We start from the raw sequence: 72,089 nt of genomic DNA, 5'->3' as shown, positions 1-72,089 counted from the left end.
AGAGAGCCTGATCTGCCCGCCCCTGCTGCTCCTACTGGGATTTAACTGTCCCTTACTCACTCACACACACACCATACACATCCACACACTCTCCTTTCCATACCCTCACTCACTCACTTCCTCTTCCTCACCTCCGTCCTGCCAGCCGCCATCTTGATACATGTCAGAACTTTCATTTTTAACTTTTTGCACACGGATGTCAAGTGTGATGGTTATTGAATGTATCAATAATTTGAAATATAAAAAAATCCAAATAAATAAGTTTGTATGAGAAGAAACTCCAGGTTTTTATTCTACTTACATGCTTTGTAAAATCTGGGGTATTTAAACAATTAAATTCTGAGTAGAATAAAGGAATCGAGAAAAAAAGCAAGCGAGTGCAAAGGGTTAAAGATGGAAGAGGAAGCGAGGGGTCAGAAAAGGGAAATACCAAACAGTGGTCATTCTATTGGATAGTAGAGTGTCCTAAAATATTTTTACTCAACATTTCACTGAGTGCTAATCATCTAGTAAAATTTAGTCATTCTATTTGAGTCATACTGTCCAAGAGAGCATTTATTTGTGAAGAGATAGGCAAATGATTAGTCTAAGCTTATTTGTAGAGGATAGAGGAGTAAGAGCCCCAGCTTCAGAACTCAGCTTCAATTTACTGGAAAACATATTTCCAGAAGTTAGGCTTATTTTTTCAGAACCTCTGACCAAAAGATCTTCTAGGACATCTTGAAGTTACCAGACTTAATGGACAAAGGCAGGACAATATGTTCAGGAAAAAGAAATGCAATCAAAACCACAATGAAATATCACCTCATGCCTATTAAAATGGCTGACAGTTAAAATTACTTTTGTTCAAAGTCAGGAAGATGGAGGTTGGCAGGACAGAGGTGAGGGAGAGGAAGTGAGGATGAAAGGAGAGTGCGTGGATGTGTGTGGTGTGTGTGTGAGTGAGGGAGGGACAGTTAAATCCGGCAGGAGCTGGCAGACCAGGCTCTCTTGGACAAGGAGAGACTACCACCGCTGTGGGCACTCCCCAGACTGCGAGACTCTGGCACGGAGCCCATGCCATCTTGAAGGGGAGAGTGGCCTTTTCTAGGAACTCATCAGCACCACCACCCAGACAGGCCTTTGACACTGCCCGAGACCCAGCAGCCACTACAGCCAAAATCCTGCTGCCGCCCCCCCCACGGACCCGTGGACCTTGGGACCTCCACCTCCAAAGGTGCACCATTCCCACAGCAGTAAGTGCAACTTTCCCCCTCCCCAGTGCAGAACTCCAGACACCACATTCGCGCGTTTCCAGTGTGCAGGCATCCAGGGCACACCACTCCGTAGGCAGCCACTGGGAGCCCCTGCTGGGTGTGATTCTGTACAGACAGGGGCGCACTGCCCTGCAGTAGAAATTCTGAATTCCCTCTTCCTGAGTTAACTGCCCACAGACACCCCAGCGGCATAAAATAAGCACCAGGGCTTTTCAGAGGGCATCAGAGCTCTGCCCCAGTAAACACAACACCACAATCGCGCATTTCCAATGGGCAGGCACCCTGAGCCCATCTATCCACAGGCTGCTTGTGGAGCTGCTGTGAGTCCTCACTGGGTGTGATCTTGGACAAACAGGGATGCATTCCCTGCAGCAGTAGAAATTCTGAATTCACTCATCCTGGATACCTGCCCACAGACACCCTGCTTAACTTCAGTGGTAGGGCCCCTCAGAGTGTGTCAGATCTCTGCACTGGCAAACGCACCACGATAGTCATGCATTTCCAACAAGCAGGCACCCTGAGCCCATCTATCCAGAGGGTACTTGTGAGAGCTGCTTTGAGTCCTTGCTGTGTCTGATCTTGGAAAAACAGGGATTCACTCCCCCTGGCAGTAGAAATTCTCAATTCCTTCATCCTGGATACCTGCCCACAGATGCCTCAATTACGTGGCTTCAGTGCCAGTGCCCTTCAGAGTGCTTCAGGGCCCCTCGCTGGCAAACGTACAGTGGGTGCCCCTGTAAGCTTCCACTGGGAGCATGTGCTTATCCACCACAGGTGCAGCAGCAAAAGCTGAGTCTGCCAACCCCACAACTACAGAACTCTGGACACCACAGTCACACCTTTCTGAGCACAGACCTCCTGAGCCCCATCACACCAACAAACGGTTCCTGGCTGCCACTGTGAGTCCCCGCTGGGCACATGTGATTTCAATCAAGGGTGCAAGACAGCAAAAATTGGGACACCCCCTCCATGGCTGCTGACTTCTTGACACCGCAGTTGTACCTTTCCAGCTTGTAGGCCTACATCAAGAGAACCCAAATAGTTCAAGTAGGGAACTACACTAGATTACCAAGCCCAGGAAACCTGAGTGATCACACCAGTAGTACCATTCCCAAAAGAACCTGGGTAGCAAAGCAATTGGACTTACAATTTACAAGTTACAGCAAAACATGGGAAGACAAAAAAGCAATCCCCAAAGGAAAGAAAAAGAGGAATCACCAGAAAGGGAGTTAAATGAAATTGAGGCTAGCAACATATCAGAGAATTATTTCAGAGTAATGGTTATAAGGATGTTTAAACGGCTGGATTTCAAATACATACAACTCAATGAGAATTATAAGGAGCTGAATGAGAATGTCGCCAACATGAAAAAGAACCAAGAGGAGATGAAGAATGACATAGCTGCAATAAAGAACACAATGGAAGGCTTAAACAGTAGACTAGAAGAGGCTGAGGACCACCTCAGTGAATTAGAAGACAAGGTAGGAAAAAACACACAAACACAGCAGCCACTGGAAAGAAGATTTAAAAAGCAAGAGGAGAGCATAAGGGAGCTTTGGGACAACAAAAAACGAAACAACATTAGCATAATAGGGGTACCAGAAGGAGAGGAAGAGAAGCAAGGAATAGAAAACCTGTTTGAAGAAATATTGACAGAAAACTTTCCTGATATTGTCAAGAAAAAAATGCAATTCCAAGAAGTATATAGAGTCCCAAACAAGATGAACCCCAAAAGACAGACACCAAGACACATCATAATTAAATGGGCAAACACCAACGACAAAGTAAGAATCTTAAAGGCTACCAGAGTGAAATAGAAAGTTACCTACAAGGGATCTCCTATTAGAATATCAAGTGATTTCTCAGCAGAAACACACCAGGCCAAAAGGGAATGGAATGAAATATTCAAAGTGATGCAAAACAAGGGACTGAATCCAAGAATTCTATTCCCAGCAAGGCTATCATTCAAAATTGAAGGTGGAATGAGGAGTTTCACAGACAAAAAAGGGCTAAGAGAGTTTATTACTACCAATCCAGCAATACAGGAAATGCTAAAGGGACTTCTGTAAAAAGAAGAAACAAAAATGCAAGAAGAAACACAAACAGTAAGAACAAAAATGACAACAAACAAGTACTTATCAATAATAACATTAAATGTAAATGGATTAAATGCACCAATTAAAAGACACAGGATAGCTGAATGGATAAGAAAACATGACCCATATATTTGCTGTCTGCAAGAGACCCACCTCACAACAAAGGATTCACACAGACTGAGAGTGAAGGGATAGAAAAACATTTTACAGACAAATGAAAATGAGAAAAAAGCTGGGGTTGCGATACTTATATCTGATAAAATAGACCTCAAAGTAAAGGCCATAGCAAGAGATAATGAAAGCCAGTACATAATACTAAAGGGAGCAATTCATCAAGAAGATATAACTCTGGTAAACATATATACACCGAATACAGGAGCACCCAAATACATAAAGCAACATCTGGAAGATATCAAGGGAGAGATCGATAGCAATATAGTCATAGGAGGGGACTTTAATACCCCACTGACACCACTGGATAAATCCTCTAAATAAAAAATCAGCAAAGAAACAGCAATCCTAAATGACTCAGTAGATCAGATGGATTTAATGGACATCTTCAGAACATTTCACCCCAAAGTTACAGAATATACATTCTTCTCCAGTGCACATGGAACATTTTCAAAGATAGACCACATATTAGCACCCAGGCACAGTCTCTTCAAATTCAAGAAGATAGAAATCATAAGAAGCATCTTCTCAGACCCTAATGGCATAAAAGTAGAAATCAACTACAATAAAAACAATGAAAAAAAATCAAACACTTGGATGCTTAATAGCACGCTATTAAACAATGATTGGGTTACAAAAAGATAAAAGAAAAAATTAAAAGCATCCTGGAAACAAATGACAATGATAACACAACAATTCAAAATCTATTGAACACAATGAAAGCAGTCCTGAGAGGGAAGTTCATAGCTCTACAGACCTACCTCAAAAAAACAACAATAAGAAAATGGTAATAAACTATCTAACATTGCAACTTAAAGAACTAGAAAGAGGGAAACAAGAAAAGCCCAGAGTAACCAGAAGAAAGGAGATAAAGATCAGAGCAGAAATCAATGAGTCCAAATGACATAGAGACCAAAAAACAATATATAAGATCAATGAAACCAAGAGCTGGTTCTTTGAAAGGATAAACAAGATTGATGAACCTATAGGCAGGCTCACCAAGAAACAAAGAGAGAGGGCCCAAATAAACAAAATCAGAAATGAAAGAGGTGATGTAACAACTGACCCCACAGATATGCAAAGGATTGTAAAAAAATACTATGCACATCTCTACTCTAACAAATTGGACAACCTCGACAAAATGGAAACATTCCTAGAAAAATATAAGCTTCCAAAACTCAATCAGAAAGATTCAAAAAACCTGAAAAGGCCGATAACTACTGATGAAATTGAAACCGTAACCAAAAAGCATCCAGCAAACAAAAGCCCTGTACCAGATGGCTTCACAGGGGAGTTTGACTGAACATTCAAAGAAGAACTAAAACCAATCCTCCTCAGTCTATTCCAAAAATTTCAAGAGGAAGGAGCACTTCCAAACTCTTTCTATGAAGACAGCATTACCCTAATCCCAAGACCAGATAAAGACACCAAAAAAGAAAGAAAATTACAGGCCACAATCCCTCATGAACATAGATGCTAAATTCCTCAACAAAATTCTAGCAAACCAGATCCAGCATTACATTAGAAAGATCATATACCATGACCAAGTTGGATTTATTCCAGGAATTCAAGTCTGGTACAATATCCGCAAATCAATAAATGTGATACATCACATAAACAAAGTGAGAGACAAAAATCACATAATCATATCAATTGATGCAGGAAAGGCATTTGACAAAATCCAACACCCTTTTCTGATAAAAACGCTCAGCAAAGTGGGAATAGAGGGATCATACCTCAACATAATAAAAGCCTTATATGACAAACCTACAGCCAACATCATTCTCAGTGGGCAAAAACTAAAATCATTTCCACTAAGAACAGGACCAAGACAGGGATGCCCGCTTTCACCACTCCTGTTCAACATAGTACTGGAGGTACTAGCCACAGCAATCAGACAAGAAGAATAAATAAAGGGCATCCAAATTGAAAAAGAAGAAGTAAAATTGTCATGATTCACAGATGACATGATACTGTACATAGAAAATCCTAAAGACTCCATCAAAAAATTATTAGACTTAATAAGGCAATGTAGCAGGATACAAAATTAACACAAAGAAATCTATGGCATTTCTATACACCAACAGTGAACTTACAGAAAGAGAGACTAAGAAAACAATCCCATTTACCAATGCAACAAAAAATTAAGATACATAGGAATAAACTTAACTAAGGAGGTAACAGACCTTTCTGTAGAAAACTACAGAACATTGAAAAAAGAGATAGAGGAAGACATAAATAGATGGAAGAGCATACCGTGTTCATGGATTGGTAGAATCAACATTATTATAATGTCCATACTACCCAAAGCAATCTATAGATTCAATGCACTCCCCATTAAAATAACAATGGCATATTTCACAGAACTAGAAAGAACTCTCCAATAATTCATCTGGAATTAAAAAAAAAAAAGACCTCGAATAGCTGCAGCAATCCTGAGAATGAAGAGCAACATAGGAGAGATCTCAATATCAGATATCAAGTTATATTACAAAGCCACTGTTCTCAAAACTGCCTGGTACTGGCATAAGAACAGACATATAGGCCAATGGAATAGAATAGAGAACCCAGAAATCGACCCAAAAAACTATGCTCAATTAATATTTTACAAAGAAGGCAAAAGCATACAATGGAGTCAAGACAGTCTCTTCAATAAATGGTGTTGGGAAAATTGGACAGATACATGCAAAAAAATGAAACTGGAACACCAACTTACACCATACACAAAAATAAACTCAAAATCGATAAAGGACTGAAATGTAAGATGGGAAACCATAAAAATATTAGAGGAATCCACAGGCAGAGAAATCTCAGACATATGCCGAAGCAATTTCTTCACTGATACCACTCCTAGGACAATGGAAACTAAAGAGAAAGTAAACAAATGGGACTACATCAATACAAAAAGCTTTTGCACAGCAAAAGAAACCATCAACAAAACAACAAGAATGCCCACTGCATGGGAGAACATATTTGCTAATGTTATCTCCGATAAGGTTTAATCTCCAACATTTACAGGGAACTCATACAACTCAACAAAAGGAAGATAAACGACCCAATAAAAAAGTGGGCAACGGGCCTAAATAAATACTTTTCGAAAGAGGACATAAGGAAGGCCAAGAGACATATGAAAACATGCTCAAAGTCACTAATCATCAGAGAGATGCAAATCAAAATGACAATGAGGTATCATCTCACACCTGTCAGAATGGCTATCATCAACAAATCAACAAAGGACAAGTGCTGGTGAGGATGCGGAGAAAAAGGAACCCTTGTGCACTGCTGGTGGGAATGCAGACTGGTGCAGCCACTGTGGAGAAAAGTATGGAGTTTCCTCAAAAAACTAAAAATGGAACTCCCATTTGACCCAGTGATTCCACTTCTAGGAATACCGTATTTTCTGGCGTATAAGACAACTTTTTAACCCAGGAAAATCTTCTATAAGCCCAGTTGTCTTATACGCCAGAAAATACAGTATATCCCAAGAAACTAGAAACACCAATCAGAAAGGATATATGCACCCTTAGGTTCATAGCAGCACAATTTACAATAGCTAAGAGTTGGAAACAGCATAAGTGCCATCAGCAAATGAGTGGATTAGAAAACTATGGTACATCTACACAATGGAATACTACGCTGCTTTAAAAAAGAAGGAATTCTTACCATTTGCAGCAGCATGGATAGATCTGGAGAGCTTTATGCTAAGCGAAATAAGCCAGTCAGTGAAAGAGATATACCACATGATCTCACTCATTTATAAATAATAAAGAACATTATAACCTGATGAACAAAACGATTGATACTCTGGTTACAACTTCTAGCTCAAAAATATTTAAATCAAAGTGAAAAATACATATTTGAAGGTGATTAGCCAGACTGCACTATATTAACTAATCAGCGTGTGCCACAAATGAAAATCTTCCTTTTAAATACTTGGTTCAAATATTTATCCCTAAAATTTATCCATAGTTGATTCCCAGTGAATGCTTCTTTTTTCAATAAAATGATATTTTGATTTGTGACAAGTACATATTTGCTCATTCATATGACTAAAATATATTTTTTACACATATATTGTCTTGTTCACAATTCCTGGCTCATATCTCCCAGAACTCTTGCAACTTCCTAAATGTTGAGGGGGTGGTCTCTTTTGTTTTATTAATGAGGAGACTTTTGGAAAGCACCTAAAAAAAATGGGGGCTGGTTGCTAAGAACCAACCATATGATTAGTGGGTAGGAACTTTCAGTCCTCCTCGCATCTCCAGGGATGGGAGAGGGGGGTGGAGGTTGAATCAATTACTAATGACCAATGATTTAATCAATCATGCATATATAATTAAGTCTCCATAAAAATCCCAAGAGGACAAAGTTCTTAAATTTTCTGGTTTGGTGAACACCTAGAGATGTAGGGAGAATGGCATGCCTGAAGAGGGCATGGAAGCTCTGTACCCTTTCCCACATACCATGCCCTATTCATCTCCTTCATCTGCCATCACCTGAATTATATCCTTTTTCAACAAACCAGCAATCTAGTAAGTAAGATGTTTCTCTGAGTTCTGTGAGCCATTCTAGCAAATTAATCGAACCAAGATGGGGTTTATGGGAACCTCTTATTTATGGCTATTTTGTCGAACAGGTAATGACCTGGACTTGTCATTGGAATTTTGAGTTGAAGGGGGTCATTGCGACCTTCAATATATAGTCAGTTGGTCAGAATAATAGGTAAGAGCCTGGGCTTTTGGCTCATGTTGGAAATGTATATGGGGGTGTGGGGGTGTTGGCAGTAGGAGGGCAATTTTGTAAAATTGAGTCCTTAACCTGTGGAATCTTAATGCTATCTCTGGTTGGCAGTGTCAGAATTTAGTTGAATTCTTGAACACCCCCTTGGCATCTGAGGTTTGTTGGTAGGGAGGAACACTCCCTTGTTTGAATTGAGTCTGGGGACCACATTTATTTGGTGTCAGAAGTGAGATTTGCTAAATCTCATGGAAAAGTGTTTGGGGTCTTGCAACCTCTGAGGTACAAAATGCTAATAAGAACTGTTCTGTCTACCAGCAAAAGAGACAGAAACTGTAGGTGGCCCTGTGGCAGATTCCCTGGTGGGAAGGCTCCAAGCATAGCTGGCAAGAGAGATGGGTGCTGGTGGCCCTGGGGGGCTACAAATGGATCTTGACAGGAATGGGCACTTACTCTGGACTGGGCTTTATTTATCCAGTTATAGTTGCAAATGCTCAGAGTATTATGAAAAAGCCTGAACACAAGGTATAACACCCATTTGGATGGCTGAGCGTTATTCTTCAGACTAAAGAATACACTTTACAGCTCATAATATCTACCAATGGGAAGAGAGATAAAACATTCTGAATACTAGTTTGATAGAGAATTTGGATGGGCAATGAAAACATTGGTTGTCTAAAATGGGGGAGATAAGTCATGGTCTGACTTACAGGCCTTCATGAGTGTGTGCTCACACTCAACACGAACATAAGTAGGGCCAAAAGAATGTTCCCACTAGATAGATATCTCTGTTTTTCTGGTGAATCTGGGGATATGGGGGTGGAGGAGAATGTGTTGGTATACTTTCTTTCCCACATCACTTCATTTTTTCCCCCTTTACTTCATGCATTGGTCCAGAACCAGGGCTGAAACTGCAAGGGTTGTAAACAAGGATGATACCTAAGCAAGAAACTGTAACTATGTTTTTAACCTTTATGCCACAATTCCTAAGGGCCTGATTAGACAGAATGTGCCTTCAACCTATCTGACAAATATGAGGCTAACAGTGAATGCAGCTCTATTGCTTGGTGGTAAAGATAGCCCACTAATTCTGCATCTGTGTAATCTTACCCCATGTGAACAGAAATGAATTAAGAGGGAGGTATTTGCTGAACTAGTATTGCTGCCTGCAATCTAGATCAGCACAGTGGTGAACCTAAAGACCCTTTCAAAGATGGAAAAGTTTGGGTATAAATAGAAAGAAGGAAAAAGAGTAACCATGGGTAAACGGATGAATAATCCTATCTGATAAAGAGGGAATATGCTAGTTGTCCCTCATGCCATTGCAAAGATTGCGATGCCCACAGCCAATAAGGAGGGAATATGCTAATTGATGTCATGCCCTTAAAGATGGCGGTGCCCAGGCCCCTCAGCCCCGCCAGGGCAGCAAGTGCACGGCAAGGCCTGGCCCTCCCCCAGGCAGGCCCAGCTGCTCCGCGTGCCTGCCTCTGGAGTCCCCCAGTCCTCTCAGCCCCACAACCGCCCAGGGCTGCCCAAGGCTCAGGTAACCAGGGCTGGCTGAGGCTTGAGCTGCTGGCAGTGGCAGCAGCAGAGGTGTGATGGGGCATCACTTTCCCCTGATCGCCGGGTCACCTCCCGCCCCTGAGGGATCCTGGACTATGAGAGGGGGCAGGTCAGGCTGAGGGACCCACCCCCTCCAGTGCATGAATTTTCATGCACCGGGCCTCTAGTGAGTTATATAATAAGGGAAATTCAAGATTACACTAACACCTTAAAAAGAGGTTAAGAACAATAGATGATATTGTCTCATAGCTCCATTATACCAGATGCCTGAAAGGATGAAACCATGTATTGCTGAGACCATTCCTGCTTTTGGTACCTTAGAAGATCAAGTGTAAGACTCAACCCTGAGTGGCATCACCCTGGGACACATTTTCATGTGGTAAGATGATGGGCTGGGTAATTAGTGACTGAGATTCTAGTAATGTGTCAGTACCTTTTGAATTTTATGATTGTTTTGCTATAAGGAATCTGTGTTCAAAGACCAGAGTTTATTATGATTTATTATGATTTATAAGAAATATATATTTGGTCATTTAGGTGACCAAATTTCTCATATATATTTGGTCTTCATCCACAATACCTAAATTCTTAAAATTTCCTAAGTGTTGGGAGTGAAAAATGTGTCTTTTGTTTTGTTAATGAGGTAACCTTTGGAAAGTACCTAAGGATGGATGCTGGTTACCCCTGACCTCCAGGGAGGGGAGAGGGGATGGAGGTTGATTCAATAACCAATGGCCAATGATTTAATCAATCATGTCTATGTAATGAAGTCTCCATTAAAAACTCAAGAGGACATGGTTCTTAGAGCTTCTGGGTTGGTGAACATGTGGAGATGTAGGCAGAGTGTCATGCCTGGGGAGGGTATGAAAACTCTACACCTCTTCCCCTTATCTCTTGCCCTATGCATCTTCTCCATCTGGCATCTTCTGAGTTATATTCTTCTGCAGTAAACCAGTGATCTAGTAAGTAACATGTTTCTCTGAGTTCTGTGAGCCATGGTAGCAAATTAATGGAACTCAAGGAGTGGGTTGTACAGAATCTGATTTATAGCCCATTAGTCAGAACTACAGGTTTGGTCTGGTGCCCCTGCTCACCTGCTCCACCATCCCTCCATGGCCAATGCCTGCCATGTTCTGCACACGCCCCCTGGTGGTCAGCGCACGTCATAGCGACCGATTGTTTGGTTGTTCCACTGACCCGTCTATTTGCATATTAGCCTTTTATTATATAGGATAGAGAGTTTTGACTCAGGCCAATTAAATAATTTTTTTTGAAAACCCATCATAGATGACATTAATTGAAATTCATTCACAATCATCTATTAGGTTCTCTTCCTTTTTTTTTTTAAAGATTTTTTTCAATTGATTTTTAGAGAGAGAGGAAGGGAGAGAAAGAAACATCATTGTGAGAGATAAACATCTATAGGCTGCCTCCTGCACGCCCCCTACTGGGGATTGAGCTGAAAACCGCAAACTGGGCATGTACCCTGATCAGGAATGGAACCAGTAACCTTTTGGTATGCTGGATGATGCCGAACCAAGCCACACTAGCCAGGTTCTCTTATTTTTTTGACTGAGATAAAAATATTTATTGATAGAAAGACTTCTGATATGCATCACTTGGCATTTGAAATATATTTAGAATGAAGGGGAAAACCCATTTTGAGTTATATTGTGTATTTTTTATGTTTGTTTCATTGCATTAAAAAAAAGAATAAGAGAAACCAAGATGGTGGCATAAGAAAACACCTAATTGTTGCCTACCACAACAATTTTAAAACTACAACTGGAAAACAGAGTGGCACCGTCCAGAACCACCGGAAAGCTGGCTGAGTGGAAAATCTACAACTAGAAAAAAAGAGAGGGGAATGCTGAGCCTCAGGAGCTGTGGAGGTGTGGAGACCCGTGAGCGCAGAAAGGGTGGGCGGCTGAATACGTGGCTGGCTTGTTCGCGGAGCGCGGAGAGGGAGGGCAGCGGACGCGTGGCTAGTATTCTCGTTAGGGAGGAAAACAAAACCTCCCGACTGCACTGATATCCAGCTCCCGCCCGGGAGAAACTGGTCTGTCTGGCAGCGGGCAAGTCTCGAGAGCAGCCTTCTCTCAGAGGTGCTCAGCCATTGTTTCAGGACACAGAGAAACCGGCCCTCTTAGGGCGGGGCTGACGGGAAACCAAAGCTTGTCTGCACCGCTCTGAGACTCCGCCCCATCCAAGCTGAGCATAGAAACTCTCCCAGCAGAGACACTGCTGATCCTCACAGCCAACTGGCTTGGAGATCAACTCCCCCCAGTGATACCAACAACAAGCATGGCTTAACTACAACAAGACTGCACATACAGCCCACAAAGGGGTGCAACAAGAGGGTCCACCACAGATAACTGGGGAGGCTGAGCTACTGGGCCCTGCTAGGACACCTAACACATAAAGCAACTCCATCAACTCAGGGAAGCATCTAAAATGTGGAGACAAAGAGGCAGGCCACAATAGAAAGAAATGGAGGAAACCAAAAGACTGGACATAGAGTTCAAAACCACAGTTATAAGGTTTTTCAAGAATTTCCTAGAAAAGGCTGATAAATTAAAAGAGAACCTTGAGGATATGAAAAGGGATCAACTAGAAATTAAACATACACTGACTGAAATAAAAAATATTATACAGAGACCTAAAAGCAGACTAGAGGATCGCAAGAATCAAGTCAAAGATTTGGAATACCAAGAAGCAAAAAACACTCCTCTGGAAAAGCAAAAAGAAAAAAAGAATCCAAAAATATGAAGATAGTGTAAAGAGCCTCTGGGACAACGTCAAGCATATCAACATCAGAATTATGGGGGTCCCAGAAGAAGAGAGGGAGCAAGATACTGAAAACCTATTTGAAGAAATAGTGACAGAAAACTTCCCCCACCTGGTGAAAGAAATAGACCTACAAGTCCAGGAAGCACACAGAACCCCAAACAAAAGGAACCCAAAGAGGATCACACCAAGACACATCATAATTAAAATGCCAAGAGCAAAAGACAAAGAGAGAATATTAAAAGCAGCAAGAGAAAAACAGTTAATTACCTACAAGGGAGCATCCATACACTTGTCAGCTGATTTCTCAACAGAAACTATGCAGGCCAGACAGGAATGGCAAGAAATATTCAAAGTGATGAATAGCAGGAACCTACAACCAAGACTACTCTACCCAGCAAAGTTATCATTCAAAATTGAAGGTCAGATAAAGAGCTTCACATATAAGAAAAAGCTAAAGGAGTTCATCACCGCCAAACCAGAATTATATGAAATGCTGAAAGGTATTCTTTAAGAAGAGTAAGAAAAAGAAAAAGATAAAAACTATGAACAACTAATATGTAACTATCAACAAGTGAATCTAAAAACCAAGGGAATAAAAAATCTGATGAACAGTATTAACTGGTGAATATAATAGAATCAGGGGTATAGAAAGGGAGTGGACTGACAATTCTTGGGGGAAAAGGGGAGTGGGGGGATGCGGGAAAAGACTGAACAAAAAGCGTACATCTATGGAGGAGGACAGCGGGGGCGAGGGGAGGTAAGGGCAGAGGGTGGGGTAGGAACATGGTGGAGGGGAACTATGGGGGGGGAAGAGGAACAATTGTAATAATCTGAACAATAAAGATTTATTAATAAAAAATAAATAAAAACAGGGACTCAGAAAAAAAGAATAGCCAATAAACTGTAATGAAAAATGAATAAAAAAGAGAATAATATAAACCTAAGAAGAACATCAATCAATAAAATAGAATATGCTTGCTTTCAAATTACAAAACTCGAGGTTTATTTTATTCTTTATAAAACCTGAGTTCTCAGTTTAGAAGAGTACTATAACTTTCATTTACAAATAAACAAAAGATAGAATTTGCTTGGCTGTCCCACCTTTTGACAGAGGCAGTTTGATGATCAGTGAGTTAACATAATCAGAAACACATGTATTTAATTATCTTCTGTTGGCTCCAGGTTTGGGAAACAAGGTTCTTAAATGCTACTGGGAAATGGACTCAGCTCTGTGTCACAACCTCATGTTGCTACTTTCTATTCCTATTCCAAAAAGCATTCTGCTACTGAAACCCATTCCTCCAGAACTGGTTATCTTTTAAGGCATTAGTTTGCAAGAACTTTGCATCTATGAGAACTGTGAAATTTTATCTAAAAAATTAGCGTGATGGGGAACTAACAACATGGATTGCCAGCTTTTAAAGAATCAACTATTATTCCCGTCCTTTCTTTAGAGAAAGGGTATTACAACAATTAACTGGAAAAAAAGTATTAAAGACATGATTTCAGACAAAACATAGTCTTTCAAATTAAATGCATTTAACTGTATGAAAAATTCAATATATATATACCTCTGTTTAGAGTATTATGGCAGGTTAGGCACTTAGATAAATTCTCCTGTTGAAAACAAGGAAATCCTGCACAAAATATATTGTAAAAATTCACGTAAGTTCATCAGTGTTTAGCAAAGAAATATTTTAGCCTAAAAAGTTAGTCAGAACCTAGAAAGGTAACCAGAGTGGCGGGTAGCATTCATCCTGTATTTCTAAAACAAAGGAAACTGAAGGATGGGTCATCTTCATTTCTCAGTGCTTTTTGTTTTATATTCTATTTCATCTAATATTAATCTAGCCATAACCTACTAAATTTGTGTAGAATTTATCTTGTATATGTTGCTTTCATCTTTTTATTTTTACCCCTTTTAAATAGTTTTACATGTATTTCTTGTAAATAGCATAGCATTGAAAATTTTTACTTCTCCCAATCTGATAATTTTGCCTTTTAATTGGAATATTTAGATCATTTACATTTATTGAGATTACTGATATGGTTGAATTTATATCTATAATTTTCTTTTGTGCTATCAACTTGCTTGGAAGTGTTACTATTATAGTGAAAATAATAATATGCATTTTATATAATCTTCATGGATTCTTGAGTCAACAATAGCCCGTTTAATGATATTTCATATTGTTTAATCACTATTGTCCAAAGAAGAATGGCAGACATTTGTAGTAAAAATAAAAAGAATTGGGTACATTCTATTCACTAGAGTAGGAAAAACAAATGCAAAGGGAACAGTCAAGCATTACTGAGGGGATGAGCTTTCTTTCAAGGAAACCTTAGTACCAGCTATGGTTCATAGCACAATGTGTTAATACGCTATAGTTTTTTATGAGTGGCCTGTTCTGCCTTTTATTGCTCTATTATGTCTCTTAGCATGAATGGTTTATTTAATTGTTGATAGCAAAGGCACTTATGTTATTTGTTCTAAAAATGCCAGTAGTTCTTAGCAAGGAAAACAGTAATAAAGCTTCTTTTTCCTGGTTTGGATTAACATTTCATATTCTTTTTTCTCTTTTTGAACACAATGTTTCTACTCTCTTATACAGGGTGTTCCCAAAAAAATGTATACACACTTTAACAGCTGATAGCTCAATTTTGAAAATGAAATGTATTTTAATAAACACTGCCTTTATATTTATAATTATTTAAAGAGTTTTTATACAGTTTATGGGGCACCCAATATTAGTGAGCATAGAGTTATATAAATTTGAGATTATGGCTTCCATAAATAATGATGTGGGATGTAAAAATTGACATTTTAAATCTTTTTAATGAATATCATTTTTCTATTTTTCTTTGAAATTAATTGAATTTAAAGTGTATTAGGAACATTTTCCCGGGAGACCAAGATGGCGGCATAGTTAAACAACTGATCTGCTGCCTCACACAACAATTTCAAAAATACAACTAAAAGACAAAACATCTACCACCCAGAACCACGGGAAAGCTGGCTGAGTGGAAGATTTACAACTAAGAAGGAAAGAGAAAGGAGCACAAACGCTGAAAAGCTGAGGTAGGGAGGCGCGTGAATCGGGCTGGCAGCGGGCGACTGGGTGCGCGGCTTTTCTTCAACCCAAAGGGAGACAAGCTCCCGATCACTCTGAAATCCAGTTTCTGGGGACACGCGGGGGACCCAGACACCTACAGGGAGAAGCTGGACTCTCGGCCATCGGGTCGGAACGTGAGAGTGACTTTTTTGCAGAGGTGTGCCCAGCAATCATTGTTTTACTGCACTGGAACGTGGGGCACAGGGACTTGGAAACGTGGAAAGGCAGAGACAGCTGACGCCAGCCATCGCCGTTGGCCACGCCCTAGCCTAGTGACGCCCTGAGATCCCGCCCAGCCCTGAGACCCCACCCCGCACATTCTACAAACCTGCCCAGGCTCCACACAGTGGCTTTTGCATATAAATGGCCTGTTCTGTGGCAGCTCAACCAAATTAACTGCAGCTCCAGTCAGACTGCTCCAAAACTGCCCAAGCAAAGGAGGAGAAAACTAGTTCTTGCTGTAGCTCCTGCTGGGGGACACACAGTACACAAGGGTACACCAAGAGTGTCCACCTCAAGTAACTGGGAGGCTGACCCATTGAACCAATAGGACGTCTAGTACACAAAACTACCCTACCAATTCAGGGAAGCAGAGAAAATGAGGAGGCAAGGAAACAGATCACAAACCAAAGAAATGGAGGAGAACAAGCGACTGGACATAGAGTTCAAAACCACGGTTATAAGGTTTTTCAAGAATTTCATGGAAAAGGCCGATAAATTCAATGAGACCCTCGAGGATATGAAAAAGGACCAACTAGAAATTAAACATACACTGACTGAGATAAAAAATATTATACAGAGACCCAACAGCAGACTAGAGGATCGCAAGAATCAACTCAAAGATTTGGAATACAAAAAGGCCAAGGACACTCCTCCAGAGAAGCATGAAGAGAAAAGAATTCAGAAAGTTGAAGATAGTGTAAGAAGCCTCTGGGACAACTTCAAGCGAACCAACATCAGAATTATGGGGGTACCAGAAGAAGAGAGAGAGCAAGATGCTGAAAACCTATTTGAAGAAATAATGAACGAAAACTTCCCCCACCTGATGAAAGAAATAGACTTACAAGTCCAGGAAGTGCACAGAACCCCAAACAAAAGGAATCCAAAGAGGACCACACCAAGACACATCATAATTAAAATGCCAAGGGCAAAAGACAAAGAGAGAATCTTACAAGCAGCAAGAGAAAAACAGTTAGTTACCTACAAGGGAGCTCCCATACGATTATCAGCTAATTTCTCAACAGAAACCATGCAGGCCAGACGGGAGTGGCAAGAAATATTCAAAGTGATGAATAGCAGGAACCTACAACCAAGACTACTCTACCCAGCAAAGTTATCATTCAAAATTGAAGGTCAGATAAAGAGCTTCACAGATAAGAAAAAGCTAAAGGAGTTCATCACCACCAAACCAGTATTATATGAAATGCTGAAAGGTATTCTTTAAAAAGAGGAAAAAGAAAAAGAAAGATAAAAATTATGAACAACAAATACATATCTGTCAGCAAGTGAATCTAAAAGTCAAGTGAATTAAAAATCTGAGGAACAGAATAAACTGGTGAACTTAATAGAATCAGAGGCATAGAATGGGAGTGGATTGATAATTCTGAGGGGGAAAGGGGTGTCTGTGTGGGGAGTATGGGAAGAGACTGGACAAAAATCATACACCTATGGATAAGGACAGCGGGGGGGGCGGGTAAAGGCAAAGGGGGGGTGGGAACTGGGTGGTGGGGAGATATGGGGGGAAAAAGGAGAAACAATTGTAATCTGAACAATAAAGATTCATTAAAATAAAAAAATAAAGTGTATTAGGAAATGATTAGGTAAATCATTCTTTATACCTTTTTTCTACCTCTAATATAGCCAGCTAATCAATAAGCTGAGCGGTACCTACATGCTAATGTGTTTCAAAAACACTAGATCTAATGAACTATATAATGAATATAGACAATCATTCTGTATTACAATCATCAAACTTGCTGAGACTAGATCTTAATTATTCCAATTACTGAAAAGAAATAATTATGTGATGTGCTAATCATCACTACAGTGGCAATAATATTATATATAAATGTATCAAATCAATATGTTGTATACTTTAACTTTACACAATTTATGTCAAATATATTGCAATATTAAAGAAAGAACACTTATAACATAGATATTTCTAATAACCCTTCTTGCATGCCACGCTGAGAATGTTATACCAGTAAATGGAGATGATACCCATCCTGCAAAGCATGTAGAGCAGTATTTAAAAACACCTGTAATAAAAATGTTTCTAAGAACACACAAAAAACCTGTCTGCAGAAATACCTCTTATATGTGCTTGAAATTCTACTATTAACAGTTCCTTCTAGTTAAATATAATGCTTTTCTTGTGATCATTTTGAAAAATGAAATGATCCACCCAGAGGACAGGACACTTGTGGTCTCTGACACCTATTGGTTTATTGGGCCTCTTTTCCATGTGAGTGATAGGAGATACCTAAGCATGTGAACACATTAAGTAATTGAGTGGCTGATGGAGGAAGGATACATGATGAGAAGTTTTGGGGCACTGAAGAGAGGCTCTATGTACTACATAAAGGTTGTGGAGGATGAGAAGGGTCTGCCCACTAAAATGGCCCTTTAAATTCAGTAGAAGCTTAGTGAAATTGGTTAGATTCTGATATAATAGAATTGAGCAAGGAGAAAGATAGGGTATCAGTAAGGGGTTAAAGGGAAAGGTGCAAGTTTAGAGCTTATTTGGGAATCTGTTGAATGGAAGTGTCAGATAGCCTCACAAAATTCTTCTGTAGTGTTTCTTAGTGAGAAATACCTAAATGCCAACTTCACATTCATATACTTGTTCTTTTTATAGTGTTAAGTACAGGGACAACTAATTTAAAAATAAAGGCCTGACTGTGTTTTTCTAGAGGTGAGAAAAGATCTTAAAATATTATGGTGAATCATGAAATTTCTTGGTTTGAATTCTGTTAAGAATGATGGTTACATATAACTTCTGTGGAATGTTTTATAAGTAAGTACAAGACAGGTGAAAATCTAACAAAACGTTATTGTAACTGAAGTAGTATTGCTAAGGTACACTAATAAAATCATTACAATAAATGGATTTTAAAAATCTAACTTACAAACTTGAAATCAAAATAGATACTGGAATGAACTGTTGGCTTGAATGACCGGGAGTTAGGGCTGGGTGGTAAAAGGGACTATTTTTTGTGTAAGAGAGAGTGCATGCAAAATTCACACAAGCACAGAAGAGTCCCTGCCTTAGCAATGTGTAATTGTTCCCTCATAGCAATGATTAGCTGCAGCTGAAGTAGGCATGTGGCTTTGTGAACAGCCATTTTCAGATTAAGGTGGGATTTCATCCTGCAAGAGCATTTAACTAGAGTCTTGTAAAGGAGTATCATTTTGTTTTTCTTTAAAATTGCAAGAAACTTACTATTTAAATGGCCTAAGTGAGTTGGGCTGTGTTATGACAAATAATTTAGATGTTTAATTTATGGTAGCCAAGTATGATGGCATTGCTGAAAAAAAAAAAAATTGTGAGAAACATGCAAAACTCTTCCACTTCCCCTTACTAAGATCCCTATGATCTGACTGACAGTTCTAGCCCCACAGAAAGCAAAGTTCCTGTATCCTTCTTAGTCACAGCTGGAAACAGGTACTAAATTCAGAAGGGATAATTGAAGGGAATGAATGAAAGACCTTATTACAACTGTGTGGGCAGAGTTAATAGAAACAAGGGGTGACCAAAGAGCTGCCACTCCTAGTAGTTAAAGGGTGTGGGGAGGGAATCCCTGCTGAAACTCTGCAAGAGCCCTAATTGTATGAGAGGGCCACCTGATAGCTGTGGCCTATGATAGAGGAACACAACCATTGCTACCCCCTTGCTAAGCAGGAAGAGAGCCAAATCTCTTGCTGGGGCCTCCCATTGGCAATACTCAACAGAAGTCAGAGAGCAAGGGGGTTCATTTGATGGAATCCATAAAAGTCAGCCTGTTGGCAAAGATTAAGATAGAGAGGAATAGAGAGTCCATAATGCTGGATGGACTTGTGAAGGGGTGGAGAGGGCATATTTTTTTATGCCATTTATAAGTAGGAGGTATTTTATCCTCATTTCCAGGAATGGATGTTTGGCTGAGCCCCCAAGAAAACACCATGGGCAAATAATGTTCTCTGTTTTAAAGGGTTCAGCTGAGAAGGTAATGAAAATTATAGAGAGGTAGAGACCTGGAGGTCATGGTGCATCATGGATGAGAATGTCAACATGCTAATTAGAAGCAATGATTTTGAGCCACTGTTTGTATATTCTGTCCTGTATAGAATATTAAGATATCACTATCTGTAGGGGGAAGAGTATAGTAACTCTCACACAATTGAGGAAGGGCATATTTATCCTAAAGAAATAACTCACTGGAGGAAGTAAAAGGCAGAAAGGGAAAAGACAGTAATTTTAATATCTTTTTCCTTTTTTCTCCCTCACACATTTTTCTTACTGTCCATCCTTCCTTTTATTGACTACATCTATTCAATAATATCATTAAACCCAAACAAATATTGTATTATCCTATCATAAAACATCTATTCAATAATATCATTAAGCCCAAACAAATATTGTATTATCCTATCATAAAACATTTATGCATAAGAAACTTGAGTTCTACTACTGAGGCATATGTTTCTGAACTGGAAAAAATGTGTGGGTGTGTGTGTGTAAATAACACAGGTGTTTTTTTTAAATATATATTTTATTGATTTTTTACAGAGAGGAAGGGAGAAGGATAGAGAGTTAGAAACATTGATGAAAGAGAAACACCAATCAGCTACTTCCTGCACACCTCCTACTGGGGATGTGCCCGCAACCATGGTACATGCCCTTTACCGGAATCGAACCTGGGACCTTTCAGTCCACAGGCCGACACTCTATCCACTGAGCCAAACCAGTTAGGGAAACACAGGTTTTATTGGTTAATAATATACATACAAACAGTTCATCCATTTAAAGTATACAATTAAATGGTTTTCAGTATATTCACATAGTTATGCAACCATCACCACATTTTCATTAGTATTCTATTTTATATTTTGTTTATTTATTCATTAGTTAATAGACATTTGAGTTGTTTCCACTTTTTGGCTATTATGAATAGCTGTGTTATGAACATTCCTGTACAACTTTTTGCATGGACATATGTCTTTATTTCTCTTGGGTGTAGACATAGTAGGAGAGTTGCTGGGTAATATGGTAACTCTCTATTTACCTTTTTGAGAGAGTGTCAAACTGTTTTCTATAGATGTACCATATAAGGCTTCCAATTTCTTCATATCCTAACCAACATTTATTGTTGTCTGTCCTTTAGATTTAAGCCATTTTGGTGGATGTGAAGTGGTATCTCATTGTGGTTTTGATTTATATTTCCCTGATGGCTACTAATGTTGATAATCTTGGCACTGGCTGCGTGGCTGGCTCAGTTGGTTGGAGCGTCATCCCATACACTGAAAGGTCACAAGTTTGATTCCTGGTCAGGGCACATACACAGATTGTGGGTTTGGTCCCAGTTGGGGTGTGAACAAAAGGCAAACCAATCTCTCTCTCTCTCCTTTTTCTCCTTCTTCTTCTTCTCCTCCTCCTCCTCCTCCTCTTCCTCCTCCTCTTCCTTTTTCTTCCTCTCTCTCAAATCAATGAACATGTCCTTGGGTGAGGGTGAAAACAAAACAAAACAAAATAAAAGTAACCTTGATAATCTTTTCATGTAATTGTTGGCCATTTGTATATCTTTTTGGAGAAATATCTATTCAAATATCTTTCCCATTTAAAAAAATCTTTATTGTTGAAAGTATTACATAGGTCCTCCTCACCCCCTCCATTAACCTCTTCCAGCCTGCTCCCGTCCCTCCCAGGCCCTCACCACCCCATTGTCTGTGTCCATAGGTTATGCATATATGCATACAAGTTCGTTGATTGATCTCTTCCCATTCACCCTCCCCTGCCTTTCCTTGGAGGTTCAACAGTCTGTTCATGCTTCTATATCTCTGGGTCTATTTTTGATCGTCAGTTTATTTGGTTCATTATATTCCACATATGAGTGACATCATGTAATACTTACTTTTCTCTGACTGGCTTGTTTCACTTAGCATAATACTCTCCAGGTCCATCCATGCTGTTGCAAATGGTAAGAGTTCTTTTTTATTGCCTCATAGTATTCCATTGTATAAATGTACCACAGCTTTTTTATCCACTCATCTGCTGATGGGCACTTTGGCTGTTTCCAAATCTTAGCTATTATAAGTTGCATTGCTATGAGCATAGGGTTGCATATATTCTTTCTGATGAGTGTTTTGGGTTTCTTAGGATATATTCATATAAGTGGGATCATTGGGTCAAATGGGAGTTTCATTTTTAATTTTTTGAGGAAACTCCACATTGTTTTCCATAATGGCTACACCAGTCTGTATTCTCACCAGCAGTGTACTAGGTTCCCTTTTCTCTACAACCTCACCAACACTTGTCATTTGTTGATTTGCTGATGATAGCCATTCTAACAGGTGTGAGGTGATATCTCATTGTTGTTTTGATTTGCATCTCTCAGATGATTAGTGACTTTGAGCATTTTCTCATATGTCTCTTGGCCTTCTGTATGTCCACTGTGCAGAAGTGTCTATTTAAGTCCTTTGCCAATTTTATAGTTGGATTGTTTGTTATTTTGTTGTTGAGTTGTATAAGCTCTTTATAAATTTTGGATATTAACCATTTATTGTATGTATCATTGGCAAATATGTTCTCCTATTCAGTGGGTTGTCTTTTCAACTTTTTTAAGAAGCCGTAACTGTATTAAAGATAGAAATAGTACAAATTTCAATCCAAGCTGCAGTAACTCTTTTGAAACACCAAAAAAAGGTCCTCATTTTTAGATGGTTACATTGTTAATTCCATAATAGCATTTACAATATCATGTTGTTCTTCAGGGCTTGAACGACCTTTTCTCTTAACACATTTGCTTGTGACATGACCAATTCCCCCTATGTCCTTAACTTCCATACCTGTTTCATCAACTTCTTCCTCTTCACTCTCTTCTTATACAGTTGGGGTCTGTGTGTTTTCTTGAATGTTTGAGATAGCTTCACCTTGAACTTTGAATTTCTTAGCAGCTACTGTCTGTGCTTGCAGAGATAAATCCTCAATCTTCACTTCCCCCAAAACTATGTAGGTATCTGAAACTGGGCTCTTGTAGACATCTGGTTTTGTGATGACAAAAAGGATATTCTTAGATTTCCTGATAATGGCCATAGTAACCTCTGTAACCTGTCAAAGGCCCAGTTTGGACATAGCCTTCTGTGCCTTCTTTACACTTGACTATGTTTTGTTTTACTGACTGGTTCTTCATCGATATCAGCTGCTGCTGTTAGCTGGGATTGTGTGGTTGCCTATGTGGAATTTTGTTCCTTGAGCTCTGGTATTCAACACTGTCAGATTCTGTTTCATACCCTATCTCAGCCAGGGTTTGTGGCAATTCCTGCTATGTAGTAGGGATGGTTTTTGTGGCTTCACAGGGAGTTTTGTGCAAGGAACACGGAACCAAGATGGCAGCAGCTGCCTTTTTATTTCCTTTGCAGTGAAAAAACATTTTAGTTTGATGTTGTTTCATTTGTTTATTTTTCTTTTGTTTCCCTTGCCCAAGGAGATATATCAGAAAAAAATATCACTACAAGCAATGTCCAAGATTTTACTGCCTGTTTTCTTCTGGGATATTTATAGTTTTGAGTCTAACAAAATATTTAATCCATTTTGTGTTTATTCTTGTGTATAGTGCAAGAAGGTGGTCTAGTTTCATTTTATGGCACGTATCTGTCCAATTTTACCAACCTCATTTAATGAGTAGATTGTCTTTACCCCTATGAAATTCTGCCTCCTTTGTCAAGTATCAAATGTCCATAAAGGTGAGGTTTTATTTCTGGGCTCTCTATTCTGTTCCAATGATTTATATGTCTGTTTTTATGCCAGTGCATTGCTGTTTTGATTATTTTCCTTGTAGTAGTTCAATATCAGGTAATGTGATTTTTCCAACTTTGTTTTTCTTTCTCAAGATCACTGTTTCTACTGTTCTTTTTTTTGTGGTGTAGGTTTGTATAAATTTTTGGACTATTTGTTCTAGTTCTGTGAAATGTGTGACTGGTATCTTCATAGGAATCACATTGAATCTATAAATTGCATTGGGTAGTATGGACATTTAAAAAATCTTTAAATTTTTTTTATTGTTTAAAGTATTACATATAGTAGTACATATATCTCCCTTTTCCCCCATTGACTGTTCCTTAGCCTCCCCTACCCCCTGTCGCATGCCCTCATCCCCCCCCCAGTGTCTTGTGTCAATTGGTTGTGCTTATATGCATGCATACAAGTCCTTCGGTTGATCTCTTTCCCCCACTCCCTAGAATTCCCCAGCTTTCCCGTTGTATTTGACAGTCTGTTTGATGATTTACTGCCTCTGTATTTATCTTTTTGTTCATCAGGTTATAATGTTATTTATTTTCCATAAATGAATGAGATCATGTGGTATTTTTCTTTCATTGCCTGGCTTATTTCACTTAGCATAATGCTCTCCAGATCCATCCATGCTGTTGCAAATGGTAAGAATTCCTTCTTTTTTATAGCAGCGTAGTATTCCATTGTGTAGATGTACCATAGTTTTCTAATCCACTCATCTGCTGATGGGCATTTGGGCTGTTTCCAAATCTTAGCTATGGTGAATTGTGCTGCTATGAACATAGGGGTCCATATATCCTTTCTGATTGGTGTTTCTAGTTTCTTGGGAAATATATCTAGAAGTGGTATTACTGGGTCAAATGAGAGTTCCATTTTTAGTTTTTAGAGGAAACTCCATACTATTCTTTACAGTGGCTGCACCAGTCTGCATTCCCAACAGCAGTAAAGGAGAGTTCCTTTTTCTCCACATCCTCGCCAGCACTTGTCATTTGTTGATTTATTGATGATATCCATTCTGACAGGTGTTAGATAATACCGCATTGTTGTCTTGATTTGCATCTCTTGGATAATTAGTGACTTTGAGCATGTCATCATATGTTTCTTGGCCTTTATTATGTTGAGGCATGATCCCTCTTTTCCCATTTTGCTGAGAGTTTTTATTAAAAATGGGTGTTGGGAAGGGTAGAGCTGCTGTGACTAGGAGCCGAGTCTCACCACCACTCAGACTGGCCTTACACAAAAACCGAGACTCTACAGCCACTCTGGAAAAAGACTTGCTACCACAGCTGCAGACTCACAGATGCAGACACTGATTCCACCCATCCCAGCCTCAGGCTCCTGTGAGTCCCAGAGTGCATTCCCCTCTCAACTACCTGCTGTGGCGGCACAGGTCCCACACATCTCAAATGAGCCATTGACTTTGGTGTATGTGGATCCCGCCGGACCATGGTAGCCACATCTCCAAGGGACCCAACCTGGTCCCTGGCTGTTGAGGTGTGTAACACTCTTGCCAAGCTGCCACCACAGCTCAGGCCCCACACACGTTGGCGCCTGGACCCTTCAGTGACAACAAAAATGGGGAGACAAAAAGCAACCCTCAATGGAAAGAAAAGGAGGAATTGGGGGAGAAAAGGAACTAAATGAAACGAAGGCATAAAATACCTCAGAAAAATAATTCAGAATAATGGTTATATAGTTCATAAACTAGATGGACACGAAAAATCAACAACCTATGTAAGAAACAAGAAGAAATCAAAAGTGATTTAGCTACAATAAAACACATGATGGAAGGTTTTAACAGCAGACTAAGAGAAGTGGAGGAACGAATTAGTGAGCTAGAAGATAGGGCAGAGAAACATGCCCAAACTGAATAGTAATTGGACAAAAAAATAGAAAGCAGGAGGAGAGCCTAAGGGAGCTTTGGGACAACATGAAATGAAGTAACATACATATAATAGGGGAGCTATAAGGACAAGAAGACCAGCAAGGATTGGAGAATCAATTTGAAGAAATAATGACAGAAAACTTCCCTAATATGGGGAAGAAAATGTCACACAAGCACAGAGAATCCCAAACAAGATGAACCCAAAAAGACCCACCCCAAGACACTTTGTAATTACAATGGCAAATGTTAACAACAAAGAGAGAATCTTAAAGTCTGTAAGAGAGAGGCAGAGTTACCTATAAAGGATCTCCCATTATATTGTCAAATAATTTCTCAACAGAAACACGTCAGGACAGAAGGGAACGGAATGAAGTATACAAAGTGATGCAAATCAAAGGACTGAATCCAAGAATATTCTACCCATCAAGACTATCAATCAAAATTGAAGGGAAAATCAGGAGCTTCATAGACAAAAAAAAGCTCAGGAAATGTATCACTACCAAACCAGCAATGCAAGAAATACTAAAAGGAATGCTGTAAAAAGAAGAAACAGAAGGGGAGGAAGGAACACAGGCTTAAAGCACAGAAATGGCTACAAACAAGTACCTATCAATAATAACATAAAACATAAATGGATTAAATGCTACAATAAAAAGACATTGAGTGACTAAATGGATAAGAAAACATGACCTATATATATGCTGTCTACAGGAGACCCACCTCAGAAAAAGGTACTCACACAGACTGAAAGTGAAGGGATGGAAAATATCTATCAGGCAAATGGAAATGAAAAAAAAAAAGCTGGGGTAGCAATGCTTATATCTGACAAAATAGACCTCAAAGTGAAGACCATAACAAGAGACAAGAAAGACCACTTCATAATTCTAAAGGGATTGATACAACAAGAGGATATAACTGTGGTAAATATATATGCACCCAATGCAGGAGCACCCAAATACATAAAAAAACTTCTGGAAGATATCAGGGGAGAGATTGAAAGTAACACAATCATAGTAGGAGACTTTAATACCCCATTAACATCACTGGATAAATTCTCTAGACAAAAAATTAACAAAGAAATATCAATCCTAAATGACTCACTAGATCAGATGGACTTAATCAACATCTTTAGAACATTTCACCCCAAAACTACAGAATATACATTCTCAAGCACACATGGGGCATTTTCAAAGATAGATCACATATTGTAACACAGGCAAAGTCTCTCCAAATTAAAGCAGACTGAAATCATATCAAGCATCTTCTCAGATCAAAATGGCATAAAATTAGAAATCAATTACAGGAAAAACAATCATGAAAATTCAAACACTTGGAAGCTGAATAGCACAATATTAAACAATGGGTTACCAAAGAGATCAAAGAAGAAATAAATAACATCCTGGAAACAAATGACAATGAAAACACAACAATCAAAAATCTTTGGGACACAGTTGAAAGCAATCCTGAGAGGAAAATGTATAGCTTTACAGGCCTACCTAAAAAAACAACAAGAAAAACTGGTAATAAACCATATAACTCTGCAACTTCAAGGATTAGAAAGAGAACAATAAGAAAAGCCCAAGTGAGCAGAAGGAAGGAAATAATAAAGATCAGAGTGGAAATAAATGAAATAGAGACCAAAAAACAAACAAATAATACAAAAAAATCAATGAAACCAAGAGCTGGTTCTTTGAAAGGATAAACAAGATTGATGAACCTTTAGCCAGGCTCACCAAGAAGCAAAGAAAGATGACCCAAATAAACAAAATCAGAAATGAAAAAGGTGAAATAAAAACAGACCCCACAGAAATATGAAGAATCGTAAAAAAATACTATGAGTGACTGTCCTCCAACAAACTGTTCAACCTAGAAGAAACTGACATATTCCTAGAAAAATGTGACCTTCCAAAATTAAACCAGGAGGAATAAAAAATCTGAATAGGCTGATAACTATGGAGGAAATTGAAGCTGTAATAAAAAAATCTTCCAACAAACAAAAGCCCTGGACCAGATGGCTTTACAGAGGAGTTTTATCAAACATTCAAAGGAGAAATACAACCTATCTTCTTCAGACTATCCCAAAAAATTCAAGAGGAAGGAACACTACCAAGCTCTTTCTACAAATCCTGTATTACCCTAATCCCAAAACTAGATAAAGACAATACAAAGAAAGAGAATTACAGGCCAATATCCCTCATGAACATAGATGACAAAATTATCAACAAAATTCTAGCAAATCAAATCCAGCATTACATTATAAAGATCATACACCATGACCAAGTGGGATTTATTCCAGGGATGCAAGGATGGTACAATACCCACAAATCAATAAATGTGATAAATACATAAACAAACTGAGAGATAAAAACCATATAATCATATCAATTGACACAGAAAAAGCATTTGACAAAATCCAACACCCTTTCTTGATAAAAACTCTCAGCAAGGTGGGAATAGAAGGATAACATAACAAAAGCCATATATGACAAACCAACAGCCAACATTATACTCAATGGGCAAAAAGTAAAACCATTTCCCGTAAGAACTGGAGCAAGACAGGGATGCCCACTCTCACTACTCCTGTTCAACATAGTATTGAAAGTACTAGCCATTGTGATCAGACAAGAAGAAGAAATAAAAGTCATACAAATTGGAAAAGAAGTAAAACTGTCCTTATTTGCAGATGATCTGATATTGTACATATTAAACCCCAAAGACTCCATAAAAAAACTACTGAAATTAATAAATGAATTTGGCAATGGCGCATTACATAAAATTAACACCCAGAAGTCTGTGACTTTTCTGTACACCAATAATGAACTCACAGAAAGAGAAATTTAAAAAGCAATCCAATTCAGCACTACAACAAAAAAATTAAGATACCTGGGAATTAACTTAACCAAGGAGACAAAGAACCTGTACTTAGAAAATTTCAGGACACTAAAAAAAGAGATACAGGAAGAAATGAACAATTGGAAGAATATACCATGTTCATAGATCGGTAGAATCAACATCATTAAAATGTCCATACGAACCAAAGCAATCTATAAATTCAATGCAATCCCCATTAAAATACCAATGGCATACTTTGAAGAACTAGAAAAAATTCTCCAAAAATTCACCTGGAATAAGAAAAAAGACCCTGAATAGCTGCAGCAATCTTAGAAAGAAGAAAAATGTTAGAGGGATCACAATACCAGATATCAAGCTATACTACAAAGCTACTGTTCTCAAAACGGCCTGGTACTGGCACAAGAACAGACATATAAACCAGTGGAACTGAACAGAGAACCCAGAAATCAACAAAAGCCAGTATGCTCAATTAATATTTGACAAAGGAGTCAAGAGTATAAAATGGAGACAAGACAGTCTCTTCAATAAATGGGATTGGTAAAACTGGACAGATACTTGCAAAAAAATGAAACTAGACCACCAACGTACACCACACAAAAAAACAAACTCAAAATTGATAAAGGACGTAAACATAAGTTGGGAAACCATAAAAACCTTAGAAGAAGCCATAAGTACCCAAATAGCAGACATTTGTTATAGCAATATCTTTACTGATTCAGCTCCTAGAGCAATGGAAACTAAAGACAAAATAAACAAATGGGACTACATCAAAATAAAAAGCTTCTGCACAGCAAAAGAAACCATCAACAAAACAACAAGAAAGCCCACTGCATGGGAGAACATATTTGCCAATGTTATCTCCAATAAGGGTTTAATCTGTAAAATTTATAGGGAACTCATACAACTTAACAAAAGGAAGATAAAAAATCCAATCAAAAAATCGGCAAAGGACCTAAATAGACACTTTTCAAAAGGGGACATTCCGAAAGCAAAGAGACATTTGAAAACATGCTCAAAGTCACTAATTTTCTGAGAGATGCTAATCAAAACAACAATGAGGTACCATCTTACACCTGTCAGAATGGCTATCATCAACAAACCAACAAACAACAAATGCTGGAGAGGATGCGGAGAATAAGGAACCCTCTTGCTTTGCTTGTGGGAATGCAGACTGGTGCAGTCACTGTGAAAAACAGTATGGTGTTTCCTCAAAAAATTAAAAATGGAACTGCCATTTGACCCAGTAATACCAATTCTAGGAATATATCCCAAGAAAACAGAAACAACAATAAGAAAGGATATATGCACCCTTAAGTTCATAGCAGCACAATTTACAATAGCTAAGATTTGGAAACAGCCTAAATGTCCATCAGCAGATGAATGGATTAGAAAACTGTGGTACATCTACACAATGGAATACTAAGCTGCTGTAAGAAAGAATTCTTACCATTTGCAACAGCATGGATGAAACTGGAGAGCATTATGCTAAGTGAAATAAGCCAGTCAATGAAAGATAAATACCACATGATCTAACTCATTTATGGAATATAAAGAACATTATAAACTGTTGAACAAAATAGAGGTAAAGAAGCATCGAACAGACTGTCAAATTATAGGGGGAAGGTATGGGAGGTTTGAGCGGGGGTGGGGCAGTGTTAAAAGATCAGCGGAAGGACTTGTATGCATGCATATAAGCACAACCAATAGACACAAGACACTGGGAGGTGAGGGCAAGTACCGGGGGGTAGGGGAAGCCGGTGGGTGGTCAATGGGGAAAAATAGGAGAGATGTACACTACTATTTGTAATAACTTAAACAATAAATTAAAACAAACAAATAAAAAAGCAAAAAACCAAACCAAAAAAAAGGATTGAAATAATATCAAGCATCTTCTCAGACTACAATGCCATTATATTAGAAATGAACTACAATAAAAACAATCAGAAAAAGTTAAACACTTGGAGGCTGAATAGCATGATATTAAACAATGATTGGGTTATCAAAGAAGAAATTTAAAACATTCTGGAAATGACTGAAAATGAAAACACAGCAATCCAAAACCTACGGGACACAGTGAAAACAGTCCTGAGAGGAAAGTGCATAGCATAACAGGTCTACCTCAGAAAAGAAGAAAACAACTTCAAGAATTAGAAAGAGAGCACCAAGAAAATCTGAGAGTGAGCAGAAGGAAGGAGATAATAAAGGTCAGAGTAGAAATAAATGACATAGAGACCAAAAAACAAAACAAACAAACAAACAAAAAAACCCAACAATACAAAAGATCAATGAAACCAAGAGTTGGTTCTTTGAAAGGATAAACAAGAGTGATGAATCTGTAGCCAGGCTCACCAAGAAGCAAAGAGAGAGGACTCAAGAAAAAAAATCAGAAATGAAAGAGACAAAATAACAACAGAACCCACAGAAATACAAAGGATTGTAAAACTATATATATATATATATATATATATATATATATATATATATATATATATATACTATGGACAACTCTATTCCATCAAACTAAACAATCTAGAGGAAATGGACATATTCTTAGAAAAATATGACCTTCCAAAACTCAACCAAGAAGAATAAAAAATCTCAACAGGTCAAAAGCTAAGGAGGAAATTTAAGTAGTCATCCAAAATACTTCAGCAAACAAAGCCTGGGGCCAGATGGCTTCACAGGGGAGTTTTACCAAATATTCAAAGAAGAACTAAAACCTATCCTCCTCAGAGTATTTCAAAAAATTCAAGAGGAAGGCATAATTCCAAGCTCTTTCTATGAAGACAGCATTACCCTAATCCCAAAACCAGATAAAGACACTACAAAGAAAGAGAATTACAGGGCAATATCCCTGATGAACATAGATGCTAAAATCCTCAATAAAATTCTAGCAATTCGGATCCAGCATTACATTAGAAAGATCATACACCATAACCAAGTGGGATTTAATCCATGGATGCAAGGCTGGTGCAATATCTGCAAATCAATCAATGTGACACATCACATAAACAAATTGAGAAACAAAACCACCTAATCATATCAATTGACGATAAAAAGGCATTTGACAAAATCCAAAACCCTTTCCTGATAAACATTCTCAATAAAGTGGAAATAGAAGGATCATACCTCAACAGAATAAAAGCCTTATATGACAAACCTACAGCCAACATCATAATCAATGGAAAAAAACTAAAACCATTTCCACTAAGAACAGGAACCAGACAGGGATGCCCACTTTCACCACTCCTGTTTGACATTGTACTAGAAGTGCTAGCCATAGCAATCAGGCAAGAAGAAATAAAAGGCATCCAAATTGGAAAAGAAGTAAAATTGTCATTATTTTCTGATGACATGATCTTGTACATAGAAAACCCTAAAGATTCCATGAAAAAACTGCTAGAATTAATAAATGAATTCAGCAATGTAGCAGGATATAAAATTAACACCCATAAATCTATGCATTTTTTATACACCCATAGTGAACTCACAGAAAGAGAAACTAAAAAAAAAAATTCCATTTACCATTGCAACAAAAACTAAGATACCTAGGAATAAATTTAACCAAGGAGGTAAAGGACCTGTACTCAGAAAATTACAGGTCACTGAAAAAAGAGATAGAGGAAGACATAAAGAAATGTACGAATATACCGTGTTCAAGGATTGGTAGAATCAACATCATTAAAATGTCCATACTACCCAAAACAATCTATAGATTCAATGCAATCCTCATTAAAATGCCAATGGTATACTTCAAAGACGTAAAACAAACTCTCCAAAAATTCATCTGGAATAAAAAAAAGTCCCAAATAGCTGCAGCAATTTTGAGAAAGAAGAACAAAGTTGGAGGGATCACAATACGAGATATCAAACAATACTATGAAGCCACTGTTCTCAACACTGCTTGGTACTGGCACAAGAACAGGCATATAGACCAATGGAACAGAACAGAGAACCTAGATAACAACCCAAGACATTATGCTCAATTAATATTTGACAAAGGAGTCAAGAGAATACAATGGAGTCAAGTCTCTTCAATAAATCTTGTTGGGAAAATTGGAGATACATGCAAAAAAAAAATTGAAACTAGACAACCAACTTACACCATACACAAAATAAACTCAAAATGGATAAAGGTCTTAAACATTAGATGGGAAACCATAAAAATACTAGAGGAATCCATAGGCAGCAAAATCTCAGATATATGCCGAAGCAATTTCTTCACTGATATAGTTCCTAGAGCAATGGAAACTAAGGCGAAAATAAACACATGGGACTACATCAAAATAAAAAGCTTCTGCACAGCAAAAGAAACCATCAACAAAACAACAAGAAAGCCCACTGCATGGGAGAACGTATTTGCCAATGTTATCTCCAATAAGGGTTTAATCTGTAAAATTTATAGGGAACTCATACAACTTAACAAAAGGAAGATAAATAATCCAATCAAAAAATGGGCAAAGGACCTAAATAGACACTTTTTAAAAGAGGACATACAGAAAGCCGAGAGACATATGAAAATATGCTCAAAGGTACTAATCATTTGAGAGATGCAAATCAAAACAACAATGAGGTATCATCTCACAACTGTCAGAATGTCTATCATTAACAAATCAATAAACTACAAGTGATGGAGAGGATGTGGAGAAAAAGTAACCCTCTTGCATTGCTGGTGGGAATGCAGACTGGTGCAGCCACTGTGGATAACAATATGGCGTTTCCTCAAAAATTAAAAATGGAACTTCCATTTGACCCAGTAATCCCACTTCTAGGAATCTATCCCAAGAAAACAGAAACACCAATCAGAAAGGATATATGCACCCATATGTTCATAGCAGCACAATTTACAATAGCTAAGATTTAGAAACAGCCTAAGTGTCCATCAGCAGATGAGTGGATTAGAAAACTGTGGTACATCTACACAATGGAATACTATGCTGCTGTAAAAAATGAAGGCATTCTTACCATTTGCAAGATCTTGGATGAAACTGGAGAGCATTATGCTAAGCAAAATAAGCCAGTCAGTGAAAGATAAATATCACATGATCTTCCTCATTTGTGGAATATAATTAACAACACAAACTGATGAACAAAAATCGAATCAGAGTCATAGAAGCATTGAACAGACTGTCCAACCTATGAGTGGTGGTAGGGTGTGAGGTGTTTAGATATCACCCAAAGGACATGTGTGCATGCATATGAGTATAACCAATGGACACAGACACAGGGGTGAGGGCATGTGCCAGGGGTTGGTTGGGCAGAGGTCATTGGGGGAAACAGGAGACTTATGTAATATTTTAAACAATAAAGAATTTAAATTAAAAAATACGTGTTGGGTTTTGTCAAATGCTTTTCCTGTTTCCATTGATATGACCATGTGTGTTTTGTTTTTCCATTTATTTATGTGATGTATAACATTTATTGATTTGTAAATATAGTACCAGCTTTGTATCCCTGGAATAAATCCCACTTGGTCATGGTGTATGATCTTTTTAATATATTGCTGGAACCAATTTGCTAATATTTTGTTGAGGATTTTAACATCTATGTTCATTGGCCTACAATTTTCTTTCTTTTTAGTGTCTTTATCTGGTTTTGAAATTAAGATGATGTTGGCCTCATAAAATAAGCTTGGGAGTCTTCACTCTGCTTGAATTTTTTAGAATAGTTTGAGAAAGATCGGTGCTAGCTCTTCTTTGAAAGTTTGGTATAATTTCCATGTTAAGCCATCCAGTCCAGGACTTTGTTGAAAGTATGTTCATTACTGCTTTAATTTCATTGATTGTAATGTGTCTATTTAGATTTTATCATTATTCCTGATTTAGTTTTAAAAGATAGTCTGTTTCTAAAAATTCATCCATTTCATCCAGATTGTCCAATTTGTTTACATAATATTCATAATATTTTCTTATAATTCTTTGAATTTCTTTGGTGTCAGTTGTTACTTCTTTTTTATTTCTGATTTTATTTATTTGGCATCTATCTTTTCCTTTCCTTTCCTTTCCTTTCCTTTCCTTTCCTTTCCTTTCCTTTCCTTTCCTTTCCTTTCCTTTCCTTTCCTTTCCTTTCCTTTCCTTTCCTTTCCTTTCCTTTCCTTTCCTTCCCTTCCCTTCCCTTCCCTTCCCTTCCCTTCCCTTCCCTTCCCTTCCCTTTCCTTTCCTTTCCTTTCCTTTCCTTTCCTTTCCTTTCCTTTCCTTCCCTTCCCTTCCCTTTCCTTTCCTTTCCTTTCCTTTTTTTTTTAACTTCTTGATGAATGTGGTTAATGGTTTGCCAGTCTTGTTTATCTTTTCAAAGAACCAGCTATTGGAGTCATTTATATTTTATACTGTTTTTTTATATACTCTATTTTGTTTATTTCTGCTCCTATCTTTATCATTTCCCTTCTTCTACTCTGTGCTTTCTTTGTTGTTCTATTTCTAGTTCACTTAAGTGTAAAATTAGACTGTTTATCTGACATTTTTCTTGTTTCTTGAGGTAGTCCTGTAATGCTTTTATTTTCTCTCTTAGGACTGCTTTTTCTGTGTCCCATAGATTTTGGATGTTGCATTTTCATTTTCATTTGTTTTTAGGTATCTTTTGAGTTCTTCCTTGATCTCATTTTTAACCATTCGTTGTAACATATTAGTTAGCCTCGATATCTTTGTGTGTTTTTCAGGGTGTTTTTTTTTTAAACCCTGTGATTGATTTATAGTTTCATATCATTATGATCAGAGAAGATGCTTGATATGATTTCAATATTCTTAAATTTATTGAGACTTGTTTTGTGTCCTAACATGTGGTCTATCCTAGAAAATTTTTCATGTGTACTTGAAAAGATTGCATATTCTTCTGCTTTGGGTTGAATACTCTGAAGATGTTAAATTCATTTGATCTAGTGTGCCAAGTAATGCCCTTCTTTGTTGATTTTCTATCTGGAAGACCTATCCAATGATGTTAATGAGGTGTTAAAATTCCTACTATGACTGTATTACTGTTGACCTCTCCCTTTATGTCCATCAAGATTTGCTTTATATATTTAGGTGCTCCTATGTTGGGTTCCTAAAAGTTTACAAGGTTTATATCCTCTTGTTGAATTTCTCCCTTTATCATTATGTAGTGTACTTCTTTGTCTCTTATTATAGGCTTTGTTTTAAAGTTTATTTTGTCATAATAAAGTGTTGCTACACCAGCTTTTCTTTCTATTTCAATTTGCATGAAATATCTTTGTCAACCCCTTTACTTTTTGTTTGTGTATATCTTTTGTTCTGAGGTGGTTCTCTTGTAGACAGCATATGTATACGGGTCTTGTTTTCTCTTCCATTGAACTACCCTATATCTTTTTATTGGAGCATTTAAGACATTTACATTTAAAGTGATTATTGATAGGTGCACATTTATTGCCATTTTATTCTTTTAACTATGTTCCTCTGTTGTTTTTCCTCCTCCTTCTCTTCCTCCTCCTCCTTCTCTTCCTCCTCCTCCTTCTCTTCCTCCTCCTCCTCCTCCACTTCATCCTCCTCTTCCTCCTTCTGGAAGGCTGTTTATTATTTCTCATAATACTGGTTTGGTGGTAACAGACTCCTCTAGTCCCCTATGAAGCTCTTTATTTCTCCTTAAATTTTAAATGATAGCTTTGCTGGGTAAAGTTGTCTTGGTTGTAGGTCCTTGATTTTCAACATTTTGAATATTTCATGCCAATCCATTCTGGCCTGAAGTGTTTCTATTGAGAAATCAGCTGACAGTTTTATGGGAGCTCCCTTATATATAACTAACTGTCTTTCTCTTGTATCTTTTATGATTTTCTCTTTGTCTTTAACCTTTGCATTTAAATTGTGGTATGACTTAGTGTAGACCTTTTCAGGTTTATCTTGTTTGGGACTCTATGTGCTTCTTGGACTTGTGTGTCTTATTTATTCACCAGATTAGGGAAGTTTTCTGTCATTATTTCTTCAAATAGGTTCTGATTACTTACTCTCTCTCTTTTCCTTTTGGTATCCCTATGATGCAAATGTTGGTATGCTTCATGTTGTCCCAAAGGTCCCTTAAACTATCCTCATTTTTAAAATTCTTTTTTCTTTTTATGGCTCTGGTTGGGTGTTTTCTGCAACCTTGTTTTCCAAATCACGGATTTGATCCTTTGTTTCATCAACCTTACTATTTATTCCTTCTAGTGCATTCTTCATTTCAGATATTTTATTCTTCATTTCTGACTCCTTTTTATGGATTATCTGTCCTTTTTTATGCTGTTGTATTCCTTATTAAGTTCCATTGTAGTTCTCACTAAGTTCCTTTAGCATTTTTTAAACCATTTTTTGAACTCTATATTTTATAAATTTCTTGCCTCATTTCATTTAGCTCTTTTTCTGGAGAGTTATCTTGTTTATTCACTTGGTGCATATTTCTCTGTCTCCCCTTTTTGGCTGCCTCTTTGTGTTTATTTTTATGTACTAGGTAGATCTTCTATGAGTCCCAGTCTCAGGAGGGTGGCCTTACATACATAGTAAGTGTCCTGTGGGTTCCAATGGAACAGTATCCTTGATCACCTGTGCTGGATGCTCCACAAATATCCCTTTTGTGAGCTATGTGGGTCTTCCTATTGTAATTGATTTTTTATTGCTACTGGTCCACTTGTGTGTGGCCTCAGGTGCTGACTGTGAAGGCCAACCCTGACCACAGTGTATGACCTGTTGTATAGGTGCTGACCATATGAAGCATAATTTGCTCAGCCATGTCTGGTGCCTGCCAAGATCTCCCTTTGTATATGCCACTTTGTGAAGTGAATTGTATCCTGCTCTGATGTTGTATGAAGTTGATTGCTAGGTGTGTTGGTTTTGGGGTGTCTTGGGAGGGACTCTGTTGCAGGCTAATGTCAGGTGCTGCCTGGGACTGGCCCTGGGCAACTGTTTAGAGCTACAGAGCAATCCATAGTTTGTGGCTGCCTCTGCTGGGCCTGGAAAGTATGCATGGAGAGAACCAAGCTGTGTACCAAGGATGGCTCTTACCAGCACCAGGCCAGGGGTAGGTCAGCAAAAGTCCCAAGGCACCCCAAATTCTGCCTGCCTTCTGGCTACCTGCTAGACTTAGTCACTGAAAGAGCCTATATCAGTGTTCGAGTTGCATGAGGTAGATTCTCAGTGAATCACTGGGTAGGGGCATGTAGTGTTCACTGGATTGATACAGGTTTAAAGTTGGTGCCAGTGCTCGGTCTGAGGCCAGTCAGCAAATGCCCCACAGCACCTCAAGTCTAGATGCCACTTGCTGGATCCTTGCACACCTTTGTGTTGGGGTGGGTGTCTCAAGAAGTTGTCAGGATGTGGTCAGCAGACTTTATCAGGCCCAAACTGACCTAATTTTAGTTGTGTTAAGAGAGGGTTCTGCACTAATTGGGTATGCGAGGAAAAAATGGTCCCTGTTCTAGAGCCACACAATTCAGTCTGTTATAGATTCTACCAGGAGGTGGATCTCAGCAGGGTAGGTCCACTGGGAGTTTGGAGGATAGGGCTAGTGGATTTCCTGTGAATGGGGATGTGCCTGTCAGACTTGGGGGAAGATGGGGGCAGTGGCCTCTGCCTCAGAGCCACACAATTCAGTCTGTCCCAGACTCTGCCCAGACCTCAAGTTCATGGGAAAGTGGGAGGAATAGGCCCTGCCTCAAAGAAACACAACTCAGTCACTGACACCCCCTAAATCTGCCTAGATACTTCTGCCCACACAGCTGACTCCTCAGCAGTACAAGCTCTGCAGGGTGGGGTGACAGAGAGTCCAGAGGGTAGGGCTGTTGCCTTCCCCTAGGCTGTTGCTGTATGGATGGGGATGTTCCACCCAAAAAAGATTGAAACTTTGGTGTGAGTGTGATTCAGCATAGGGATCCTGCTGGCTGTCCCTTCAGTTCTCTCCCCAGAGCCACACACCCTAGTCTCTCCTTATGTGACTCTAGCCTGGTCTGCCCTCCTTCTCCCAGTACCTAAGGTGAATTGCTGAGAACCAGATTTTGTGCATTGGCTCTTTAATTGTGCACCTGTGTCTCTAGCAGTCTCCTATATCTTTCTCGTGGACAGAATCCATGCTGATTTTTGCAGCCAGATGTTATGTGGGCACCTTTTCCCAGCTCTAGTGCTCTGAACTGTGGAGCCTGGCTTGGGGTTGAGGGCCATGCTTCTCAAAGGGAACCTTTGCAGGAGAGATATCTCTCTAGAATCTCAACCACTGCCCATGACAGTGGGGCCAACCCTTTTTGCTTCTCCAACTTTCCTTCCAGTTTTGATGTAGCTTCTTTTGTAAATCCTTCATTATAAGACTTCTCTTCAGTTAGTCTTCAGTTGGTTATTCAGGTTGATTGCTCTATATTTTAGTTGTAATTCCAGTTTGGTCCTGGGAGGAGGTGAGTGTAACTTTTAAAATTGGAAAAAATCAAATTTGTCTTTTCTCTTTCATTGTTTATGCTATTGGTGTCATAAATAAGGAAATGTTGCCATATCCAAGGTCATGAATATTTACTCTTATAATTTTTCTAAGACTTTTATAGTTTTGGCTCTTATATTTATATCTGATTTATTTTTAAATTTTGTAAGTGATAAAAAGGAAGGGAAAACCATTTGTACCAGCATGGTATGCAGTACACTAACAACATGATAGTAAAGGGTGACATTCAGTGTCCAAATTAATGTTTCTTGGAAGATAAAGCAATCAGGGAGACCAACAAGATTAACTTAATGGTATGAAAGAGTTAATATACTTGTACCTAGGCAATCAATAGCTATTCAGGCATAGATTCCATGACTGTAGAAGTTTACCTGTGATGCAGGCAGATGCAGATGGTCTGTTCAGTTTTTGGTGAGATATGCAAATTTCTTATGCTGTTTTTAAGTGGAAAATCATAATTCAGTTGGGGAAGAAACAGTGAAACTCTTGGCTTCTTTTTGTGAAGAGGACTTAAGATATCTCTAGACAGGATATAGGCTTCAAAACCTATATGCTTCCCTGCTAAAAAGGAGGCATCCATTTTTTTTTGCATCCCTTCCTTCAAAGACAGTGAATATATTTGAAAATGAAAAGACATTTGGAAAGAGTAGGAGATAATAAGCATACAATGGTGTGACTCAGTGGTTGAGCATCAATCTATGAACCAGGTGGTCACAGTTCCATTTCCGGTCTGGGCACATGCCCTGGTTGTGGGCTCAATCCCCAGTGTAGAGCGTGCAGGAGGCAGCCTATCAATGGATCTCTTTCATCATTGATGTTTCTATCTCTCTCTCTCTCTTTCTCCCTTCCTCTCTGAAATCAATAAAAATATATTTTAAAAAACATACAATGTTTACATTATTTTCCCCCTGATAATTCTCCTAATTTTCCTCCTTTCCTCATTTCATGGAGACTTTTTTTCTAAAAGTCAAGAAAACCGTTTTCGGAGGAAAAAAAATGGCGACGGAATAGAGTCCTGTTTGGAGTCTGGTCCTGGGGCGGAGAGTAGGAGCAACAGAGGTTCGCAAGGGGATTGTATATTGGCAGGCCAAGGGACAGCTAAACTACAGGAGAAGGCGGGGGAGTGCTGGCCAGGGCTCCCCTGACCGTTTAGCACCCACAGGGGCTGGGTCTTCTCCCAGAGCTGCGGGCTCACCGGGCGCCTCGCCATCTTGCAAGGAAAGGAGGAATTTATTGGAAACCTGACTTTCCGCGACAACTGCAAACACTGAACAGCTGCGAGCACCAGAACACCGGTCCCCTATCTGCGCAAACATTCGGATTCAAAGGAACTCTTCACTGCACCACGGAAAGGTCAGATTTCGCCTGAAATAAGGTGTGGTTTCTAATCCCCGTGGTGGGAAGGAAGCGCGCGAGCCGCAAGACCAGCAGGAACTGGGAGGTCTGTGCCTAGAAAAATCGGCGGCAGTTGGAACTGCCGTGATCCGTGAATGTGGAAGGGGGTCCTCTGAGCTGCTAACAGAAGTGACCTCTTAAAAGCAACTCATTTTAATCTGACGAGGAGGATCAGACTAAGAATTTTCAAAGGAGTGCAGGATACTTAGTCTGGCGCACAGACCCACTGTCCGCACACTTGGGCTCTTTCCGGCTCTGATTACTAAGCCCAATACATAGGAAAACCCAGGTGGAAAAACCCTGAAAGACTGCAGGGGGAAGTTGTTTTTTCGGAACCTGGAAACAGAGCTGGGTGTGACCATCGGAGAGGCAGCTCTGAGGCGCACACCTCCACAAACCAGGAGTGAGTGCCATAGAGGGGAAAAAAAAAAAAAAAAGCTAGAGAGGCCCGGAAGTCAATTCAGAAACACTGCCACCCAGGGGCTGAAACGCTAATTGTCTCTGGTGTAATCAAAAATAAATATGAGAAATTAAGACACGGCCAGCTCAAAAAGCAGGACTGGCTTACAACACTGAGAAGCAGTGGAACGAAGCTGAACTGAAATACCGCCCAGACTGGGAAACAGGCATACCAAACAGAATATTAGAGGAAGTGAATGACAGCCACTACTGCACATTTTAGTCTTCCTATTTTTTAATTTTAATTCCTTTTTCAATTTTTTAAAAAATTTTTTTATTCTAATTTTTTTATTTTCATTTTTTGCATCTTTTACTTAAGAAACTAAATTTTTTTCTTTTTCCTCACTCGATTTTCACCTTTTTAATTATTACATTTTTATTTTCAATCAGCATTATTATTACTATTATTTTACTTTTTTTTAATGTCATTTGATTTTCCCTTTCTTGTATTTTGGGATTAGTGTCCTACATTCTATTTGCATCTTTCCCTTACCCTATCTCAACGCTAACATTTTGTCATCACTCTCCTCCTAACCTTTCCCCTTTTGGTCTCCTGTTTTTCTTAACCCTTTCTGGCTATAGATTTTCCCTACTTTTTCAGTTTACCCTCTGCTAAAATTTCACCCTACTTATATAGCTAATTCCCAACCCCCTGCTCCAAATCCATACATACATCTCTCTACGCTACCTTAAAAAAATTATTTTTCTCTCTGGCCTTTTGTTGTTGTTTGCTTGAATGTTGATTAGATTGAATTTTTATGCTTTTTTATGAGATTGTTTTGATTATTCTTTTTGTTTGTTTGGTTGGTTCTTTTGTTTGCTTTGTTTTTGTTTGTTTTTTACTTTTGTTTTTCCTTGCCTCACTTGATATTAGTTGGTGTTGCAGTTTGTATTAATCTCCAGGCTCGAGTTGCTGGAATTTGCTGGGATTAGTGGTTGTTCTAGTGGAGTCTACTCCCCATATATATAGTTTGTTCCCCTTTTCTCTCTTAGTATTGTTCTTGTCCCTCTTACTTTTTTTTCTTTTCCTTTTTTTTTCTGCTCTTTTCCCAAGTTCAGATTCACACTCTTTTTTTTGTTTTGTTTTGTTTTGTTTTGTTTTGTTTTGTTTTGTTCTTTCTTTTTACTCTCCCTCTTCCACTCCTATACCCTAATTTGTCTTTCTCTGGTGGTCACCTTTATTGGAGGTTATTAATATCGTGAATACAATTCTGTTCAGTGCCTTGTGTGTTGTGCCTGGTTGTGTTGTATTTTGTACCTTTAAATGAATGCCAGAGAGAGAGAACTATATAACCAGACATCCTGAGAAGAGAGACCATGGGGAGACAAAGAAACAGCCCCCAAAGGAAAGAGAAGCAGGCATCACCAGAAAAGGAAGTAAACGAATTAGAGGCAAACAACCTATCAGAGAAAGAATTCAGAGAAATGGTCATAAGGTGGCTGAAAAGGATGGAAGACAAATTCGACAATATGAGTAAGAACCAAGAGGAAATGAAGAAGAACCAAGAAGAAATGAAAAATGACATCACTGCTGTAAAGAACTCAATAGAAAGCATCAAGAGTAGACTAGAAGAAGCAGAGGACCGCATAAGTGAGCTAGAAGACAAGATGGAAAAAAATACCCAATTACAACAGCTTCTAGAAACAAAAATTAGATAGCATGGGGAGAGCCTAAGGGAACTTTGGGACAACACAAAACAAAACAACATCAGGATAATAGGGGTACCAGAAGGAAAGGAAACTGAGCAAGGAATAGAAAACCTGTTTGAAGAAATAACAGAAAACTTCCCTGATATAGGGAAGAAAAAACCCACACAAATCCAAGAAGCTCACAGAGTTCCAAGCAAAATGAACCCCAAAAGACTGACACCAAGGCACATTATAATTAAGTTGGCAAACACCAATGACAAAGTAAGAATCTTAAAAGCGGCCAGAGAGAGACAGACAGTTACATACAAAGGAACCCCCATCAGACTAGCAACTGATTTCTCAACAGAAACTCATCAGGCCAGAAGGGAATGGAATGAAATATACAAAGTCATGCAAAGGAAGGGTCTCAATCCAAGAATACTGTACCCAGCAAGGCTATCAATCAAAATTGAAGGTGAAATCAGGAGCTTCACAGACAAAAAAGGGCTAAGAGAGTTTAGCACCACCAAACCAGCAATGAAAGAAATGCTAAAGGGTCTGCTGTAAAAAAAAAAAAAAGAAAGAAAGAAAGAAAGAAAGAAAGAAAGAAAGAAGAAGCAAAGAAGGAACACAGGGGTATAGAATAAAAATGGCGACAAATAAGTGCCTATCAATAATAACTTTAAATGTAAATGGATTGAATGCCCCAATCAAAAGACACAGGGTAACAAATTGGATAAGAAAACAAAACCCATATATCTGCTGTCTACAGGAAACCCACCTCAAAAAAAAGGATGCATACAGACTGAGAGTAAAGGGATGGAAAAAGGTTTTCCAGGCGAATGGAAATGAAAAAAAAGCTGGGGTAGCAATACTTATATCTGACAAATTAGATCTCAAAGTGAAGGACATTACAAGAGATAATGAAGGCCACTTCATAATACTAAAGGGAGAAATCCAACAAGAAGAAATAACTCTGGTAAACATATATGCACCCAATACAGGAGCACCAAGATACATTAAAAAACTCCTGGAAGATATCAAAGGAGAGATTGACAGCAATACAATCATAGTAGGAGACTTCAATACCTCACTATCACCATTGGACAAATCCTCTAAACAAAAAATCAGCAAAGAAACATCAATCCTAAATGACTCACTAGACCAGATGGAATTAATCGACATCTTCAGAATATTTCACCCCAAAGCCACAGAATATACATTCTTCTCAAGTGCACATGGGTCATTTTCAAAGATAGACCATATGTTAGGACATAGGCAAAGCCTCTCCAAAATCAAGAAGATAGAAATCATATCAAGTATTTTCTCAGATCACAGTGGCATAAAACTGGAAATCAACTACAATAAAAACAACCCAAAGAAATCAAACACATGGAGACTAAACAGCATGCTATTAAACCATGACTGGGTTACCAAAGACATCAAGGAAGAAATAAAAAACATCATGGCAACAAACGACAATGAAAACACAAAAATCCAAAATCTATGGGACACATCGAAAGCAGTCCTGAGAGGGAAGTTCATAGCTCTACAAGCCTACTGCAAAAAACAAGAAACAATGGTAATAAATTACCTAACCCAAAAACTCAAAGAGTTAGAGAGAGAGCAACAAGAAAAGCCCAGTGTAAGCAGAAGGAAAGAAATAATAAAGATCAGAGCAGAGATAAACGACATAGAGACTAAAGAAACAATACAAAAGATCAACAAAACCAAGAGCTGGTTCTTTGAAAGGACAAACAAGATTGATGAACCTCTAGCCAGGCTCACCAAGAAGCAAAGAGAGAGGACCCAAATAAACAAAATCAGAAATGAAAGAGGTGAAATAACAACAGACCCCGCTGAGATACAAAGGATTGTTACAAAATACTATGAACAACTCTATTCCAACAAACTGGACAACCTGGAGGAAATGGACATATTCCTAGACAAATACAACCTTCCAAAACTCAATCAGGAAGAATCTAAACAGCTCAACAGGCCAGTAACTATGGAAGAAATTGAAGCAGTCATCAAAAAGCTTCCGGCAAACAAAAGCCCGGGGCCAGACGGCTTCCCAGGAGAGTTTTACCAAACTTTCAAGGAAGAACTAAAACCTATCCTCCTCAGACTATTCCAAAAAATTCAAGAGGAAGGAACACTTCCAGGCTCCTTCTATGAAGCCAGCATCACCATAATACCAAAACCAGATAAAGACAACACAATGAAAGAGAATTACAGACCAATATCCCTCATGAACATAGATGCCAAAATCCTCAACAAAATCCTAGCAAATCGGCTCCAGCAATACATCAGAAAGATCATACATCATGACCAAGTGGGATTTATCCCAGGAATGCAAGGATGGTACAATATCCGCAAATCAATAAATGTGATACATCACATAAACAAATTGAGAGATAAAAATCACATAGTCATATCAATAGATGCAGAAAAAACATTTGACAAAATCCAACACCCTTTCTTGATAAAAACTCTCAACAAGGTGGGAATAGAAGGATCATACCTCAACATAATAAAAGCTATATATGATAAACCCACAGCAAACATCATACTCAATGGGCAAAAACTAAAACCATTTCCCCTAAGAACAGGAACAAGACAGGGATGCCCACTCTCACCACTCCTGTTTGACATAGTACTGGAAGTATTAGCTATCGCAATTAGGCAAGAATAAGAAATAAAAGGCATCCAAATTGGAAAAGAAGAAGTGAAGCTGTCCTTATTTGCAGATGACATGATATTGTACATAAAAAAACCCAAAAGATTCCATCAAAAAACTAATAGAATTAATAAATGAATTCGGCAATGTAGTGGGATACAAAATTAATGCCAAGAAATCTATGGCATTTCTATACACCCATAGTGAACTTACAGAAAGAGAGACTAAAAAAGCAATCCCATTTACCATCGCACCAAAAATATTAAGATACCTAGGAATAAACTTAACTAAGGAGGTAAAAGACCTATACATGGAAAACTACAGGACACTGACAAAAGAGATAGAGGAAGACGTAAACAGATGGAAGAACATACCATGTTCATGGATTGGTAGAATCAACATCATTAAAATGTCCATACTTCCCCAAGCAATCTACAGATTCAATGCACTCCCCATCAAAATACCAACAGCATATTTCACAGACCTAGAAAGAACTCTCCAAAAATTCATCTGGAATAAAAAAAGACCCCGAATAGCTGCAGCAATCCTGAGAAAGAAGAATAAAGTAGGAGGGAATCTCAATACCAGATTTCAAGCTGTATTACAAAGCCACTGTCCTCAAAACAGCCTGGTACTGGCACAAGAACAGACATATAGATCAATGGAACAGAATAGAGAATCCAGATATCGACCCAAACCACTATGCTCAATTATATTTGACAAAGGAGGCATGAACATACAATGGAGTCAAGACAGTCTCTTCAATAAATGGTGTTGGGAAAATTGGACACACACATGCAAAAAAATGAAACTAGATCACCAACTTACACCATACACAAAAATAAACTCAAAATGGATACAGGACTTAAACATAAGACGGGAAACCATAAAAATACTAGAGGAATCCACAGGCAACAAAATCTCAGACATATGCCAAAAGAACTTCTTCACTGACACTGGTCCTAGGGCAATGGAAGCTAAAGAGAAAATTAACAAATGGGACTATATCAAAATAAAAAGCTTTTTTACAGAAAAAGAAACCATCAACAAAACAACAAGAAAGCCCACTGCATGGGAGAACATATTTGCAAATGCCATCACTGATAAAGGTTTAATCTCCAACATCTACAGGCAGCTTATGCAACTTAATAAAAGGAAGATAAATGATCCAATTAAAAAATGGGCAACGGACCTAAACAGAATATTTTCAAAAGAAGACAGAAGGAAGACCAAGAGACACATGGAAACATGCTCAAAGTCACTTATTATCTGAAAGATGCAAATCAAAACAACAATGAGGTACCATCTCACACCTGTCAGAATTGCTATCATCAACAAATCAACAAACGACAAGTGTTGGCGAGGATGTGGAGAAAAAGGAACCCTCGTGCACTGCTGGTGGGAATGCAGACTGGTGCAGCCACTGTGGAGAACAGTATGGAGTTTCCTCAAAAAACTGAAAATGGAACTCCCATTTGACCCAGTAATCCCACTCCTGGGAATATATCCGGAGAAACTAGAAATACCAATCAGAAAGGATATATGAACCCCTATGTTAATAGCAGCACAATTTACAATAGCTAAGATTTGGAAACAGCCTAGTTGCCTGTCAGCAGATGACTGGATCAGAAAACTGTGGTACATCTACACAATGGAATACTATGCTGCCATAAAAAAGAAGGAATTCTCATCATTTGCAGCAACATGGATGGAATTGGAGAATATTATACTAAGTGAAATAAGCCAGTCAATGAAAGGAAAATACCACATGATCTCACTAATTTATGGATAATAAAGAACATTATAAACTGATGAACAAAAAGATAGATACAGAGACAGTAAAGCAACAAACAGACTTTCAAATTACAGGGGGAAAGTTAGGGAGAGGTGGGGGAGATAAGAAATCAAACGAATGACTTGTATGCATGCATTAAGCATAAACAATGGACGCAAAACTCTGGGGGGTGAGGGCATGTATGGGTGTGGGGTGGGGGGGTAATGGTAAGATTTGTACACATATAATACCTCAATTTTAAAAAAAAAGAAAACCGTTTTCTTCAATGGTGTAACAGAATCCCCCAATCCCACTCCTGGCCCTGCTTGGCCATTGGAAGTTTCAGTGTACTATCTCCTCAAGTTCAAGACAAGTGGTCTGCAATTGCTAGGTTAGGATGAAAACCATGTCCACTAGATACCATATAGTTTTCTAGGCTAATAGTGTCATCAATGCTGGGGTAACTTCTCTTAAAGCTGGAATAATCACACATTCTGCTGTTTAAAATTTGATTTCATGGTTTTACTATTATTTATCTGAAAAAAAATAAAGATGGAACTAATTTGAATTTTCAAAATCCTAAAATCAGATGTTATTCTTTATTGTGCTTGTTTACATTTTTCTTGCATAATTAATATAGCACGTTATGGTCTCTATTGACATTATTTTCTACAACTTAGTCTATTTGGCTAGGTGACATTTTCTTGATGCTATTGCCAAAAACTCTAGTGGGTATATTTTTTAATTTGGTGAGTGTTTCATGTGCACAATAAAATATTATTCTCTAATTTACAACCAAAAGATGAAGGCCATTCTGTAATATAATATTTTCAGCCATAGCTGGCACAGCCTCAGTGCTATACACCTTTAAGTGCAATTAGCTAAGCTTTTAAAATCAAAGTTGCTTGTGGCTAAATGATGGTCTCACATGTTTCTGCCTGTGTGGCTTGGGTGGGTGGAGATAGAAAAAATCAATCTCTTTCTCTGTATTTCATAAAAAAGCTGCACAAGATGGTATTTCTCTACTAAATGTGAAAGTCCTCTGTTCAGGCATTCACATTTATCAGAGTTGATAATTTAATTTTCTGCATTCATATGTCTAATGTGAAAGATGATTAGAAATGATTTCATAACAAGAAAATGCTGAAGATTTATCATTAGCATTTGGTGAAATGGTGGTTTACATATTTCAATTGATCATCCTTTTGGGGCCACATATTCCAAGGTCAGAGAAAAAATATTCCATAAACAGTTACCAACACATTTTTTTAGAATTAAGATTTTGATAAGTTTTTATTGAGCTTGTTAAATCTGCTCAACTAGACACTCCTTTGATTTGGTGGTCCTAGATTTAAATGCCAAGCAAATTCATACCTTTAGCAAATGTATCCTTATTTTCCTCATAAATATAATGAACTGTCAGTTGTCTCAGCAGTGAATCACTTGAGGACCACCTTATATGATATCCTGTTCTTATTAGAGAGGATCCCCAGGACACTGGTAATGCAAAGTTTTATTTCATATACAACAGGTATTTAGTTTCTCAGCAGTACATTTTGCCAGGAGTAATTTATCAGTTCATTTCCAACCCCCTCCAAGCAATGCATATGAAAATGATTAATGATTATACCTTTATTTTTATTTCTTTTGGAACTGCCAGCCTTGACTATTTACAGAAGATCATTATATTTTTATAGATCTTAAGCACATCTGCTGAATCAGCAAAGCAAAGAGCTATAGCAATTTCACTGATTATAGCTGCATCTTTTAGATATTGCAAACAAAGATTACCAAATCACTTGGGAGATGGGGGAGAGGAAGGCTGTGTGTGTTTTAAAGAAGGGTAAATACAGTGGAAGGTTTTTAAAATATTGATGTTATAAGCTGTAATAAAGTAGAGCTTCAAGGAAGCCCCACCTCCCTAAAACTCCCCCAAATGCAGTATTTATCCAAATGAGATTTTGCTATTTTAACTTTAAAACCAGAAGCCAAGAGTTAGAAGAAATATAAGTAGGCTTTCTCCCCCAGGGATGCCATCTCCTTTTTTATACATTGTTTGCCTGGTGGCATTAGTTTCCCAGGTACAGCTTGTAGGTCTGTTTCATTGAAGCTCTGATGATCATATCCTTTCTCAATGAGTCCTCCTATTCTGCTCATTAAATAACCGGTTTTGTTCTGAGAAGCCTCAGCATTATCTGCCTTTTTTTTTTAAATCCTCACCCGAGGATATGTTTAGAGAGAGGAATGGAAGGTGGGAGGGATAGAGGGAGGGGGGGATCAATTGCCTCCCATTCCCACCCCTACCAGAGATCAAATCCACAACCTAGGTATGTGCTGTGACAGAGAATTGAACCTGCAATCTTTGGGTATGTGAGGACACTGTGACCAACAGCCATCTGGCTAGAGATCATCTGCCTTTTTGCATGGAGATACCAAAGACTTTAAGTTGACTTTTTAAACATTTTTTTTCACATTAAAAAAAATCATATTCACCCCAGTTTGGGGCTGAACACTTCTTGAGATTATATATTCTTATCACATAGGCTACTATTAAGCTCTTATTGAATGTGGCTGTTTTAGCAGATAGGATTTGATTTGACTTCTCATAGACAAAAATACAAAACATAATTAGCTAGATTGCCTGAGATTCAACTCCTCAGGTTACCCTTTAAATTTGGGCTGAGAAAAAAGTAGCAGGTCCTGAATAATGTTGTTTTGTTCAATATTATTTCATTATAATGCTGATGAAGTGGCACAGGAATGTAACTCTTGTTTATATCAATTCCTTTATGGTAAATTTTATTTCATTATACGTCATTTTACTTAAAGCCCCAGAACCTACCTACAGCATTAAGTGAGGACTTATTGTATGTGCTCTGGTATAGCAGAGGGAATACCTGCTTTGGATCTCTTCTCATGGAATCTTCCTCTTAGATAGGATTTGTCTGTAGGCTTATATTGGAATCAGTTCCAGTAGACGATTTCTCTGGTCCTTTGTAAACTTAACCTTGGATTTCAGGGACATGGTTGGCAATAGGATAAAGGCAACTAGCCCTGGAAGCCAGACAAGTGGGTGGAGTGTGACATACTAGTATACCTAAGTATAGACGGTTGAAGGGTGGAAAATAGTAAATCACTTATGGAAGGTACTGGGGAACTAGGTAGGCAGCCATCTTGTAGCGTCTGAGGTGTGTGAAGAGTGGTGTTGGGGGCTAGTGAGCAGTTCTCAAAGACCAAAGGTTATCTGTTCTCTGCTGTGCCCTTCTATCCTTGTCAGATGCAGCCTGTCTTGGGACTACAAGGTTTCATAGCATGAATGCAGTCAGAGACTCATATCATCAATTCTGTTCCAGAATGAAGCACTGACAAATAACAAATGCTAGAATTTTCTCTAGGTGTCATGTCATGCCATATGAATACTGCACCTGATTGTATAGACATACATCTCCCCATACCTTCCTGCCTCATTTTCAACATTAATGCTGACATTCCTTAGAATTTTCTGCTCTCCTCCCTGCCCATGGAAACAAATTAGCTAATGGGATGTTGATCCAAATCGAGCTGGCATTTTAAGATTCACCAACAACCATGGAATGCTTCTTATCCACCAGCTCCTGATTAATATAAAATTAAAACCATGGAACAGCCCAAGTCTGTTTTGTCAATTGAGGTGGGTTCGAGGGGGCTTGAGAATAATTTTTCAGCTTCTCTTGTTTTGATTGCCCCTTCATACAAGAAATTCTACTTTCAGAAAAGCATTTTTTGATTAAGTATGTTATATAAACAGAAAATGTGTGAGAGAAATGGTCTTGGCACCAGTAAGAAAGCCTTGACTAAACGTGGTTACCTAGTGTTCAAAGCCTAGTGTTCAGTACTTCACTAAGCCTTCAGCCTCTGGAGTTTTTGCTGCTGCCTCTCCTTCATACACCCTTGTCTCATTCTCCAAATTTACTCACATTCTACTTATGCTTTACTAGAGGCCCGGTGCATGAAAATTCATGCACTGGAGGGAGGAGTCCCTCAGCCCAGCCTGCCCCCTCTCACAGTCCAGGAGCCCTCAGGGGCAGGAGGTGACCCGGTGATCAGGGGAAGGTGATGCCCCATCACAGCTCTGCTGCTGCCACTGCCGGCAGCACAAGCCTCAGCCAGCCCTGGTTACCTGAGCCTGCTGCTATCCGAGGCTTGCATGCTCCTTGGGCCAGCCCTGGGCGGCTGGGGATCTGAGGGGACAGGGTGCTGCCATTTTGTGGCTGTGGGTGCCACCATCTTTGAGGGTGTGTCAGTAAATTAGCATATTCCCTCCTTATTGGCTATAGGCGCCACCATCTTTGAGGGCAGGACAGTCAATTAGTATACTTCCTCCTTATTGGCTGTGGGTGCCACCATCTTTGAGGGCAGGACCATCAATTAGCATATTCCCTCCTTATTGACTGTGGGTGCCACCAGCTATGAGGACGGGGCAGTCAATTAGCATATTCCTTCTTCATTAGATAGGATAATGCACCTCTGCTGTGAAATGCAGTGATCCCTCTAGTTACAACAAGGACAGACGCTCCTCATTGCCTTTACAATACTCATCTTCACCATAACACTCGTGATGACTCTTACCCATATTTAATTTCCTTTCATGTTCTAGTTGTCTCATTTGAGTATACTTCAAGTTCTTGGTAATAATGTAGCTCTATAAAGGCTGGGAGACTATAATAAATCTTTCTTTGTGGCCTCCAAGTACTTGAGCACACTGTGAAGACTAAAGGGGGTTAAAATGAGTCAGAGAGTATGATGGGGATAGATATTTGCCAAAGAAAAGGGATCTGAGATGGGAAATGTTTACTCTTTATGGCAACTGACTAACAAGTCATCACTTGTTAATCTAACAAAAATCTTTTTGTCCACTTTCAGTATTTTCTTTCTGATGTCAAGCTTTTCCCAAGAAAGTCTAACTCTCCTGGCATAGGGTTTTAGTTCCTGCTATCTTGAAACCACTTGCAGTTAGGATGACAAAGCAATCCAGGTGGCCACATGCTACATAGTTCATTTCTTATATCCATTTTAAAACTTCTCCTTTCAAATCTCTGGGAATGCATATATTCTATTTATGTACTGAATATGGATGTTTCTTGCCTAAAGAAAATTGATATTCCAGAAAGCTGCTTTATGAAGGTGGTTGGAATATAGAATTTCAGTGGGATAGCTTCTGAAAATGAAGACCAGACTAGCTATTTCTGAATTCTGTTTAGATGTGATTACATTTAATACTTCTTAAAGAACAATAGAAAAGTGACACTTACTAAGTGAAATGGTTTGTTTTTTATCTTTCTGGCAGCTCTGAATTTCTGAGACTATAAATGAGATTATGAGTCTTGCTGATTTGAATTACTAAATACACTGCACTGAGTGGCCAGATTATTATGATCTCTGAACGCATAATAATCTGTCCACTCAGTATAAATATATATGAGGCCTGGTGTATGAATTCGTGCATGGGTGGGGTCCGGCCAGCCTGGCCAGGGGGAGGGGACATGGGCGGTTGGCCGACCTGCCTGCTGGTCCAACTCCTGTCAAGGGGACAATTTACATATTAGCCTTTTATTATATAGGATATACACTGAGTGGCCAGATTATTATGCATAAGAGATCATAGTAATCTAATCTGCCCACTCAGTGTATTTATTCATTTCATCTTGATGTCTTGATGCTAATTACCTTTTTTTTTTTTTTTAGTTTAGCTCATCACTATTTTTTCCTGGATTAATAAAGCAATTTCCTCTTAGGTCTCCCTTTCTACCTACAGTCTTCCCTCTAAATCACAACTACCATGGAGCCACCAGAATGATATTTCTAAAACACAACTCTGTGTTGCCCTGCTTAAAATATATCCATACCTCTTTTTTACCCACAGGATAGAGTAGAAAGGCTCCATAATCTGGCCCTGTTTTCTATCCAGATCTGCAGCCTGCCATTCCTCAACTTACTCTTTATACTCTAGTACAACCAAACTGCTTACAACATAGTCTTCTTCTCTGTGCTTTTCAGGATCTTCCCCTCTATCTAAAACACTTTTATTTCTTATGTTTTATCATTTATGATTCATCTCACATGCTATTCCTTCTTGGCTACTTCCCTGATCTTTGCCTGTCTTTAGGTGCCTATCCTGTGGGATCTCTTGGTACTTACCATCAATTGACTTTGTATTTCTTGAGGAGTTTCATTGGTCTCCTCATCTGAGGCAATGTAGCACAATTCTTAAATGCACAGTCTCTGGAGCCAAACTGGCTCAGTCTAAATCTTGGCTTCACAACCACTGACTAGACATAGTACTCCACACCCTATCCCGTCTCATTTTCACCATGAAGTCTGATCTTCCTTAGATGTAGGCAAGTTGCTTGATTTCCCTATTCTTCAACTTTCTCACTTGTAAAATGGGAATAATAGTGGCTTTCTCATAGGGTTGTTGTGATGAAAAAGGTAATTAATACATGTGCAGTGTTTTAGAATGCTTCCTGGGACCTTGTAAAAACTTAAACATTAACTATAATTATTAATTGTACACCCAGAATCTAGCACTGTACCTAGCACAAAGTAGTGGTGTAGTAGGGGCTTATTTGATGTAAAGCATTTTTTTAAAATTGAGGTTAAATCCACATAACATAAACGTAACCATTTTGAAGCATAAAACTCAGTTTAGTATATTCACAATGTTGCATTACCAGTACTTTTTGCCAGTTCCACAACATTTTCATCACCCTTAAAGGAAATTGCGTACCCATATACTCATTAAGTAGTTTCTGTCCAGTTCCCCTCCTACCAACTATCATGCAAGTAAAGTTTGTGATGCATTTCCTACAGGGGATATTATAAAAATGTGATGTAGCTAGACCACAATACAAATAGAGTTTAACTTCATAAATACCACAATAATAAAAGATTGACCATTGGGATTTTGGTTCACACACCCCTGGATGATCAGGTCTCACGAAAGGATTTTCTAAGGCCAACAGCATGGCGCCAAGTGTTCTACTGCCTTTTTCTTTGAATAATACAAGATGTCTTTGAAGGGGCACAAAAGTAACATTTTCCCTTCAATCGGGGACTTTAGAAAAAAAGCATTCCACATTGTATAAGACGTGCTTAATGCAGTCTGGCATTTTGAAGGCCACCATCTGAAGTATGTAATGACAAGAGAGAAGACTCTAGAGCAGGTGCTGTTGACAGCAGCATTCCTGTGTGCCATCCCTGGCGCAGTGACTCCAGAATGACATTGGGTCCCTGTTGAAAGAGCCATTCAGGCGAACTGCTGCCCACCAGCTAAGTCCATGCATATTCATAATTGAGAACAAAACTGCCTTTAAAAAGGTCTTTTTGACATTTATTAGGACTCAGTTATAGCTTTTGATTTCTCACTGTTTTCATTGCCAGCAGCTGCCACATTTTTGATCCTTTCAAGTCCTGTTCCACTCATATATGGAGACCATTTCCTGCCTAGTCAGTGCTCGCACGCGCGTGTGTGTGTGTGTGTGTGTGTGTGTGTGTGTTTAAGACCTCTGTGGCAATTAAACTCTTCCAGTTTTATGCTTACCTAGTATATTGATAATATGATTACCCCCATCTGACATTCTAGAACTCAGACTGTAGAGATCTAGCTGTTACCTCGACTTTGACCTTTTAGAACCCCGAACCTTGATATACACTGAGTGGCCAGATTATTATGATCTCTGAACGCATAATAATCTGGCCACTCAGTGAATATATATACATATACATATATACATATACATATATATACACACATATACATATATATACATATATATACATGTGTGTGTGTGTGTATATATATATATATATATATATATATATATATATATATATATATATTAGAGGCCCAGTGCATGAATTCGTGCATGGGTGGGGTCCGGCCAGCCTGGCCAGGGGGAGGGGACATGGGCAGTTGGCCGGCCTGCCTACTGGTTGAACTCCTGGTCGAGGGGACAATTTGCATATTAGCCTTTTATTATATAGGATATACACTGAGTGGCCAGATTATTATGTGTTCAGAGATCATAATAATCTGGCCACTCAGTGTACTTGTGTTGATTTGGGCCATCATAGGGGATTTATCTCTTAGCTTGTTATTTCTAGCCTTAGAGTCCTGCTGTCTGACCTTTTTCTCATTCTTAGAAGTTTGACTTTAGCACTGCCTGTATTCTTATGTTAGAACATATTTTAGATTCACCTCAAACAAGAGATATTGTAACATTCACAAATAAAAAAAAGTATTTTCTTTAAGTAGTTTAAGTAGTTAAGTAGGTTATACAGATCTGATTATATATATATATATACACACACACACACACACACACACACACACACACACATCCTATCTAATAAAGATGTAAAATGCAAATTGACCATCACTCTGTGACAAAGATGGCATCGCCCACAGCCAATAAAGAGGGAATATGCAAATCGACACAACAAAGATGGCGGTGGCCAGGCCAGGATGCTTGCATCATCACCATGGTGACGACGCAGGCATTCCGCCCCACCCTGGTGCTCTGGGCCTCTGGGCAGTGCGTGCGTGCAGGCACCAAGCAGCTGGGGTGGGGTGGGACACCTGCTATGGGGGGGCGGTGGGGAGTGGAGGTAGATACAGGAGGGCGGCAGGGCTGGAGCAAAGGCAGAAGGTGACTCCGGCTGGAGCGAAGGCGGAAGGCGGCGGACAGAGTGAAGGCCCAGGTCCCGGGTGCCAGAGGGAAGCTGGTGCTGGCAGCCAGGGGAAGGAAGGCCTGTTCTTGCACAAATCTTCATGCATCGAGCCTTTAATACATATATATATATATATATGAAGGGGAAAATCAAAGAAATTTATTCTGTGTAAAAGGTAGTGTCATTTAAAAATCTATGATCAGATTCACATTTATTTTCTAACTAGAGGCCCGGTGCATGAAATTCATGCATGAATGCAGTCCTTAGGCCTGGCTGGTGATTGAAGCATGAGCATCTGGCATGGAAGGGCAGGTCCTAGCTGACTTCTGGGCCCTGGGCAGTATCTGGGCCCCCGGGCCAACATGAGCCCCCTTCCACCTGAGTCATGGTGCCTGAGTCCCCACACAGAAATGTAAGCGTGGCCAGACACTGCATGCTGAAGTGCAGTGTGGGCCCCTGGGTTTCCCAGCAGCGCCGCATGAAAGCCGGACACGCAGTGCGCTCTCGCCCAGCTGCCTCACAGACTGGCTCCTGCGTAAACCCACGGGGATCCCGACCAGCCTGCGGTCCCAGTGGCTGTGGCCTGGCTCAACTGGAAGAGGCCACGCAGGTGTAGAGCAGGCTCCTCACAGGCACCTGGCACTGAGCAAGTGGGGGGGGGAGCTTCCCCAGCACACGAGCCCTGGCGTCCCAGGGGAGGGTAGCAGGGGGAGTGAAAGCGATCTCGGCAGACACCCCACATTCTCACCATACCTCTGTGCCCATCACCCCTGCCCCCAGGTAGCCAGTGAGAGGTTGCACCCCCCCACACACCTGGGTGCCCTGGGAGGTTGGTCACCACCACCCCACCTCCAGTTCCCCATCCCAGCCTGGGGCCTGGCCCTGATCAGGCAATCAGGGCCTGCTAGCCACTGGTTGCCATCTGCGGGTCGATTGGTCAGGGCTGGGCCCTTAGCCCAGTGCCCTCAGTGCCTGGGAGCTGGGCAGTGGCCCCATCCCTCTGCCATCTGCAGGGAGATTGAGCCCCCACTTCCTCCTGCCTTGGCCTGACACTGCCCACTCTACTGCTCCACCATCCTGCCATGGTCCTGCTCTCATCGAGGCCCATTAGGGCTGGCAGCACCTCCACTGCTGCCCACTGTCAGCGCCATGTTGCTGACGCCCGTCAGGTTCCGTGCCACCTCGTGGTGGTCAGCACACGTCATAGTGAGCGGTCAAACTTCTGGTTTCTCAGTTGAACTCCCAGTCAAACTCCACCTGAAGGGACAATTTGCATATTAGTCTTTTATTATATAGGATTACTTAAGGTGATACAATTCAATCAGTACTTTTATTTAATGCCTCATTTTAGAAAGTTTTTTCCATCTAATAAAATGGATGTATTTTGAATCAATTGGATTTTTCAGACCCTGGAAATCTACCCTTTTCTTAATTAGATAAGGAGAACAATGAAACTCCTATTGCAATGAAACTTCTAAGCAGTAAGAATTTGCCAGGCTCAGTGGTTCTCTGTTGTATAAAATACATAAAAAAAGAAAAGCCAGAGCTGCCTTTGTACAATTCAGATCTGGGCATGGTACTTACTGCTGTATGATTTATGTTTGGGAGAAAAATCACTCTTTTCTGAAGATGTACCAGAAGGATAGAAGGTACAGAGAGCAGCTGAAAGCATGCCAAGGTGCTAAGAGCTGCCAGTCAGGCACCTGTGATGGTTGCTTTCACAAGGTAGAGTCAGCCAGATTATGAATGCAGTTGTTCTCATGGGTCAGGCAGGTGCTGAATCTCCCCATGTGTGAGGTTAGATCCAAAATATCCAAAAGGGATATGACAGAGTTTAGTTACTGCTTGAATTTGATTTCATCCTCTGCTACCTTCCAGGATGGTTGGTCATCCTATGCCCTGTGTAGGTGACCAAGCCACTCTGTGCTTCTGTTTCCTCACTTATAGAGTGGTAGATTAATAATATAATCTACCTCATAGGTAGACTACCTGGTATGACGTGATACTCAATGCATTTTCGCTAATATTACTCTCATTATTATTACCCCTGCTACTGGGAAGTAGTATATAGTGTAGTAGCTACAAACATGGGTCAGGTATTATACAAACTAAGCTTCTATGCTGGTCCTACCACTTTCTAGTTTTTTTACATGGGATGAGATTTTTAGGCTTTCTATGTCTAGTTTTCCTCATCTGTCTAATGGGGTGACTATAAGTACCTGTCTCTAGGATAGTTGGGAGAAGTAAATGAGAGCATATACATAAAGCAGTTAACCTAGTGCCTGGTATATAGTGAACACTTAAGTATTAGATACTATTTTAATTACCATCACCAGTACAATCATCATCATCTACACTAATAATAGAGAAATATGCAAATTGACCATGCCTCCACGATGCCCACCAGCCAATCAGGAGTGGGTATGCAAATTAACCCAACAAAGATGGTGGGTTGATTTGCATATGAAGGCACAGAGTGGCCAGGCGGGATGGGACGCCTGCTATGAGAGGGAGGGTGGGGGGTGAAGATAGCTACAGGAGCGGCGCTCAGGCCGGAGCAGAGAAGACTGAAGGCTCTGACCAGAGTGAAGACTGAAGACTCCAGCCAAGGCCAACACTGAAGGCCCTGGCCAGAGTGAAGACTCCAGCCGGAGTGAAGATGGAAGGCAGTGGCCAGAGCGAAGGCCTGGGTCCCGGGTGCTGGAGGAAAACCAATGCCGGCAGCCTGGGGAAGGAAGGCCTATTGCACAAATCTTCGTGCAACAGGCCTTTAGTGATTAATAATATGAGTTGGACTTTGTGATGTTATCTCCGGCATAAGAACTTAGGGGTCCCAAAAGCTTCAGTCAGCCCTATGCTCTTTCTCTTAATAGAATTCTAATGCTAGAAAATGAATGGCTAGTGTCAGAGTCTAGCAATATATTCAAGATAGTAGTCCTCTTTCTTCTTGTCTGCTCCTCAAACCATTCCATTGCATACTTTCTTGGGTGGTTGGAAGAAGACTTTTCATTAGGACACTATAGAAAAAGAGAAACACAAAGAAATAAATAGTAAATTTCTGTTCATCCTGGATCCTAATGCCATAATTGCTTTTGTCTAGACAGTTTCTGAGATTTTTATGGTTGTAAATAAACAAACAAATGAAAATATATAATATATAATATATATAGTTAGTATTATCTCCTTAAATTTATAATTTTCATAATAGCTCCATTGAGATATAATTCACACACTGTACAATTTGCCTTTTTTAGTATAAATTCAGTGGTTTTTAGTATATTCACAATGTTGTCCAACCATCACCACTATCTAATTACAGAATATTTTTATTATTCTCCCCAAGAAACCCAAATTCCCCCTTCCCTCAACCTCTTCCAGCCCTAGACAACCACTAATCTACTTTCTGTCTCTATGAAATTGCCTATTCTGAATGCTTCATTCAGAATCATGTAATATGTGCCATTTTGTGTCTGACTTATTTCACTTAGCATGCTTTCAAGGTTCATTCATGTTGTGGCATGTATTAGAACTTCATTCCTTTATATGGTTGAATATTTAATTGTCTAGTGCTTTGCAATATTTAAGTAATTTACACCTTAACAATTCAACGTATTCAATATCCTCAAGGTATTTATTCCTTCTCTTTTATTTCCTTAATATAAAGGGTTTTTAGGACTCCCAGTCATTGTGGGGCACGTGGGGAGGAGTGGATAGCAGAGGTTGTTCAGGACACGTTACCATCAGATGCTTAGATATTGGCTCTGTATACAGTTACAAACATCAGAGACCTATCCAATAGTTTCTTTCCTATTCATAGCTAAGACAGAACAGTCATTGTCCCTCAGGCAGAGACATACAAAAAATCTTGCAGCTTCCTATCTTCACACAGATGGACAATGTCTCTGGGCAAAGAGCCCAGAGAAGAGCCAGCTTACAAATGTTGCTTTGGCTTCTATACTATTTTAATTTTGATTATAGGACATTTGTGGTCCTTCCAGAGCTCTCACTGACTGTGCATCAAGGAGCAGAATAGTGACAAATTTCTTAGCAAGGCTAACGTTTGAATTAATCCCCAAAACAAGTGACATTTGGCATTGTAGGAAAATACTATTGATATGGGCTTTAGAGTCAGATGGGTCTGGGTTTGAATTTCTCAACTCTGTGACCATGGGTCCTTAGCCTCTCTCAGGCTGTTTACTCATCTGCAAAATAACATAATAATAATACTTATTTGGTAGGGTCATGGTGAGGATGAACTGAGTTCAGCCAGCACATAATAAGCTCTTCATAAATGGTAAAGTACATGGTTACTCCTGCTTGGGTATACTTCCCTTTAACAACAACAACAACAACAACAACAGCAACAGCAACAACAAAATCTTACTTTGTGTAGTGATTAATAGCTTTTGACTTTGGAGTCACATCAACCTAAGTTTGAATCCTGGCTATTAGCTGTGTGACCTTGTATTAACTCTAAGTTTCTATTACCTCATCAAGGAACAATTACATTTTATAGGCTTGTTGAGAGGTTTAAACTAAATGATGTTTCCAAAGCATCTCAGCACATGGTAGTGGCTTGATACACAGTAGCTATTGCTACCAGCAAGAAGGCAAATGGTACCAGGTTTACATCAGTCCACTCAGGCTCATTGCCTTCCTTTTACTAGTATATTTAGAATAAATTCTAGACTCCTCTACATGGCCTACAGACTTACATGCTCTGCCCCTGCTACTTAACTGACCTCATCTCCAGCCACTCTCCCTTGCTTCCTCTGGGACAGCCATATTGGTCTTCTTGTTATTCCTCAGCCAAACTGAGCTCTTTCTTGCTTCATGGCCTTTACATTTGCTCTTCCCTTTCTCTATGTTTCCAGATCTTTCAATTCATGGCTCCTTCTTGTCATTCAGGTTCCAGTTCAACTATTACCTTCTTAGAAAGGCCCTTCTCAAACACCCAATATAGTTTCCCCATCTCCTAGTCACTCTGTTTTATTACCCTATTTTATTTTTGTAGCATTTATTGCTATGTAAATTTATTTTCTTTGACTTCACATTTATTGTCAATTTCCCCCACTGGAATATAAGCCCCATGAGGGCAACCACTTTATCTGTTTGTCTCATTAGTGTATCACAGCAACTGGAATAGGACTTGGGAATAGTAGAATAAGTATTTGTTGGATGGATAAATGGGCAGAGGGATGGAGAGATATGGCAAAGATCTTCACTCTGGCTTTTGGAATTGTCATTATAGCTGGAAGTGGTATTCCCCCACTCTACGGATCTGCCTGCAGATTACAGGGTTCATTAGAACAGGTTACATCTCTAACTGAAAAGAATACTAATGTACTATCCTCCTGCATAGAATTGTCTTGGGAAGCTGCACTAGACATCTAAATATATATTTTATATATTACAACCACATGCGTGGCTCTGTGAGGTAAATCTAGTTTGTTCGTTTGTTTTTTACATTGAATACCCATATAATTTCACATGTTGTCTTCCATCTCACTTTACATGTAGATAAACATTTGGAGTGTTTTTAAAGTTTAGTTAAACAGCTCTAGGAGGCATTGGTAGTATTAGACACATTGCTTGATAACTAATAATGAGCCAGAATTAGGGAGATAGTTTGCTTATAAACCATAAAGGAGTCTGGGCTTGACAATGTTATTGTAATGGGAGGTTATTAAGAAAATAATTGAGGGTCTCTGGAAAAATAAGTGATAGCATTGTGCTATTCCTGCAGAATTAGCAAAGGCAGAATGTGCTTGACTGAGACACTTGGTTTGTTTGGTTTTCTTTTTATCGTTTTTGTTTTTTAAAAAATATTAACAGTAGGGCAGGAAGAGGTCTGAAAATAAACCAGGAGATAGTGATCCCTGATGACTGGGTCTCACTAAATCTATATAACCAAGTAGAGGGATTGGAACTCTCACCTCAATCTCCGTCATCTCTTGGTCAAGAATTCTCATGGTTCATGCTTCTTACAGTCTTTTCAAAGCCTTTAAAATTAATATGATGACAAACTAGAAGAGGGAAGCACCAAAGTAGAGGGGAGATCATCTGGTAGTGCTCCCAAGTCTTGATCATTGGGCTGATTCATCAAGATCTACATTTTTAAATAAGCTCTACAGGTGTTCCTGGTGCAGATGTTTCTGAACTATCTTTGAGAAACACTCATTTAGTGTCTTTCACCTAATGAAGTTTTAAAATTTTACGGTAGTATAACCCAAACTTTACACCTCTCATCATTTCTCTCTTCCTCTTCTGTCTTTCAACTGCAGAGGATCGATTAGATGGTTACCTATTATTTGCCACTGGGCAAAAGAAAGCCTCTTATTGGATACTAGAGGCTTGGTGCATGAATTTGTGCACAGGTGGAGTTGCCAGGAGGGTGGGGGGCCGAGATGCAGTTGGCCCTTCAAGCAGGCGATGGGACACCCTTGCTGGCCTGGGATCCAGATCCATCCTGCTGACATTCACGCTGGTTGTCAGGAGCCTCCTGGCCGCTTTTATCTTGTTGTCTAGGGAGGGGAAGTGGCTGTGGTGCCCTAGGCTGACTTCCAGGAGGCCAGTGGTACTGTCAGAATCGGGCTGACAGCACCAGTCCATTAGTGCCTGGCTCATTCTCCGGAGATTGGACCTGCAGGACTACTGAGGGAGTGAGAGGCTGGCGCCGGGCTGGTGGGCTCCCGGAATTGGTCGGTCAGCTGAGTGGTGCTCCCGCTGTGGGAGCACACTGACCACCAGGGGGCAGCTCCTGCATTGAGTGTTTGCCCCCTGGTGGTCAGTGCGCATCATAGCGGCTGGTTGACTGGTTGTTCTGGTTGTTCGGCTGTAATGGTCTCTTAGGCTTTTATATACACTGAGTGGCCAGATTATTATGATCTCTGAATGCATAATAATCTGGCCACTCAGTGTACTTCTCTTGAGTACCTCATTTATTTAATATCAAAGATACTATAAATCATGCACCTGATCAGTTTTCCCCTTTGCACTGGATGACAGAAAGCTCAGGGCAAATAGGTGGTTGATCTCCAGCAAAAGTCTAGAATACTTTTGGTACCCAATTGAGATACAAATACACTGAGTGACCAGATTATTATGCGTTCAGAGATCATAATAATCTGGCTACTCAGTGTATATAGACTAGTGGCCCACTGCACAAAATTCATACACATTAAAAGGGGATTAATTAGAGAAAATATTTTAATATTTCTATTTGTCCTTTCTCTATAATAGAAGTGTCAGAGATGAAAGAAAATTAGTAAAATATATTTGAAAATCTTCCTCCTGTCAGAGTCTGGGGCATGCCACAGAACCCAGAGTCACGTTGCTGCCCACCCGCAGTGCCTCAAAATCACACAAGACCCAGACCCAGCCGGTCCCACGCCCATTGGGTGAGATCCAGACCCAGCACTGCTGGGCAGGGGGCACAGCCCCAGGTCCCCTGGCTCAGCACCAGGTGGGGAGCACAGCCTCAGGGCCCCTGTCAAGCCCCGCAGGGTGGGGGGTGCAGCCTTGGGTCCTCCGTCAAGCCCTGCCGGGTGGGGGGCACAGCCTTAGGTTCCCTGGCCCGGTACTGGGCAGGAAGCGTAGCCTCAGGTCTCCTGGTGCACACCAGGTGAGGGGCGCAGCCTCAGGTCCCCAGCACACCCTCAGGTCCCCCAGCCTGGCACCTGGGAAGGGTGCAACCTGAGGTCCCTCGGCCTGGCACCAGGGCAGACGGCGCATCTAAGGTCCCCTGGACCAGCACCGGGGTGGGGAGCACGCCTTGAGGTCCCCCATCAAGCCCCACTGGGTGGGGGTCGCACCTTGAGGCCCTGTCAAGCCCCACTGGGTGGGGGACGTGGACTGAGGTCCCCCATCAAGTCCTGCCGGATGGGAGGCATAGTCTGAGATCCCCCATCAAGCCCTGAGATCAAGGGCAGGGGGTGCAGCCTCAGGTCTCCTGGCCCAGGGTGGAGGGAGCAGCCGGAGGTTCCCCAGCCAACACCGAGGTAGGGGAGCACACCTTGAGGTCTCACGTCAAGCCCCGCCAGGCAGGGGTTGCTGCCTTAGGTCCCCTGGCCCAGCGCCGAGGCAGGGGTGCAGCCTGAGGTCCCCTGGCCTGGCAACAGGGTGGGGGCATGGACTGAGGTCCCCTGGCACAGCGTCAGGGTGGGGGGTGCTGACTGAGGTCCCCCAGCCCTGGCTGGGGTGGGGGTGCGTGTTGAGGTCCCTGTCAAGTCTCACCAGGTGGGGGACATGGCCTGAGATCTCCCGTCAAGCCCCGCTGGGTGGGGGACATGGCCTGAGGTCCTCCATCAAGCCCTGCCAGGGAGGAGGCGTAGTCTGAGATCCTCCATCAAGCCCCGCCGGGTGGGAGGCACAGCCTCAGGTCCCCTGGCTGGGCACCAGGAGGGGGGTGCAGCCTCAGGGCCCCTGTCAAGTCCCACTGTGTAGGGGGGTGCAGCCTCAGGTGCCCCAGCCTGGGCTGAGGTGGGGGGTGCACCTTGAGGTCCTCGTCAAGCTGGGCAGGGGATGTGGCCTGAGGTCCTCCATCAAGCCCTGCCGGGCGGGCAGCATAGTCTGAAATCCTCCGTCAAGCCCTGCCGGCGGGGGCGCGCAGCCTCAGGGCCCCCAGCCGGGCACCGGGAGGTGAGTGCAGCCTCAGGGCCCCTGTCAAACCCCGCCTGGTGGGGGGGTGCAGCCTCAGGTCCCCCCGCCCTGGGCGGGGGGAGCAGCCTCAGGTCCCTCGGCCTGGCACCGGGGTGGGGGTGCACCTTGATGTCCCCTGTCAAGCCCTGTTGGGTGGGGAGTGCGACCTCAGGTCCCCTGGCCCAGCACCGGGGTGGGTGGCATGGCCTGAGGTCCCCTGTCATGCCCTGCTAGGCAGGGTCATGGCCTGAAGTCCCCTGTCAAGGCCTACCAGGCAGGGGGCACAGCCTCAGGTCTCTGCTGATTGCTCATTAAGGCTCATTATAGGAACTTGGCCTCCGCTGTGGGCGCAGCCATCTTGTGTTATGGAAACCCTACCACCACTGTGGGTGCCGCCATCTTTGTGATGGTATGATGGTCAATTTGCCTATTTCCTCTTTATTAGACAGGATTACACATGTGCAGTGTCTATTTTATTCCAATTTGCATATTCCCTCTTTATTAGATAGGATTACACTTGTGCAATTGTCTATTTGGTGTCCTTTGATTCCTATTCTCCCATCATACAATGCATACCAAAATTTCTTCCCAACTATCCTATCTAATAAAAGAGTAATATGCAAATTAACCATCACTCTGCTACACCCACAAGCCACGCCCACCAGACAATCAGGAGCGAGTATGCAAATTAACCCAAACAAGATGGCTGCAGCCACGGAGCCAGCAGGAGGCTTGGGTTTCCCCGGTAATGGAGGAAGCCAAGCTTTCTGCACACCCTGGCTGGCCCAGGCCTCCACTCAAGGCTACAAAGTTTTAATTATAGAAGATAAATAAATCCCAAATACCAGGGCCTCTGCTTGGGTCACAGGGGGGCATGGCCGGCCTGCAAACCACCACAGGACCCTCGCCCAGGCTGCCCCACGCCCCAAAGGAACCCCCACCCTGATCTGGGACACCCTTCAGGGCAAACCAGCTGGCCCCCACCCATGCACCAGGCCTCTATCCTATCTAATAGAAGAGTAATATGCAAATTGACCATCACAACAACACACAAGATGGCTGCCCCCATGTGGTCAAAGATGGCTGCCCCCATGTGGACACAAGATGGCTGCCACAAGATGGCCAGCAGGAGAGGGCAGTTGGGAGGGACCAGGCCTGCAGGGGAGGGCAGTTAGGGGTGACCAGCCTGACAGAGGAGGGAAGTTTGGCAAACAGGCTGGCAGGGGAGCAGTTAGGCATCAATCAGGCTGGCAGGGAGTGGTTAGGGGGTGATCAGGCTGGCAGGCAGAAGCGGTTAAGTGCAATCAGGAAGGCAGGCAGGCGAGCAGTTGGGAGCCAGCAGTCCTGGATTGTGAGAGAGATGTCCGACTGCCCGTTTAGGCCCGATCCTGGTAGGACATCCCTCGAGGGGTCCCAGATTGGAGAGGGTTCAGGCTGGGCTAAGGGACAACCCCGCCCCCGTGCACGAATTTCATGCACCAGGCCTCTAGTAATAGATAAAAGGTTATAATTTACTTTTCTCACTAACCAGTGGCTCAATGTAGGTGCTAGGTTCTGAATGTTTGTGTTTCTCCCAAATTCATGTGCTGAAATCTAATAACCAAGGTGATATTAGAAGATGAGTCCATTGGGATTAGTGATCTTATAAAATAGACCTCATAGAGCTCCCCAGATCTTCTGCCATGTGAAGAGCAATGAGAAATCTGTGGCCCAGAAGAGGGCCCTCCTTTGAACATGCTGGTACCCTTATCTAAGACATCCAGCCCCCAGAACTGTGACAACAATTTTTCTGTTGTGTATAAGCCACTCAGCCTGTGGCATTGATTCCTATTATTATAGCAGTCTGAATAGACTGACAGTAGGTGTCCTAGTTATTGGTTTACATAGTTTAAAGCTCTCATAGCAACTGAAACTCAAATGAAGAAACTCAGGCACTAAACTTCGGTGCAAACTTCAGAGTCCTTTCTTGAAGTCTGAATGCATGCAGCACTAATCTCTACCCCAGCATCAGTGCCTTCCATTTCCTGCCTCATAGCAACAGGGAGCTAGCACCTGTTAGAGAAGTGGATAGAGGAAGGCTACAGAGAGTTGGCTGAATTTGAACTGAGCCAGGCAAGACATCTTCAGATATAGTTGGAGAGAAAAGTGCAGTCTAGAGCCTCTTTCCAACAATAAATGCATATTTTAACGATTTGGGGTCAGAAGAGGAAGAGATGTGTTAAAATGCAGATTCCAGGGCCCTGCACTCAGTTGTTTATTTCATAGGTCTTGGGAAGCACTTATCTTAATTTTAACAAGTCCCCACCCAAGTGATTTTGATACAGTTGTTTCATGCGGCACACTTACAGAAACACTGGGCTAGTCCAATCATAGCTTTGTACAGATGTGGAAATTGAGGCTCAGAGAGGAGAGTGACCTGTTGGTTGAAAGTAATCATCCTGGGAATGCTCTAAAATTTTCTTCCCTATGAGGTGGGCTCCAAGCCATGCTCTTTAAAGTCTCTCCTAATTTGTACTTGGCTGTAAATTTAATACCCATTTTATGATACTTGAAAGAGCTGCATAATTTCATGGCTTGGTCATTAACTACTGGCATTAGAGAAATGACTATTACTGGTACTTAATATATCTTCCCCAGTTTCTTAATGACTGTGAAGCCTATAGTGTAAGAGCTACTCTGTTTGTATAGCACATATGCTGAAAGTGAACACCTGTTCTCTTGGGGTGAAATTGACAGGCAGTAGTTTTATTCTTCCTTCAGGCATTCTAGCTGTCCTCCCTCCTCTTGCCCTAGCTGTTTTGACCATATAAAAAAGAATGGTACCTTTACCCCAAGTCTCTCCCACTGTTCCTTAGATCCCCATTAATCGCCCTGTACCCTCAAACTCTAACTTTCTGATTAACTAATTCTTGGAAGGCAGGCAGCAGAAATAGCACACCAGTTAGGGCTCTAAAGAATTACTTTAGGAACTAAAATAAGGGAAAGTGATTAATTCGTATACTAATAGGAACTTCTCTTCCCACCGTCATATTTAGAGGGGAAGTGTGTGGGAGGTGGTGGTGGTGGCATGAGGCATCTTGCTTTTTCATCACCCTTGGTAAGCTACTTTAATTCCTGCATCTTTCCCCTATGTTTAATAAAGGATCAGAATATGGCAATCAGAGGGAAAATGCATTATAATTTAGATTTATAATATTGTGTTGTCTCCTGGTTCCTTGAGTTCAGAATGCTCAAACTAGATACGCAACAGAACATTATTAGTAAAGGGATGAAATGTGCAGATTCCATTTACAATTTCTATTCCCCATAAATATAAGATTTGGGACTGATGCACCATTTGTCCAGAATAAGAAAGTTAAGGCAGCTAAAACATCATAGCTCCTTTAATTTAATCTTTTTTTCTGTCCTGGCTAAGACAAAGTGTGTTCTGTTTAAGCATCTCTTGGGAGTTTGGTAGAGGGTGGGAGATGAGTGAATACATGAATAGATTTAGTGATTTTTGGTATGTGAAGCATCTTGTCAATTATTTTGTATAAACAATGTTGAAGATCCACAAGACTTGGTTCTGCTTCCAGTTATTCTCATTGCTTTCTTGCATGCTGACTTGCCATAACCTTCAAGGGAACTACTTCCATAAATAGATAATGGAAACCAGCATGGGGATGCAAATGGGGAGAAATTTTCAGCATATAGATTGATTTAAAAACACTCATTTAGATTTCATAGAATAATTATTAAGATGATTGAGATAAATGGCATGCCATGTTAGTAATTGAATATTGCATAAACAAGATACAGTGGCTATGATTATGGTTCTATAAATACCTTACTAGGTGCATTAAGAGAAGTCAGTGAGGAATAAAATATTTTACCAAAGGTCAATATTTTAAGAAAACTATAAGATGGCCTGGACTGTAAATAACTCCCACTTTGATTCTCTCTAGAATATATGTAGTAAATAGAATTATGGTCTTTGTGGTGCCTCCTTTTTTTCCAATTGGTATAAAGAGGTCTATCAGCTAACAACATGTTCTGGACATTTACTTCGTGTATTGGCCTGTATTAGGTTCTATAACATATTTTATGGTACTGAAAGTTAACTGTTATAGTAAACATTTATTACATGCCTTCAACAAAAAGTTATAGTCTTGATATTAAATGATATAGAAATTTCATCACCTTATTTAGGTTACCAGAATATTAGAAAATATAGTGCAATAATAACTTTTATGAAAATTTCAGTCATATGGTATATGGGAGCCTTTATAACCTTTAAATATGTCTGAGATGAGCAGCTATGGTGTAGGGTAAAACATCTGCAATTGGAGTCAAAACCATGCTCTGCTTGTTACCAGTTGTGTGACTTTGCACAATGTACTTCATTTCTCTGGTTCTCAATTTTCTCACGTGCAAAATGGTGATAACGATGACACCTCCCTCATTGAGCTCATGTTGGGGATGGAAAAAATCAAATAGGAAACATGAAAGCATCTGTCTTATAGCAGAACCCCAGTTACTGTTTGCTTTCCTTCTACAAATACTGTACAAACCAGTTTACAAATAAGTAACTGAATTCATTGATTGATGATTTAGAGGCAGGCACTAACCTTAGTCAACTTTTACCTGTTTAAATCCACCATTACTTTTTCCATGTAGCCACAATGGTATTAAGAGTGTAAACATTAATATCAAGCTTCCAAGTTGTGGCTTGCTGTTTACTTAACTGTGGCATTTAGGTCAGGTTATATAACCTTTCTGTGCTTCAGTTTTCTCATCTGTGATTTGGAATAATCCCTTACCTGCCCCATACGAGTGTCATGAAGATTAAATCATGCAAGCAGATCCGGGTGAGCCTGGCCCCGGGTCCGGGTGAGGCCATGGGTCCCTGGATCCGGGTGAGCCTGGCCCCGGGTCCGGGTGAGGCCGTGGGCCCCTAGATCCGGGTGAAGCCATGCCCCTGGGTCCGGCCGAGACCAAACCAGAGGGAGTCGGACCTGCATTACCACCATTTGTCCACCATCCAGAGCTGAGGGGTCAGTGCCGATATGTACTCATAGGGAACTGGTGGACATTGATATTGGGTCTCAAAAGAACTGTTGGTCCAGAAAAAAACTCACTACAGACTGATTCATTTGCCTGTCAGCATAACTATTATTGCTCGTCGCACATTCAATTCTTGTAAGTATATCTCTAGTGACACATGATTTCGCTCATCTAGGGGAAATGATGAACAACATAGACTGATGAACAAGAACAGAACCAGAAACAAGGAGGCATCGATCAGACTATCGGGCCTCAGAGGGAGGATAGGGGAGGGTGGGGGGGGGGGAGAGATCAACCAAAGGTCTTGTGTGCATGCATATGAGCCTAACCAATGCTTAAGTTCAACAGAGGGTTGGGGCATCCATGGGGAGGGGTGTGGGATGGGAATGGGGGGATGAGGACAAATATGTGACACCTTAATCAATAAAAAAATTAAAAAAAAAATAAATCATGCAAGCAACATGCTTAGCACAGAACCTATCCAAATGAAACCACTCAGCGTTAGCTATTGATCTTGCTTTGAAATAAGAGACAAATACCATGTTCATGCGGATGATTTACAACTGGAATAGCCACCTTTGGAGAGATAATGGCGTGGGCAGTGGAGCTTCTGATGTGTTTGTCTTCTTTCCTACTCATTATCCAGTTCCCTAATAGTATTTGATACCTGAAAGCATCATTATAACAAAATTATAAAGCCTATTAATTCACTCAAAAAATAAATGGTCATGGGTACCTACTAAGTTCTACAAAGTGTGCTGGGTATCAGATATAAGACTACAATCATCGTGATTATTCCTCTCATAGAGTTTGTAATTTAGGTCATTTGTACTCTCCTATGCTTGGTGTTAGGGAAACATTCACTATGGCATTGAGATGTTTGTAATCTTGTTGAACTACCTTAAATACTATCTGGAGCAAGTCAAAATTTAATTGAAAAAATAATAATACAGTTTAGCTGGGTTGATCAGGTGTAGGTATATGAAAATAAATGATACAGTATGGTGTGCCTATGTACCATGGGAGTGACACATTATGCTAGAAGAGTTCCAAGGAAAAAAATGATCAATGAGGGGGATTTATGACCTAATTGATTCCAGAATGATGGGGGCAGGGCTGGTGACTCGAATATGGGCCAAATTTTCAGGTGCAAGCAGAACTTAGATGTCAGGGAACAAATGGATTATAAATAATGAGTATAGGCAAGGAGATGGAAATGTGTGTGGCGAGTTCAGGGAGCACAGATTATTTTCACCAAAAGAGAGATTTTATATATATATATGGTGCTACAGGTAGCTGGTATTACATAGGTGAGGAACCTTATTTTGGAATAATTTGAATATCAGGCAAATTTAGACTGCCATTGAAGTTGTTGAAGCAGGGAGATAATATGTACAAAGTGATGTTTTTGGAAGCTGGATTTGTATGTATATGCTGAGTTGTTTGGGTACATATTTAAGTAGTTATCTATAATGAACAGTTTTAATACTATTCAGCTAAGGGGATGAGGACTAAGGTAGTAATAGTTGTGACTGAAAAAGTGGCTCAGCACTCCATCTTTCTAAATTTAGTCTAAGGAATTAATTATACAGCAGTGTCAAGATGTGTGTACAGATATATTTGTCCCAGCGTCTTAAACATACTTTAAATGAGTAAAACATTACAAATGTGGTTGAAATATCATATTTTAATCCGTCCTCTCCAATATCCCATTTTTCTCTTGTCCTACTCTGTGCTATCATGATTTGATGTCAATTATCTCCATGCATATTTTACATTTTTGCTGGTACCATCAGTGCATCTACAAATAATATCAAGTGCAATCTGCAAGTTTTTAACTTTCTATACATGGTATCATACTATACATATCCTTCTCAAACATCATTTTTGAAATTTATCTAGCCAATATATGAAGCTCTAGTTGAATAGTTCTCAAACTTCAGCATCCATCAGAATCACCTGGAGGGCTTATGAAACCACACCTTGCTGCCACCTAATCCAAGAGTTTCCAATTCTGTAAGTCTGGGTTGGGTCCCAGGAATTGACATTGCTGACCAATTTCTGGAATCACATGGTGAGAGCTACTGCTCTAGTTATTTCAATTTTGCTAAAGAATAATATTTTATTGTTTGAATGTACTGTAAGCTACTTACATATGTGTTTCTTTCAAAAATTACTGTATAAAAAATATAGTAGTTAACACTGCTGTATACTTCTGTCTCTTTGTGCCCTTGTGTGAGTTTTTATAGTACATACTAGAGGCCTGGTCCACAAAAGTTGTGCACGGGGGGGGGGGGGGGGGTCCCTCAGCCCGGCCTGCACCCTCTTGCAATCCGGGACCCCTTGGGGGATGTCTGAGTGCTGGTTTAGGCCCTATCCTACATAGGGCCTAAACCAGCACTCGGACATTCCTCTCGCAATCCAGGACCACTGGCTCCTAACTGCTCACCTGCCTGCCTGCCTGCCTGATTGCCCTTAACCCCCCTGCCTCCCTGCCTGACTGCTCCTAACCACTTGACTGCCTGCCTGATTGCCCCTAAACACCTCTGCCTGCCTGCCTGATTGCCCCTAACCACTCGCCTGCCTGCCTGATCACCCCTAACCACCCTACCTGCCTGTCTGATTGCCTCTAACTGCCTCTGCCTTGTTCCCCGCCACTGCAGCTTCATCCGGAAGGACATCCGGAAGGTCGTTCAGCTGTCTGGTCTAATTAGCATATTACACTTTTATTATTGTAGATACCTATGAGATATTCCTGAATGGTAAGGAATACACATCCTCAACTTTGAGATTTTACCAAATTACTTTTTAAGCTCATCATACCTACTTATACTCCTCCCACCCTACAATACACACATCCATGTGTCAGATTTCCAGTTGATCCAAATCCTAGCAAATCTTGGTA

The 72,089-nt window shown here is 40.2% G+C and overlaps 1 pseudogene across 1 annotated transcript; it reads right to left on the bottom strand.

Moving 5' to 3' along the window:
* Positions 1–22,648: 22,648 nt before the first annotated feature.
* Positions 22,649–56,706, bottom strand: LOC307095351 (nascent polypeptide-associated complex subunit alpha-like; annotated as a pseudogene). The gene is made up of 2 exons: positions 56,625–56,706; positions 22,649–23,338 (listed from the first exon to the last, which is right to left on the bottom strand). The product of its transcript is annotated as a nascent polypeptide-associated complex subunit alpha-like (transcript).
* Positions 56,707–72,089: the final 15,383 nt, after the last annotated feature.

Source organism: Cnephaeus nilssonii (assembly GCF_951640355.1).
Source record: "Cnephaeus nilssonii genome assembly, chromosome: X".
Classification (NCBI taxonomy): domain Eukaryota; kingdom Metazoa; phylum Chordata; class Mammalia; order Chiroptera; family Vespertilionidae; genus Cnephaeus; species Cnephaeus nilssonii.
The sequence above is the reverse complement of the archived record's forward strand: the minus strand, read 5'-3'. Positions and strand labels throughout refer to the sequence as shown.